The sequence below is a fragment of the Polypterus senegalus genome, unplaced genomic scaffold (assembly GCF_016835505.1).
Source record: "Polypterus senegalus isolate Bchr_013 unplaced genomic scaffold, ASM1683550v1 scaffold_2433, whole genome shotgun sequence".
NCBI lineage: Eukaryota > Metazoa > Chordata > Cladistia > Polypteriformes > Polypteridae > Polypterus > Polypterus senegalus.
In genome coordinates this window covers 1-66,223 of record NW_024382045.1, presented here as the reverse complement: position 1 = coordinate 66,223, position 66,223 = coordinate 1, and the positions used below count along the sequence as shown (strand labels likewise).

Below are 66,223 nucleotides of genomic sequence, written 5' to 3'. Positions count from 1 at the left end.
AGAAACTAAAGTACATCACCACACTGGGGTCCTGGACGGAGCGCTGAAAGGTGTCCAGATAGGCAGGGTAATGTTCCTTTCGCTCTATGATCTCCAACAATTGTCCCCGTGATCCTAAAAGTTACAGCTCGATCCAACAAGGCGCAATGCGTGTCCACTGGAGATCAGTCAGTCTTGTGAACAAACAGGATCCCGTCTACGAATCAGCTGGCTCTTCTCACAAAAAAAAAATGAGCAACAACATCCACCAAGTTTTGAGTTCGTTCGAACTGACAAAAATCGGATGCAAAACAGACAAAAATAAACGGGAGTATTCAACTTCACCACCGTATAACCTTCTAAAACTCTGACGGCCCTGTTCTCTGCTCCACGCACGAACACGGCAGCAAAACTTGCTACGTCACTACTAATGACAGGCTCGTTAAAATAAACAGAGGTTTAGAAGCATCGTCTTGCAGCTCTAATGCATGTCGCTGGACTAAACTTAACTTTTAACTTAATAAAAGTTCCAAAAATCTGCACCTTCCCTTTTAGCGCACAGTCACTCCTCTCTCAACTCTCGCTCGCACTGAAGTTAAAAAAAATGGCGGCATCCGCATCTAATTGTCAAAATAAAAGCTCATACGAACGTCTAAATGTCAAAATAAAAGCTCATACGAAATCCAACTTGTAGGTACCCTACATTCCCCCTTGCTAAATCCTGCCATACCATCGGACCTCCTTTCAGCGACCCAGTCCTGGAAAATACAAAACAGAGAATAGCAGGTAAACACTTTTCAACGGGAACATCAGTACAATCATCAAAAACTTCCAAATAGTAAAACTGAGAAACATTCCTATTTCAGGTTTGAATAACATTTCTTCAAGACATAGTCATTTCTATACCTAACAGGTAAAGCACCTCTGTTCTGACGCTGGGAATGTCTAGGTTCAGGAATACTTTCGTTTTCACTTTCAGCTTCAGAACCTCCTGAATTTACTGACTCGAGTACAGACTGATCTACTGAATCATCAGCTGAAATGACCTCGTCATGGTCCCTCATGTGTGTGTCCAATTCACCCTCATCTTCCCTTCTATCTCCTGTGTCTGTGAGTGTAGCAGGTGCAAGTGTAACAACAGGGACTGCAAAAAGACCGGGATCTTCTGAATCAATGTGTGCCTGACCTGTGGGTGCTCTAGATTCCTGTCTAGATGTGCAAGGTGGTAGTGATGACTGAAAAGTGCAATGTCTGAGTTGATCCCTATGTACAACTTTACATGGGCCCCCCTTCTCTGGTCGAATGGTGTAAACTGGTGTGTCTGAATGATTCTGTCTCACTACAGTGTAAGGTAAGGGTTCCCAGTGATCTTGTATCTTATTCCGTCCTCTGTGTGAATGGTTCCGTAACAGAACACGGTCACCAGGTCTCATAAGTGCCCCATGCGATTTGCGATCATAGGCTCTTTTTCTTCGTCTTGCAGCCTCCCGTGCTGCTGAGTTGGCTATTTCAACAGCTGTCTTCAACCTGTCGTGATGGTCTTTTACCCAATCATCAAGATTGTCAACCCCACTATTCTCACAGTCTTTCCCGTTAAGGATATCCATTGGCATTCGAGCATCCCTACCAAACATTAGGTAGAATGGCGCGTAGCCAGTTGAAGTGTGGGTTCGGCTATTGTATGCCATAACTAACTCAGGCAGATACTCCTTCCAGTTCCTTTTCTTTTCTGGGGGTAACGTCCTTAGCATGTCATGCATGGTTCTGTTAAATCTCTCACATTGAGAGTTACCCTGCGGGTGGTAAGGAGTTGTGCGACTCTTTCGATTCGTATACTTTACATAGTTCTTTGATTACACTAGCTTCAAAACATCGACCTTGGTCGGAGTGTAGTCGTGCAGGACAGCCATAATGGACAAACCAATGCTGCACCAGGGCTTTTGCCGTGGTGTGGGCAGTCTGATTTCTGGTTGGTACTGCTACAGTGAAACGAGTGAACAAGTCAGTTAAGACGAGAACATTTTCATATCCTCCTACAGACTCCTCCAAAACCGTGTAATCCATAGCGAGGACTTCCAGCGGCGCAGTCACATTAGTGCACGTCATTGGGGCTCGAATCTTAGGGAAAACATCCTTAGCAAGGGCACATCTCTTGCATTCTTTGACCCAGCTTTGAACATCCTTACTCATTGTCGGCCAGTAAGAGCTTCGCCTCATGCGCTCCAGCGTGCTCCTTTCTCCAAAATGGCCACAATGATCATGTTGACTTTCATAGACCTTGTACCGCAGGGATTCTGGAACCACTAACTGACAAATTTCTTCTCCATCCCTTGGATCAAGGATAGTACGGAACAACACTCCTTTTTTAAGCTTGAGTCGTATGAATTGTCTAGCAAGCTTCTTTAATTCCACATCCATGCTGCGCTGATCAACTGTACTCAGATACTTGTTGGTTAATACAGCCTGGTAGACTGGGGCTATATTAGGGTCGACCTTTTGTCGCTCTTCTATATCACTCCAGTTATATCCAGGGATTTTCCTTGACACCAACACTTGAACCGATGCTTGCACTTTCTGCTGCTTTTCGGCGACTGGCCAAAAGCATGCACGTACTTCATCCGAGTTCATCTTAATGAAATCTTTAGCAGAATCCTCTTGCTCCGGCTCCTCTCCAGATGGAATCCTTGACAACACATCTGCACTGAGGTTCTGACGTCCTGGCTTATAGAATACCTCAAAATTAAATTCTGCTAACTGAGCTATCCACCGCTGTTCAACAGCTCCTAAGTTTGCCGTCTCCAAGTAACGCAAAGGGTTGTGATCTGTAAACACAGAGAACTTTGAGTAGATTAAGTACTCTTTGAACTTTTCAGTTACAGATCATTTTAAGACAAGTAACTCTAGTTTGAAAGCGCTGTAATTTCTGTCATTCTTTTCTGAACCTCGAAGGCCCCGACTTGCATACGCAATTACACGCTCAGCACCCCCTTGTCGCTGACTTAACACGGCCCCAAGACCACGCAAACTCCCATCGGTTGTAAGTATGAAAGACTGGCTGAAATCTGGGTATGCAAGGACTGGTGGAGACATTAAAGACTCCTTGAGTTTATCGAATGCAGGTTGACACTCGGTTGTCCAGTCAAGAGTTTCGGCCGGTTTTCCCTTCCCTCCTTTACCAACCAGAGCATGAAGCGGCAGGGCTACCTGAGCAAAACCAGGAACAAACCTTCGGTAGTAACTCATAAATCCAAGTACTTGCCTCAACTCTTTGACATTCTTGGGTGCAGGCGAAGTTTCCAATGCTCGAGTTTTCTCTTCATCCACCCTTATTCCCTGGGAGGAAATTAGGTGACCCAAGAATTTCACTTCAGGTTTCAGAAGGAAGCACTTGCTAGGTTTCAATTTCAAACCATGCTGTCTCAGCCGATTGAACACTACTTCCAGTCTTTGACAATGGCTATCGAAGTCTTTTGAAAAGATAATAATGTCGTAAAGGTATATGAGCAGTATGTCGAACGTAAGATCACCGAGCACCACTCCCATCAGGCGTTGAAATGTCGCAGCAGCATTGCACAGTCCAAATGGCATCCTGGTCCATTCGAATAGTCCAAAGGGAGTGGTGACAGCTGTCTTTGCTCTGTCATCCTCACCCATCGCCACTTGGAAATAGCCCGCAGTAAGATCAAGGGTGGAAAACAGCTGCGCATTTCCCAAGGCATCCAGTGACTCTTCCACACGCGGGAGTGGAAAAGCATCTTTGCAAGTCACTTTATTCAACTTTCTATAGTCACAGCAAAAGCGTATGCTGCCATCCTTCTTAATCACAATCACAGCTGGAGATGCCCACGGACTACAGCTATCTTTGAGAATACCTTGAGACACCAAATCCTGAACATGTTTTTTTTACTTCCTGAAACACCTGAGGTGGGATTCTACGATGTCTTTGTTTAATAGGTGGAGCATCTCCTGTTGGGACACTATGAGTGACGGCCGTCGTGTAACCAAAGTCACAATCGTTCTTTGAAAACACATCACTGTGCTTTGCAAGCAGGTCATGGAGTCTGCGGCTTTGAGTTTCAGTGAGGTTCTCTAGGTTTATTTGTACTGGGACTGGTAACTGCTCCCTGGTGCTTACCTCTTCTTTCACCTGACGCTGCTGCACAGCCTTAACATGCAAAGCACCCTCCTTCTCCTCCAACTCGACGAGCATTTTTGGCACAACTTCTTGTGGCTTGGACAGTGCAGCGATCCTACATCGTGGTGGGAGCTTTACAGGCTTTTCACTCGAATTCAACACTCTGACTGGGACCTTACCATCTGCCGTCCTGGCGAGTACATTAGCAATCAGAACACTTTTAGGCAAGCTGACATTGGTTGAGGCCTCCACCAACACTTGACAGCTCATTCTTGGTGGTATTCGGCAGTGGCCTTCCAACACGCGCTCACTGAATGGAGGGATAGTGATTGCTTGCCTCCCAGCAACCTTCACAAAGCCAATCTTTTCACCACAGCTCAGTGCCTCAGTCTGCCTCCTAATGTTAGCCAACACTCGCTGGACTTTTGCCTCCTTAGAACCATTGCTATACCTGTCCATCTTTTTTACACCTTTAACGGCCATGAATAGATCCTTAAAATCACTCAGCACGTTCATCCCAACAATGCCCGGCAATCCTTTCAACTCCGTCCCATTGGAATCACTTTCTTTGATCACAAACACGCACTTTCCATGCAACATATTCCCCATTCACTCTATGTCGGCTTCCAGACATCCTATGATGGGAATGTCTAGGCCATTTGCTGCTGTAAGCCGGACCCAGTTGGAGGACGACAACACAACTTCTCCAAAGTGATTCTTAAAATGTGACTCAGTGATAGTAGTCACCTCTGACCCCGTGTCTAAGAGGCAGATAGTTTTGATACCAGCAATTTTCAGTTCGATAGTTAGACAATCTCCAAAAGCACTTTCACACACAGTTTTGGGTACATCCCCTGTATTACAGTCTGCAGTATGACTTCTAATAACAGATGGACCTGGACTCTCCAGTACTGAAGTGTCTCGATCAGTTGTCTTTTCCAATTCTGTTATGTGAGGTTGCCCTCTACTTGAACTTTCTCTGCTCTGAAGACAATGTCGGCTTGTGTGTCCTGGCTTACCACAAGTATAGCAGATGTATCTTCCTTCACTATCCTTTAATGGGGCACTTTTTGTCTTGCTTTCCTTCGCGAAAGGTTTCACTTTTTCTTTGCTGCTTACCATCCGGAAAAGTTCTTCTTGCCGGGTAGCTATCTGTTGAATAGCTTCGTGAAGCGACTCCAGGGTGAGAGTGGCTGAAGAGCTCTCGGTCGCAGTGGTAGCATGAATGACGCCGCGTGAACGCGTACTAGTTTTCAAGTTGCTTGGAACTTGCACTTCCTCTTCTTCCGACCAAGTAATAGCTTCTTGCATCAGCTGGATGAAAGTCAGATCCTCCTCGGCTTTAACTCTCCTCTTCATTTCACGTCTTAACGAATCATCTTTGAGACCTAGCACGAGCTGTTCTTTTAATACGCCATCAGGATCAGGAACTCTGGATGGCTCACGGTTCTGGATTATACTCAGCTTCTCCCGCAAGTCATAAGCATAAGAACGAATGGTTTCTCCAGGCATTTGTTTGCGGTCATAAAACTCTTTCAATCTGCTACCAATAGGGAGTTTGTCCCCATAAGTCTCGTCCAAAGCACTGAAGATCTCTTTCACTGACTTCTCCTTTCCACTAAGCATAAACTTCACTGTCATCTTTGCCTCATCTTTTAGATACTGCTTAACGAACTCAATTCTGTCTTCTTCAGGAATTTTCATCACCTTAAAGGCAGACTTCATTGAATCTATCCATTCTTCTATATTCAACTCACCAGGCTTGGAACGACATCCGCTAAACTCTGGAAGCTTACGATCTCTTGGGATATAAACAGTAGATGGTACTCTTTGAGCAGCTGCTTGCTGTTCGATAATGGTTTTAGCGAGGGAAAGAGCCTCCCTCTGTTCAGCTCTGGCTTGTTCCAAGAACCCTGTCTGCTCACCAAACCGCCGTTGCATCTCTGCGAACTGTCTCTTTAATTCTTCCAGTTCAGCCATGATGTTGACTCAAGGACAGAAACTTGCACTAAATGAGGAATCAGGAGTTGATCCTGTTCGTGACGCCAAAATGTGGCGGAGGTGAATATGCCACCGCCTTGTGGGGGAAATATTAGACTCCTAACTAAGGAAGACTGAGTGAGTAACAGGATCTTAGTCCCCACACCCAATGCTTTAGGTCTCTGTATAGCAAGTAGCTATATGTTGTTGCCTATTGTGTCGCTTTATACTGCTACAGATAAGGTGAGGTGGGCTCCAGGATTTTGTTTGTACACGGTGTCACCTGGAGTGTGTGTGTGAGCGTGCAAATAACTTTGATGATTAAGCTTTTAACTATGCTACCCACACTCCCCTTAATCTAACAGAATAGGTGAGACGCCCCCACTCCTTAGTATGAGATACTTAACTCAACTTACACCGTTTCAATTGAACTAAACAGAAAACTTGAGATAAAAAGTCGTAATCAAGAGACAAGTTAAATGAGTTATAACTTCTTTCTCTTCTTTTGTTTCTTTACTGGAAAATGAAAGTATTTCAAACCCATTCAATTTGAAATTGAATCACAGATTGACAATAAATAAATAAATAAATAAACCCAACAATGTGTGTCTTTCTCCGTTGTACCTTAAACAACAATCAGTGTTCCTCCATTACAGCACTGAAAAGAGTAACATTTACAATATAGATTAAATCAGTTCAGTTCAAATGTTAATCAATTCACTTCACAAGTCCAGTGCAAGGACACTATGTCTATTCAAAAAAAAAAAATTCAGAAATGTTCATACACTTGCGAAAAAGTATGTGAATAACTCTGTAGATGAATTCATATGTCACTGGTCCACGTGTGAGAGATTTCCTTTACTGCACAGTTCAGTCTTTACACTCACTGAAAGAAAAGACTACTTGCTTACCAGCATTCAATGGAAAATGAAGAAACTAAAGTACATCACCACACTGGGGTCCTAGACGGAGCGCTGAAAGGTGTCCAGATAGGCAGGGTAATGTTCCTTTCGCTCTATGATCTCCAACAATTGTCCCCATGATCCTAAAAGCTACAGCTCGATCCAACAAGGCCGCAATCGTGTCCACTGGAGATCAGTCCGAGTGCGCGAACAAACAGGATCCCGTCTAACGAATCAGCTGGCTCTTCTCACAAAAAAAAAATGAGCAACAACATCCATCAAGTTTTGAGTTCGTTCGAACTGACAAAAATCGGATGCAAAACAGACAAAAATAAACGGGAGTATTCAACTTCACCACCGTATAACCTTCTAAAACTCTGACGGCCCTGTTCTCTGCTCCACGCACGAGCACGGCAGCAAAACTTGCTATGTCACTACTAATGACAGGCTCGTTAAAACAAACAGAGGTTTAGAAGCATCGTCTTGCAGCTCTAATGCATGTCGCTGGACTAAACTTAACTTTTAACTTAATAAAAGTTCCAAAAATCGGCACCTTCCCTTTTAGCCCACAGTCACTCCTCTCTCAACTCTCGCTCGCACTGAAGTTAAAAAAAAAAAAATCGCCTCTAAATGTCAAAATAAAAGCTCATATGAACATCTAAATGTCAAAATAAAAGCTCATACGAAATCCAACTTGTAGGTACCCTACACTAGGATTAATAATCTACTGTATGATCTATTCGTTTTAAATACGGGGTTTTTATCAGCATATATTCTCATATATTCTTATTATTACTTAGTATTACTAGGGCGCTATCTGTTTATGTTTTATTGTGCTTATTTACTTTTTCCTCCTTTTTTTTTTCTTTTTCTTTTCTAATTATTTCATGTGTACCCTAAAGAGACTGTTCAATATCATACCCTTGGTTTACTGTTATTGCTATTACTGCATTAAGACTTGTTATGCTTATTTTGGACACATCTTTAACACCATCACCGGGTTTATTATCTGGGTGTATCATCTTAATGCACTAAAATTGCTGAAGACTATATATATGTTTTAAGTGCAAAATTCTTTTTTTTTTTTCTCTTTTTAAAGACTATATTGGTAACAGATATCTCTATCTTTTAACCTAAAGCGCCACTGCATGGGGCTTGTTGTGCTTTGGGCGTGCTCTGTCTCTGGGTATGTCAGAGGACTGGGACTGCGTGAAGTGGGTTTTAGCCTCACTTGGGGAGGCAAAAGGGAGGGTGGGGGGTTAAGGGGAGAAAGAGAGCAGGCTTGATCTATACCTAATCTATCCTCTCAATCTTTATAATTATAACTATCAACGTAATAATAAGCTGCATGGCAACAACTCTTGGGGAAATAGGAAATTAAGACCTAAACTATCTCACTTCCAGTTAAGACTATAAAATGACATCAAAAACTCAGAATCAGTGTCTCCATGATGGGACAGTTAACTTCGTAAGCTGGAATGTTAAAGGCCTGAATCACGAATTAAAGAGAAAGAAAGTACTTTCTCACCTAACAGGTCTAAATGCTAAAATAGTATTTTTACAGGAAACCCACTTACTAAGCAAGGATCAGTTCCGGCTGCAAAAGACTGGACTGGCCAAATGTTCCATTCTAGTTTTACAAAGAAAACTAGAGGGTGGGAATTCTCATACATAGAACAGTACCATTTGTAGCATCAGATGTAGTATTGGATCCTGAAGGGAGATATGTAATGGTCATGGGAGACTTATCTAACTGTAAAATGATTTTGATAAATGTTTATGCACCTAATGTTGATGATAAGGAATTTATACAAAATTTATTTGCATCCATTCCCAATCTGAACACTCATAAAGTTATAATGGCTGGGGACTTTAATTGTGTTTAAATCCACTTTTAGATAGGACTTCCTCCACAGGGGGAACGGCAACTAACACCGCAAAGATAATTACAAAGTTTATAACTGATCACAACTTATCAGATCCCTGGAGGTTTTTAAACCCAAATTCAAGAACATATTCTTTCTACTCACCAGTACATCATTGCTACTCAAGGATTGATTACTTCTTTATAGACAATAACTTCTTGCCTAAGATTAAATCTTGTAAATACGATGCTATTGTTATTTCAGACCATGCACCTATGATCTTGGAGCTGAAATTACTAAGCCCCATACACTCACCCGCAGATGGCGCCAACCGCTTCTATTAGCTGACGAGAATTGTACTGAATTTATATCCAAACAAATCAAATTCTTTCTAGAGACAAATACATCCCCGAGATCTCTGCAGGAATACTCTGGGAAACTCTTAAGGCCTTCTTAAGAGGACAGATTATCTCATATCTTTCCCACAGAAATAAATCCGAAGCCAAGAAAGTAGCAGAGATAAAAGCGAAATTACTAAAATAGATGAAGAACATGCCAGACTACCAAGCGAGACTCTACATAGAGGAGGCAGGCTCTACATTCAGAATTAAACCTCTTGACAACTAAAGAAACTGAACAACTAATTTACAAATCCAGACATCATTATATGAACATGGAGAAAGCTAATAAGCTTTTAGCTCAACAAATTCACAAGCAAGAATGCATAGCGCAATCTCGGTAATCACTAACACGAACGGAGATAAAATCATCGAACACAAAAATATAATGCACACTTTCAGAGACTACTATAAATCCCTATATACTACTGAGTTTAAAGAAGACAATATACAATCTAATGCATTTCTGGATACATTACAGATACCACAAATAGACGCTTTTAGTGTGGAGGAACTTGATAAACCTCTGGCATTATCAGAATTACTAGATGCTATAAAGTCACTCCAAGGTGGAAAAGCAGCAGGCCCTGATGGCTACCCTGCAGAGTTTTACAAGAAATTCTCCGCTCAGCTAGCTCCCTCCTATTAGCAACATTTACAGAAGCCAGCGATAACCAATCTCTTCCACAAACCTTTCGCCAAGCACTAATCACTGTCTTTCCAAAACAAAATAAGGACTTATTACAATGTGCATCATACAGACCAATTTCACTTCTGAATAACGACGTTAAAATACTCTCTAAAATCATAGCTAGAAGGATGGAGAAAGTGCTCCCTCGTAATATCACAAGACCAAACTGGATTTATTAGGGGCCGACACTTATCTTCAAATCTTCACGCCTGTTTAATGTAATATACTCACCAACTAAATCAAACACCCCAGAAATATTATTATCATTGGATGCAGAAAAAGCATTCGACATGATTGAATGGAAATACCTTTTACTATATTGGAGAAGTTTGGGTTTGGCCGAACATTTGTGCATGGATTAAATTACTGTATACTAACCCAGAAGCTTCAGTTTGCATCAATAACATTTGCTCAGACTACTTTAAACTAGAGCGTGGCACTAGACAAGGATGCCCTTGTCTGTTTGTGATTGCCATTGAACCACTGGCAATACATTGTCGAAATACTGATCAGATAAAGGGGATTAGCAGAGAAGGACTGGAACAGAAAATCTCATTATATGCAGATGATATGGTACTGTATATATCGGACCCAGAAAATTCTGTGCCTGCAGTCTTAGCAGCACTCACAGAATTTCAAAAGATCTCTGGTCTCAGAATTAATCTGAATAAAAGTGTACTCTTTCCAGTGAATTCTCAAGCATATAATATTAGATTAGACACCCTACCTTTTATCATTGCAGAACAGTTTAAATACCTAGGGGTAAACATCACAAGTAAACATAAAGCTCTTTATCAACAAAATTTCGCCGTCTGCATGGAAAAAATTAAACAAGACTTGCATAGATGGTCAACCCTTCATCTCACACTAGCTGGAAGAATTAACACTGTTAAGATGAATATTCTTCCTAAGCTCCTTTTTATTTCAAAACATCCAATATACATTAATAAATCATTCTTTAAGCAATTAGATTCAACAATAACCTCATTTATTTGGAATTCAAAACATCCACGCATCAAAAGAGCGACCCTACAAAGACAAAAGGCAGAAGGCGGCATGGCTCTACCTAACTTCCAGTTTTATTACTGGGCAGCAAATATACAGGTGATAAGAACCTGGACACAAATAGAAGAACATACACAGGCTTGGACCACAATAGAAGTAAAATCCTGCAGTACTTCTTTGTATTCCTTGCTCTGTGCTCCAATAAACACACGTTATCGGCAATACACTAATAACCCAATTGTGCTCCACTCACTTAAAATCTGGAACCAATGTAGAAAGCATTTTAAGACGGAGAAGCTTCTATCTGTGGCACCCATGCAAGAGAACCACCTCTTTCAACCTTCACAAACATATGCAGTTTTAATATCTGGAAAAAATTTGGAATTAACTTGCTTAGAGATCTTTATATAGACAACGTCTTTGCATCCTATGACCAATTACATTCCAGCTACACATTTCTTTCACTATCTTCAAATCAGGAACTTTGTTAAACATAACCTTCCAGATTTTCCTCATCTTGCACCCTCATCCACGCTGGAAAAAATATTGCTCAATCTCAAGGAATTCAAAAAAAAAAGTCAGTGGGAAACCGATGTGTTATATTATTTGAAATTCGAAAAAATCAAATACTTAGTTAGAGGATCCGTGCAGACTTTTTCAAAACATGGCAGGATCTAATCAGTTATATTTTAAAATAAGTTTATAAAGAACAGAGAATTTATTAATTTAGGTATGTTTACAAGCCTTAAATTTTACGCCGTTTGGCTTGCTCTCTCTCTCAGGGGTAGGGATTGATCTGTTCTTAACTCAATTCTTCTTTTTGTAAAAACTTGATTGCTTTGTATGGATTGTAATAAAATTAATAAAGAAAAAAAAAAAAAAATTTATTAAACATGGGAACACGGTGGCGCAGTGATAGTGACGAACTGGTGCCCCATCCAGAGATTGTTCCTGCCTCACGCAAGATTCTTGCTGCACCATGCGCGACCTTTAATGAAATAATATACTGCAGCAGTACTGTCTCTTTCAAGCGTACTAGCCCCCAATTCCTGTCCTTCCTTTTCATTCTCCAAGTACCCAATTGCCACAAAATCAGCTCAGTAATAGACGTTAAGCCATCTGTGAGCTTAGAACTCTGATCCTTCAAAACGTTTAAGGAACATTGAAATATCTTCATAGTACATGTTTAATTATTCTATCCAACTATCTAGACCCAGCAAGAATACAGCACAAGCCAGAAAAATTCCCTAGTGCTAGCGCTGCAACACTGTGTCCTCACATGTTTAATTATTAAAAATACAGGTTATTTAAATGATGTTAACATTGTATCTGTATCATGTAATAAACATATTTTGCTGCATTTCATCTTAAAAATGATATTGTCATCATATGTAAATACACACTTTATAAAGTGGTGCAGGTTGTGCAATATTATAACTGTATCACAGGTTTACAGTGAGGTAATTGTACTTATAAGAACAAACAGTTCTACAAGGAGGACTTGATGGGCTGATTGATTGCGTTTATAGTTCTTGGGATGAAACTGTTTCTGAACCGCAAGGTTAGTACAGGAAAGGCTCTGAAGCGTTTGCCGCATGGAAGTGGTTAAAATAGACAGCATGGCTGAGGCAGTGTGTGCTTGATGCTGTATACTGATAATTCTCTTTGCAATCAGCTGTGGTAGAGCTGTGATTACTGTGGAAACTGAATGTTCTCTTCGTTCCCTTGTACTAATTCATATCTGAAGTAAGCTTTACTGAACCATGCAACAGCATGCTTTGTTTTAGCAAACAGAAAAATATTTGTACAAAGGACTCAAGGTCTGAGCATTCCACACATGAGTCTGCCTTATCACGTTTTCCCTTAGCTTATATCTGAACGCCATAACAAAAGGAGCCAAGAAATCAAGTTTTACAAGGGACGTTAAAGGGGCTCAAGGTTTGTGTATAATAATTCTAGGGGTATATAACTGGACCCCACCTAACAGATGGGGTTCAGAAGAGCCCTGATGCTGTCATGTATATTTGATTATCTGCTTTTCTGAAACTCTTCTCACCGTGACTCTGAAAAATAAAGCTGCTTTATAACTGCACCTGCTGTCTGAGTTTTCTGAGTTTTCGTCCACAGTTTTGGCGCCCAACGTGGGGCAGGAGACGGCAGACGGCTCCTCATGCAGGATCGTCCAGAGGATCGTGGTGGAGTCGATTCCGGCCGGATCGGGTTCAGCTTCGGTAAATGTAGGATTGGCCTGCCTTGGGCGTTTCCTGCGTGGGGAGTCGCTGACCTCCTCCTAGCCGATCGAGGCCGCGACTTGACGGGCATTTCCAGGCAGGTGGATGGAGTCACGGTGAGTAGATCAGGGGATTCCTGTTAGTTGAGTTTGACTGGTGTGCTTGAAGTAATACGAATATAGAAAGAAAAAAAATAAAAGCATATGCAAAATAAAGAACAAGAGAGCATACTGTATCAGACCCATAGGAGGGTTCTAGGGACTCACGGAAAGTAGCTTTGGGACACTACGGAATACGGCACAGTGTGAATGTTAGCTAGTCACCCCTGTGCAGTGGAATAGAAAGGGCGAGTGGCACACTCCTATAATAATTTGAGGAATGGGGGTGAAAGGGGTAATTTAGAGAATGTGTGTTTAAATAAACGGGAGGTCGAGTTTTACATCCGCTGTCTGGTCATACTCTTGTCTCAACGGGTTGCTAAGCTGGCGGAGACTATACCCTGGCAGATTGACACATACAAAAGGTCTGATGAAGGGATCGGGGTTAAAACCTCCATATCCCGGACTCCACGGCGTATTGATGTAGGATTCTGCTGATGTGAATAAATGGACACGAAGTCACCTGAAGCTGTAATCCGGGGATAGGAGCGGACGGCGGGTGGAATGGGGTTTATCGAGGGCTGAGTCATTTTGCTGAGATCCTGCAGCTTACTATGGGAAAAACAATTAGCAAGCCAGTCAAACAGTCCCCTAAGAGTCCTAAAACCTAATGTTAGAAGGATTATTTTGGGAGATCGCCAGGCTCCTAGTGCGCTGTCGGGATCGAAAGGCGGGTCCCCTAGAAAGCCCATTGAAAAGAAGACAGGATTAGATTTTAAAAAAAGGCATGTAGAAAGTGGAATAAGGACAGTGCAGGTAGATGGCGTAGTGGAAGGAACCGGAGATATGAATGAGATACAGGACATTAGAAAAATACTGTGCAGAAATACACAGGGTTGTTGTAATGGAGGTCCTTATCGGATGGATATGTATGACAGATGGGAAATGGTTATTAAAGACCGTACGTTGGAAGCGACACAGAAACGGAATGAGCTTTAAGTTGCTGAACTTAAGAATAGAAAGGAAAAGGAAGAGCTGCTTATAGCTTTACAGAAAGTGCAGGCTGATACGGGACCCTAGTCTGAAGGAAGGAGGAAAAGGAGTGATTAAAAAGACCCTTTATATCCCGTGCTCTCTTCCCAACACTTTACCCACAACCCCTTCAACCGCCACATTCACCCCATGCCCCAATGGCTCCTGTGGTTACCGATGCCCAAGTTACTGATGATTTCTTTGATGAACGATATCAGTGCGATCCCTCCTCACTTACAGATCCAGGTGATGAGACTGACGGCCACTTGTTAGGGGCTATGGGAGGCTCTGCTAACTCACACAAAAAGCCCTCCATATCACAACGTTACTAGAAGCAAGACCCTCCGAGATAAGTCCCCTGAAAACCTTACCCCGTTTAAGTCCCCAAAACCTTTAGTACCCACATTTCATGCCTTTTAATTAAGGTCCCTAACCCCCAACACGATCCCACACAACCCCCAGGAAACGATAACCCCACTACTGTAATGATACATCGTAACTGAGATATTCAAGAGCTGAAAGACACAGTGTTCAAATTGCCTGATCTTAAGGTAATCGGTGGGTTGAAGTTTGTGGATCTGGTGCAGCAACTAGACAACATATTCAAACCCAGTGCGGCTGAATGGACCCAGGTGCTACGCAGAAAGATGGGCACCATTTGGGCTACTGTCAATCATGGGCAGCATAATGGAGAACAGTGGCAGTGGACAAAATAATGAAGGTCCTTTCCTTGCCCAATGGGAACCCGTGAAAACTGCAATAACTGCAAAATATAAAAAGGGCACCGACTGGTACCTTATTTCAGTTGCCAAACAAAAGAAAGATGAGACGGTAGATGAATGGGCACACCGCATTCAGGACTTGATGACAAACCATTCTGGCTTAGACAGCCCATATGACCATGCCAAGGTAGCAGTTCCTCCTTTTGTGTCAGGACTCAGAAGTGATATTCAAAATAAAGTAAGCACATCCTGTATTTGGATTCCCATCTGGCCACTTTTGATGAAGTTTAAAGACGCGGAGCATGCTGAATGACAGACTAAGCAAAAAGAGTCAGATACTCAGACCAAGGTAATCGCGGCACAAATGAATTATTATGCAGGTGGAGCTGCCTCAGGCGTGAAGGATGTGGATTTTTCCGAGGACGGGGCGAGGCCAGGGGAGAGGTTACGGATTTTTACTTCCTAATCCGAATTCTTCATCTGCTCAGCTGCCTCTCCCCTCAGATCAAGCACTTACATTTTGCCTGTTACGATGGGACACTTCTGCTGCAATTGCCCACATCAGCTTCCTCCCCCAACTTCCTTACCTGAACCTGAGGATATTCCTTTCACAGGGACCCCCAGCCATTCTCTTCAATTTCCTTTGCACACTCGCCATACAGACACAGATCCTTTATTGACTTTGCTAGTGAATGGCACTGAAACTGCTTTTCTAGTCTGCCTCAAAAGATACAGTGACTGCGCTTACTGCTTCTGGACAACCACATGTTTTGCTGGTGTCTAAACCTCTTCAGGTTCAGCTTCATTTCAGTGGTTCCACTTTGATGCACCGTTTTTTATTAAATCAGCTCTGCCCTGTTAATCTGTTAGGAAGGGATCTGATGACAGAGCTCTCCCTCTCTATTTCTCTAACCGAACGAGGGTTTTACTGTTCTATTCCTAAATTCCTGTGCCGTCCTTCCCTTTCTGCTTTTTCATTGTAAACCACCTCTCCCTCTTGGCTTTCCTCATTTCCCGATGCACTGTGGTCCCAGGGGAAAAATGATTATGGAAGGATAGCACACTGTGAGCCACTGGTGATTTACCCAAAATCGTCCTTCTGCCCGCATTGCGACCAGTATCCTCTGTCTCCAGCAGCAGAGGCTGGCATCTCCGCCGTACATTCCGATCTCGTGAAACGTGGAGCAATCATTCAAAAGAAATACTCTCCAGTCAACTCCCTCGTTTTACCTGTTTAAAAGGCTGACGGTTCATGGTGTTTTTGTTCAAGATCTTCGAAAACGTTAATTCTGCAGTTTTTCCTAGGGCACCTATTGTTCCTAATCCTTCCACTATACTTTCTACGATACCCCCGTCCACCCGTTATTTCTCTGTTATTGACCTTGCTAACGCTTATTTTTGTATTCCTTTGCACCCCGACTCTCAATTCTGGTTTGCCTTTACTTTCCAAAACCGCCGTTGGACAAGGACCGTTATGCCTCAGGGATATACTGCAGCCCTTGTGTATTGGATAAGCTCTTGCTCGAAATTTAAAAGGCCAGATAAAGACAGTGTATTGATACAGTATGTAGATGATATAATGTGTAGTACTACAGAAGAAGATTGTGCACGTGATACTCAGAAATTGTTATTTTTAGCAGAAAATGGCCATAAAGTTTCTAAAACAAAACTGCAGTTAATTCAAACAACTGTGAAATATTCAGGTCATGACATTTCTTATGAAACAAGAGCTCTCTCTCTCTAGCGATCATATAAACACCACTCAAAATCTTCCTAGACCTGTTACAAAGCAACAGGTTGTGTCTGTATTAGGCATTCTAGAATACTGCCGGCAATGGATTTTAAACTTCACTGAAAGAGTACAGCTTTTGCAAACTTTAGCGATCACCCCTGATCTCCCCATTTCTGGTCAGGTGGCATGGAATGATCAAGCTGAGAATGCTCTATGTGACTTAAAAAAAAAAAAAAGTGCCCTACTGTTTGCGCATGCGTTAGGACTGTTGACTATCTCGTCCATGAACAGAGAAGGGGGGATATATGAATGCAGTTCTCACACAACTCCATGGAGAAAAAAAACAAAGGCTTAGCCTATTTTTCGAGAAAATTGGATCCAGTGGCTGCGGGACTTCCAACCTGTCTCAGAGCTGAAGCAGCCACAACAGAGGCCGTGCTAGCCAGTACAGATATAGTGCTCATGAGCCCCCTAGTGGTAAAAGTGCCTCACGCCGTACACTCCATTTTAGTATGGGCTAAAACCTCACATCTCACTACTGCTAGGGAAATACACTATCAAAATGTACTCTGTACATTGTCAAATGTTACCATAGAAAGGTGCTCCACCCTAAATCCAGCTACTCTTCTACCAACTGTCATGATGAAATAACTAAGGTTATAAAACCTAGACCAGACCTAGAGGAAACTGGTGCTTGTCAGTTGTTACAGGGAAAAATTGTAACTATCTATACTTATTCTAGATATGCTTTTGGAGTCTGCCATGATCATGGGGCATTATGGAAACTCAGGGGATTCAAGACCAGTACTGGCAAGCCCATTCAGCATCAAAAACTAAAAGAATCCCTCTTAGAGGCCATAACGAAACCATCAAAGCTAGCGATCGTTAATGTCAAGCTCACACAGGAAAACAGGATCCTGTCAGCAAAGGAAACAAATTAGCTGATCATTTTGCTAAACGGGCTGCGTATAATAACACACCAATCTCTTTATTCCAACAGAGAAATGACCAGGACACTGATAATCAAATTATTTCTTTACATAGTGCAGCCATGGACACAGGGAAGAGAAAATGGTCCAAAGAAGGGTCCCTCTCTGATGGAGTCTGGACCCATAAGTAAACTAACAAGCCTTTCCTCCCAAAGGCTTCTTTCCCAGGTATGGAAAAAATCGCCCATGGCCTAGACCATGCTGGAAAAGACGCCATGGTTCAAGATGTTGAAAAACATTGGGAAGCTGTAGGTTTCTCTACATATGCAGAGCAGTTCTGCAGGTGCTGTGCATTATGTCAAAAGTTTAATGTAGGAAAGGGCACCCAGGTAAGTCCCCTTACACCTAACCTAATGGGTCTATTCGAACACCTTCAAATGGACTTCATTGAATTGACACCATCAAAGGGGTACCAATACTGTTTAGTAACTGTTGATGTGTTCTCCCGATGGGTGGAAGCTTTCCCTTCCAAACATGCAGATGCCAAAACTGTGGCAAAAGCTTTGATAAAGGAAATCATTCCAAGATGGGGCATACCACAGAAATTACAAACTGATAATGGCACACACTTTGTAAATTCCATTATAAATGAATTAACCACCTGGCTCCAGATAAATGTGCATCATTATTGCAAATACCACCCCCAGAGTGGAGGTATTGTGGAACGATGCAATGGTACCTTGCAATCTAAATTGGCTAAAATCTGTGAGCAAATAAATTTAACTTGGCCTGATGCTCTGCCTCTGGCCTTGATGGGATTAAGGGGAAGAACACATCGGCAGTTAGGGCCGTCGCCATTCAAAATTCTGACCGGACGGCCCATGCCAGTCGGCATGGTCATAGGTAATGTTACACTGCATACTGTGGACAATGATCTTCTTTCCAGTCTTACAGGTCTCCAAGCTTCTCTGAAGGAAGTCCACGAGCAGGTGAATCAGGCCTGGAGAGCTAGTCCTCCATCAAAGGAACCTAGATTCTGGTTAGAGATACTTGAAGGAAACATTGGCATCACTCTCGGTGGAGGGACCTTTCCAAGTTCTGCTGTCGACACCACACGCTGTTAAAGTTGAGGGACTGCCTGCTTGGATTCACATCTCACATAGCAAAAGATGGCACCCTTGATTGTGGTCCTACTATGTCTTTCCATCCCCTTGTCGACTGCTCTGGTCACCTTGACTTTTCCTTTCGGAGTCACCACATCAGTTCAGGTGGATTTTTGTTCTATTATTGACTGTGGGACTGATCGACAAATCCAGTGGACCTGGTCTGACAAATATGTGTGTGCAACTGTTACAAACTCTGGATTCGGAAGTAACTGTGACAAGTGGGACTGGGTTTTTGCTAATACTGGAACTGATGACTGGGGTTTATCAACCCTATAAGGCCCAGAAGTATGGTCTGAAATATCGTTTTCTATTAAAAGGACATGCCCCTCATGAATGTGCCGAATACCATTGTAACCCTTTGATCATTACTCTGAAGAACCCTTCTTTACATGATTCAGGAACCTATATTTTAGGGGCATATGTATCTGGAATAGATCCTCTAGGGAGATTTCAAATTAAGGTTGAGAACCCTGTTACTAACACCTCCCATTTCCCCACACACACCCCTCTCTCTACCTCTGGTCCAAACCCCCCTGTCAAGGTCATGAATATTTCCACCTTTTCTTCCACTTTTTCGATTGAAACTGGGTATGGGGATCAGAACCGTTGGCTGCAATGGGTATTATATTCGGCTAGAAAAGTGAATCAATCTGATTGCTATGCATGTGCTACAGCTAGGCCACTGTCCCTTTTCCTCTTTCTAACATAGATGATCCTACTGGCCTTCCTTGCTTACTTGCCATTTTATCTCTTCCTCTATTCCAATCGACTCTAATTGCATTACAGTTTTCCTTCTTTTTCCCTCTACTCTTCCCATGACTCCCCCGATGTTCCAGCCTGATAAAGGTATTTATACCTGTTTTTTTAGGAATCTCACTTCCTCTTGTGGCACAAATATTGGTAATATCCCATCCTCTTTTTGCTTCCAAACTTTTCCGATTAATTCTTCCTCTTTGACTTCCAAATTATCATACTCCACGAGCTGATATTTGGTGGATGTGCCATAGGTCTAAATTGCTTGACATCCTACCACCTGACTGGACTGGCACTTCTCCTTTAATACAACTTGTTATGCCTTTCCGACTTTTCCCTTTAACTGCCTTCCATGTGTCGACCATGTTTGGCTGACGTCGTCAACCCGTTCTGTGGACCCTTCCCAGTTTTCCCTACATGGCCCTGGGGTGTATTTTGATTCCATTGGAGTCCCTTGTGGAGTCCCTGATAAGTTCAAGGCAAGGGACAAAGTTGCTGCCGGATTTGAGTCTATTTTTCCTCAGGTTACTATAAACAAATATGTAGATTGGATTAATTACCTCTATTACAATAACAATTCTTAAATTTTACTAAGAAGCTGTTGAAGGTATCCATGAGCAACTTGATAAAACATCCCTCATGACCTGGCAAACTCGATTGGCTTTAGATATGGTCCTGGCTGAGAAAGGAGGCGTTTGTGCTATGTTTGGTGATGCATGCTGTACCTATATCCCTAATAATACAGCTCCTGATGGATCAATCACCCGTGCTTTAGCTGATTTGACATGAACTAGCTACTTATTCTGGCATTTCTAATCCTTGGGACAAATGGTTTATGTCCACTTTTGGGTCCTGGGGCCAATGGCTTAAGTCAGTTTTCATCTCTCTTACGGTTGCTTTAATTGTTTTCCTGCTTGTAGCTTGCTGTATTGTTCCCTTGATAAGATACATTGTATCCAAGTATTTTACTGCCTCTATGGCAAAGGCTTACTTTTTACACAAAGAAAAAATGCTTCAGATATTTTTTGTTTGCTAAAAAGGGGGGGATGTGGAAACTGAATGTTCTCTTCGTTCCCTTGTACTAATTCATATCTGAGAAGAAAGCTTTACTATACCATGCAAAAGCATGCTTTGTTTTAGCAAACAGAAAAATATTTGTGCAAAGAACTCAAGGTCTGAGCATTCCACACATGAGTCTGCCTTATCACGTTTTCCCTTAGCTTACATCTGAACGCCATAACAAAAGGAGCCAAGAAATCAAGTTTTACAAGGGGCGTTAAAGGGGCTCAAGGTTTGTGTATAATAAATGTGTTGACTGTTACATTTTATAATGATATTAAATCACGCATTCTAGGGGTGTATAACTGGACCCCACCCAACAGGCGGGTTCAGAAGAGCCCTGGCAGCTGTCATGTATATTTGATTGTCTGCTTTTCTGAAACTCTTCTCACCGTGACTCTGAAAAATAAAGCTGCTTTATAACCGCACCTGCTGTCTGGTCTGAGTTTTCATCCACATTCCACATTCAGATACAGTGATATAAATACTCTGAGCGGTGCAGTGAGAGTAATATGGAAAAAGATGGCAACCCCTAATGAGAGCAGCTGAAAGAAGAAGAAAAAGGTGCAGTGAGAGTAACAAAGCTTAAGCAGCTATGGTATTTGGAATAGCTTGGCCATTCCGTGGACCATTATATTGTTACAGGTTAATTGCAATCAGATGCTTTAAACTAATAAACAATAAGCGGTTAATTTCAGTGTACATGATAAAAGCCACGTCAGGGATGTGGATCTAAAAAAGAAAGGGAAACCACATTGGAACAAAAGCACGTTGCCAAATTTGAGCATTTTAAACAAAAGGATTTTGTTAAGAGCCACGGGAAAGAGCTCAAAGGGAAAGATTTCAGCGTGAACGATCAATTTCCTAAAGAAATTTTGGATCGCCACAGAGTTCTGTTCCCAATGCGTAAAAAATTCATCCAAGAAGGGAGCCGCGCTGTCATTTCTGTGGACAAGCTCTACATCAACAACAGGCTGTACAAGGAGCGAGGAGTGACAGACTGGCTTTATTAGCCCAACATCAGGTCACAAATTTATTATTCTTATCGGGATTCACTGGGTATGAGCATGTCAGGATATAAAAAAAAAGCTGCTTTAGATGATGGGATCACCTGTTCTCTCACCACCCCACACCTCTAACACCTTTTCTTTTTACTTTTTTTTTCTTTTCTTAACCTTTATCACTCTTTCCTTTCCTTCTTTTACCTGCTTCTGGAACTTTACATCCGCATGACACAATCACACAACTTTCCTACACTGCGTCAGCACACATACAACGCGCGCATACAAACACTAGATTATAATTATTACATTTTATAATACAACCACAAACACTCTTGGTTCTGTCTGATTATTATTATTATTATTATTGTCTGATTATTATCAGCATTAGTATTATTATTATCAGCATTATTATTATTATTTTCAGCATTAATAATATTATTGTTATAGCATTATTATACATATATTTTTATTTACTTATTTATTGCTTTATTTTTTTTTCAGATTAAATTATACATTTATTTACTTAACTTACTCACATGAAGGCACCATACATTAGCTACTCACACACACAACTATGGGTACACTAAGGTTTGTCAGTTGGAATGTTCATGGAACTGGCTCTAGAGAGAAGAGATTAAAGATTTTGATCAGCTTAAAAGACTGCAGGCAGATGTTGTCTTATTACAAGAGACTCATAGGTCTGCCACAGTTGCAGATGAACTTAAAACATCTGAGTTTCCCAGACTGTTCTCTGCCGCCTATAACTCTAGACAAAGAGGTGTAGCTATTTTAATACACAAAAATACAAATTTCAAAGTATTGGACACAGTCTCAGATCCAGATGGTAGATTTATAATACTAAAACTATCTATACAAAATCAAAGCTTATGTATTGTTAGCATATACTGTCCAAACATAGATGACCCGCATTCTTTCATAATTTTTTCTCTGTACTCTCCAACACTTGGACTGTCCACTTATACTTGCGGAGATTTTAATTTTTGGATGGATTATTCTTCAGACAGGCTCAGTACAGCTGGGACTCAGCGCAATTGGCATTCCACTAATATAGTCAAACAGTATATGAGTGATTATGGGCTTTGTGATGCATGGCGATCTTTTTATCCCAGCCGTAGAGAGTATACTTTTTTCTCACATGTTCATCACTCTCACTCACGTTTGGACTATTTTCTAGTCAGCAGCTCATTATTGGCTGACATTTCAGACACTGAGATACACCCTATAGTTGTCAGCGATCATGCTCCAGTTTCTTTAACTCTGTTAAATAAGAAAACAATCCCATCAGGTAAAAACTGGAGGTTTAATACGTCACTGCTTAAAGATGAAGGTTTTGTGGAATATTATAAAAAGAGTGGGCTTTATATTTAGAACACAATGACATTCCTGGAACATCAGCATCTGTTCTCTGGGAGGCAGGGAAAGAAGTGATGAGAGGTAAAATAATTAAAAAGAAAAAAATAGAAAACAAACATATTCAGGAATTAGAAGAAATCATTAAGTCTCTAGAGGCATCCCCAGAAGAAGAATTACAAAACAAATTGTGTAAAAGTAAACTAGAACTTAAAGGAATTATTGACAAAAAAACACAATTTTAGCACAAAGACTACGAATAGAAAACTTTGAACACGGTAATAAATCAGGCAAGTTTTAGCCAACCAGTTAAAAATAAACAAAGAGAAAACTGCCATATCTGCTGTTAAAGACTCAACTGGGAATATAGTATATGACCCTGAAAGAATAAACAACACTTTCAGAGATTTTTACAAAACCTTGTACTCACCACAGATTAACCCATCAGATAATGAGATCAATGAGTTTCTAGACAGGATAATACTTCCTAAATTATCAGATAGCCAAGCTACAGTCCTGGACTCGCCATTAACATCAGATGAGCTTCAGGAAGCTCTTAACTCCATGCCTAATAGGAAGGCTCCAGGTCCAGATGGGTTTCCAGCAGAGTTCTACAAAGAATTCTGGATCATTCTGGCCCAACATTCTTCAGAATGATGAGTGAAATAGAAGAAAATGGTAGACTACAGCCAAACATGAATTCAGCCAACATTAGTCTCCTGTTAAAACCAGGCAAAGATCCTATATTTCCTACCAGCTATCGCCCAATTTCTCTTATTAATGTTGACCTGAAAATAATTTGTAAAGCCCTTGCAAAAAGATTAGAGAAGGTAACCCCTTTCATAATACATCCAGACCAAACTGGTTTCATTAAGGGGAGACATTCATCCACAAATTCACGTAGATTACTCAACTTAATAGACTTTTCTTATAGCAGAAACATGGAAACCAGTATATTATCTCTCGATGCAGAAAAGGCTTTTGATAGAGTTAACTGGAAGTTCTTATTTGCAACTTTACATAAATTTGGTTTTGGAAACTTCTTCATAAACTGGTTAAAAATTTATACAGTTCACCAACAGCATGCGTCAGGACAAATGACCAAACATCAGATAGCTTCTGTCTTCAGAGGGGGACCAGGCAGGGATGCCCTCTCTCCCCCTCGCTATTTGCTATCTTTATTGAACCACTAGCAGCAGCAATCAGGCAAACTACAGTTATTAAAGGCATAAAGTGTAAGAACATAGAACATAAAATCAGTCTTTATGCAGATGACGTGTTACTTTATCTTCAGAATTCTCAATCCTCTCTCTCCCAGGCAATTGAACTAATAAACTCCTTTTCAAGAGTTTCAGATTATTCAATAAACTGGTTAAAATCCACAGTTCTTCCAATTAATTTCTCTTTTGTCAATTCCCTTAATACACAATTGGAATCAGGGAATATTACATACCTGGGCATTCATGTCTCCCAGGCTGGCAGATCTAACTAAACTAAACTACATCCCACTATTAAAGAAAGTGGAAGATGATCTTGCTAGATGGAAATCCTTACCGATATCACTTATGGGGAGGGTTGCCACAATTAAAATGATGGTTTTACCAAGAATCAATTACTTATTTTCTATGATCCCAAACAAGCCATCATCTGATTGGTTTAGATCCCTGGACTCCTCCATCACTAAATTCCTTTGGAAGGATAAACCTCCACAATTAGCTTAAAAACACTACAGAAGACCAAAGATAGAGGAGGGTTGGATCTACCCAACTTCTATCATTATTTCTTAACCAACAGGCTCCAATATATACCAAGATGGTTGCAACATAACCCGCTGGATGAGTCCTGGTTAGATGTAGAACAGACACTTTGCAATACTATAGAGCTTTCGGACCTACCGTTTATTAGCTCAAAAATAAGAAAGCATGAAAGCTTTAAAAGTATTAATATCAGTACCTCACTGACAGCATGGTGGGAATATCTAAAAATGACGAGTCTTCACTAATTCCATGCAGACACACCCATCTGGAATAATCCTGACATATTGCAAAACAATAAAATGATGAACCTCCCATACTGGAAAAGTAAAGGAATTCTATACATGGAACACATAGTTGAAGGATTGGATTTCATTCCATTTAACAGAATAGTCTCCCAATTTGGGATAGACAAGAATAGATTTTAGAATATCTCCAAATTAAATCAGTAGTTAAAGAAAAATTTAAGCTTAAAGTAGAATTACAAACACCATCAAGGGTATTAGACTTCTGTAATCTCAAACACCCCAAATTACTGTCTAAAGTATATAAAACATTGACCAAAATAGATGATACAATAGCAATTCCTATAGGCAAATGGGAGGAGGATCTATTAGTTAGCTTTGATCAGACTTTCTGGTCCCAAACCTGTTTAAAAACTTTTAAAACGATCAGAAACCCCAATTTACAACTAATTCAATACAAAATTCTACACAGAGTACACTATACAGGTCATCGGATGTTCAGGATGGGATTTGTGCCATCTGACACCTGCACACACTGCACAGACAACATTCCTGACAGTTATATCCACGCACTGTGGTCATGTCCACCTGTTCAGGATTCTGGTATAGAGTATGTGAAGACCTGTCAAAGTGTCTGAAATGTGATATCCCAACTTCCCCCTCATTTTGCTTGCTGGGGAACCTAGAGGATGTCCCGATTGAAACAAATTTGGTTCACGTGGTTCTCACTGCCATATGCATCGCTAAGAAAACTATCCTCATAAACTGGAAAAACAAAGATAATCTTTGCATTAACCAGTATAGAAATCTTTTATTGGATCATATTACACTTGAGACAGCCTCTGCCTCCACTTCAAATCAATCTCTCTGGGCTCCTTTGATCGGTTCCATCACATAGCGATGATGGAGGGTCATTGATATGGTCCTGCGGGATGCTGTGGTTGATGTGGTGGAGAGTCTGAGCTTGGAGTATCTGGAGGATCCCTGGGGTGGGTTCACTAGGGGGGTCTTGGGCTGGGGGGCTGCTGCCCGACTCTGGTGGTGCTTGGGTTACCTCTGGGGGTGGGCTTCTGGTGGTTGTGTGTGGGGCCTTAGGGGGTCTTGACGGTGGCTGCGGTCGCTGCCTAGTGGCTGCAATGCCCCTGGGTTGGTCTGGGTGTGGGCCTGGTGGCTTAGGGTTGGGGCGGCCGTCCCGGATGGGGATATGGGTGGGGCCTTGGGGATTGGGTCCTGGCATGTGCGCTGCCGGGAAGAGGGCGGAACATGCGGCAGTTCCACCATGGGGAGGGATGTCCGGGAGGGAGGATCCAGCTTTATCCTGGGTGTCTTATGTCTTACTTAATCTGAATGTTGAGTAAATGTGGGGATGGGAGTAAATATTCTGCTGGGGTGGTGTGGGTTGGTGGCCTCAGACTCCGTGGGGCTCTGTGATGCTGCTGCTTCGGGCCATGGCTAGATAGGCTGGGGCCTCCGTGCCCGGGTGGATTTTGGGAACGGAGGTGCCTATTGGGGCCAGTAGGGGAGCTGGCTCCCTGGAGGCTCAGGCCCCTCAGCCGTTCCTCCCCATCCTCAGACATTTCCCTCCTCCTGCTCCTTCACATCATCACACAAACATGCACATAGGGCCTTGGGGTGTGGGTAAGTCAGGGGGTGCGGGTATGGATCCCATTTCCGCAGTCCTGTAGCAGCCTACACCCCAATTTTATTTGCACATTAAACACTTCCACAAACAACATTCCACACAAATGCACACTTAGGGCCTTGGGAGTGGGCACACTCAACGGCATCCGGTGGGGAAATTTCAGCCTCACTCCAGTGCGGTGTCCACTTCCAATTTTAAACTGCACCTAGTCAGGAGAGTTTTGGGGGGGAAGTGGGGCTGTGTGTTGGCATCAGCTGGTGTAGGCCACATGGTGCCGGCACTGCCCGCCCCCCCAACCACAAAATGCACCTTATCAACACACACCAACACTACATTAGAGCAGGCGGAGGAGACTAGAGGTCTTATTACACCTCTGTTCTCAGTTAGCTGCCCGGGGCTGGAGGCTAGGAGTGGGAGCTGGCCGTCTGCCTGTGGTCTGGAGTGGTGGGTTGCTTTGCTCCGCGTTGGACAGGGGAGCCTGCTCATTATTACCCCTGCGGACGGGCTAGCTCTGGTGTCCGGGAATGGTTGTGAGAGAAAAACTGTAAGGCTAGTCGCCAGCATTCAGACATCAATTTTGATTGCTTCACAGCCGAACAGGACACGGTAAAAAAAAAAGGAACAAAAGCACTGAGTTGATGCGTGGTGCCGCCACTTTGCAAAACTGAGTGGAGAACTTGCGTACGCCAGGTTTGAACTAGTGTGAAAATGTGCATGGCTTTATGGAAAGTTTAGAATTTATACACCACGGATTGAGCATGGAAATGGGATTACGCAACATTTTTGTGCATATGCACCATTTATACATGAGGCCCTGGTCTACCGCCATATGCCTTTCAAATTTTCAGTCCACTTAAAGAGGCTGTATGTGGTCTGATGATGAGGTTAAAAAAGTGATGCTATCCTGAATTTGGGAGCAGTTAAAAAGCTTCTTCTCTGAAAGAATCAATTAGTGAAACAATACAAGAAGTGCATAGACCTGCAGGGAAACAATGTAGAGATATACGTAACTGTTACTATATGTTCATCTGCTCACAGTTACCGGTATTAAAGGATAAGTTGCCCTTACTTTTAGGATCTCTCTTGTATTTCTTTACCTTACTACATCATAAACTACAACCTGAGAAAAAATGTTCTAATATTTCTGCATTAGTCAACTATTTCCTACTCCTAAAGATTTAAACTTTCCTAACAAATTTTCCACAAAAGAAATAGAATAGCGAATAAAATTCTCATGTGATAAAGGACTGAGACAACCATTTAAACAATAAGCTTAGAATGATTTCTGGCTTGAGAGATGCACAGAGTCTGCGGTGGGCTGGCGCCCTTCCCGGGATTTGTTCCTGCCTTGTGCCCTGTGTTGGCTAGGACTGGCTCCAGCAGAGCCCCGTGACCCTGTGTTAGGATATAGCAGGTTGGAAAATGACTGACTGACTGAGATGCACAGAGTATACCACTGTTTCTGAGAAGGCAGTCAAATTCTTCCCGCTATTTACAACAAAGTAGATGCATGAAATATTAAAAGCTAAAGTAAAGCTTGTGAAACTGTTTTCCTGTGGAAAGTATGTATCTTTTTTATGCATATATAAGATGCTTTAGCAAGCAGATTGTCAGTTCATCAACTGTTGTTGAATAACCCTCAAGTATTGCAGGTGCTGCATACTACAAAGAACATACTTTAACTATAATAATAAGGCCAAATGATAGGCAGTGAGCAAACAATACTTCTGACTAATGATTGGGTAAGTGGGCTTTATTTAAAAAAAATGATTTTGTGTGGTTTCAGTGTTTTTAGCTGAATTTTGCAGAAATGGTTAATTTAACAATAATTTAGGAAATATACATAAACAGATTAATACGTAGTAGAAAATAGTGGGACCATGTATACAAATGTCTGTCATCCCTAAACAGCTCCTACAATTTTTTGGTAAACTCCTTAAATTAAAGCTGAAAGTCTACACTTCAATCACGTAATGATTGCTTTATGTCAAATCTATTATGGTGGCATACAGAGCCAAGGGTATGAAAATTGTATTACTGCTCAAATGCTTATGGACCTAACTGTATTTGGATGGTACCAGCATATGACTGGAAGCATGGATTTTGGGTTATGCTGCTGAAATATTTTAAGATTTTTTTCATGGACGTTTTCTATTTCTTGCTTTTATTCAAATTCATTGAAAGGGAATTTGGTTATCTTTATTCTCCATGAAAACATCCAATTGAAGCATAAATAATTAATTAAATAAATAATGAAAACAGATGTTAATGTGGTTGTGATGTTATCAGCCAGTTGTGTAATGATTTTTAAAATGTAGTGCCACACATTTGAATTAGGAAATTTAAGTGATGGACAGGAATAGTTGCTTTTTAATACACTGCTATACGTAATCCTGACAAATGAATGGATACAAAACATTTATACTTTGATTGTAATGAACATGGCTACAGTTTCAGTCCTCATTTATTACTAAATTTATAATAAAAGAAAAAGCCACTATTACAGATGTTGAGATCGAGGAATGGAAATATGTTTGTTTACTTTTTGGTAAAGCATCTACAGGATGTTGTACTGCTGTGGGCCTCAGAGCGCAGTAATACATATCTGAATCACTCATCATTAGTCTGTTTATTGTTAAAGATGTCCTTTGGAGAGACAAACTAAGAAATGTTGAATGACGATTTCCAATATCTTTTTCTTTTGATTCAAAAGTGTCCTGGCCAGCACTGTAACGCTGTATTATATAATGAGGAACTCCATTCTGATTTTGTTTGTACCACTGCAGAGAAAGCTGAGCTGAGCTACCAGTGTATTCGTAAGTGCAGTTCAGAGTAATCTCACCACCTTCACTTTTAGATACAAAACTGGGAATTTGAGTAATGCTTTCTTGTAAAGTCAGCCCTGAAAAAAAAATAAAACAAAAAACATAAAAATAATCAAGCCTAGAAGATTAATATTTCTTAACATTGCTAAATATCAAATTTTAAAACAATCACAAACATTAATTTCATTTCACAAAATGCCAGAAAAAGCTTTGAGGTGTATTTATTTACCTGCATAAACTAGGAGACACCAGAGTAGTTTCATCTTGATGCTAACTTCTATGCCAGATGGTATCTGCTGTAAACGAGAATGAGGTGTCTTTTTAAAATGACAAGACAACAGGATGTCTTTGACTTTTTTTTTTGGTCATCACTTAAAGAACAAAGCAAATTGTTCATTCAAAGTAAGAACTCAGGTTGTGATAGATAGATAGATAGATAGATAGTTAGATAGATAGATAGATAGATATACAGCTTACAGTTACACCTTATAACAAGTTAGATAGTTAGAGATTTTCCAGCTAAAAATTAACTTCTCTTTTGTAAGGTAAAAAGAACAAGAACACATGGTTAAACAGATCATACTGACTTTGATGATTTTTATTCAGTGTTCTGTGGATTTTGTCAAATTTTCTTGTGTATAACCAGAGTTCAGATAACTGGATACACATATTGTGTGATATCACTGACCTTTATTGTAGAATTTATTTTTCAGCAAGAAAACCAACTATATTATTTTTTTTAACATTTTATTGGTTTTATTAAAATCAAATAGGAAGAGAGCTAGGCCAACAGAGTAAAACTTTAAAACTAGGAAAAATAAAATAAATAAATAAAAATATTTTTTCTCAATTCTTGCTCACCCAGCACAAATTTACTATTTCATCCATCCATCCATCCATTATCCAACCTGCTATATCCTAACTACAGGGTCACGGGTCACGAAAATCCCAGTGTTTCCACAGTCCATTTAGTCATCAAGAATGGCAGTCAGGTCATGCAGGACATAAGGTCATACTTATTTTGTACCATAACATTCTGTAATCCATTTAATTAAATACAGGATGACAGGGCCAAAGCCTCATTCTCTTACAAATATACCTACAATCACTCAAGAGCTAATTTTGCAATCACCAATTGACCAAATCCACAGGCCCATCTAAATGGACAATGCCCAGGTATGGAATTTGAACTCAGGAATATGAATGCATGACACTTAGCTTCCAATCTTCGACACCTGTTTAATGTAATATATTCACCTGCAAAGTCAAACACCCCAGATATATTATTATCATTGGATGCAGAAAAAGCATTTGACATGATTGAATGGAACTACCTTTTCACTACATTAGAGAAATTTGGGTTTGGCCCGAACATTTGTGCATGGATCAAATTACTGTATACCAATCCAGAAGCTTCAGTTTGTATTAACATTTGTTCAGACTAATTTAAACTAGAACATGGTACCAGACAAGGATGTCCCTTGTCACCACTGCTATTTGCAATCGCCATTGAAACACTGCCAGTTCACTGTTGAAATGCTTATCAGATAAAGGGGATTATCAGAGAAGGACTTGAACAGAAAATTTCTCTATCATAAATTATATGGTACTGTATATATCAGATCCACAAAATACTGTGCCTGCAGTCTTAACAGCACTTACAGAATTTCAAAAGATCTCTGGTCAAAGAATTAATTTGAAAAAAGTATGCTCCTTCCAGTGAATTCTCATACATACAATATTAGATCGGACACCTTCCTTTTTATCATTGAAGATCAGTTTAAATACCTAGGGGTAAATATCACAAGTAAACATAAAGCTCTTTATCAACAAAATTTTGTCGTCTGTACGGAAAATATTAAGCGAGACTTGCATAGATGGTCAACCCTTCATCTCACTCTAGCTGGAAGAATTAACATTGTTAAGATGAATATCTTTCCTATGCTTTTTATTTCAAAGCATTCCAATATACAGTACATCAATAAATCATTTTAAGCAATTAAATTCAACAATAACTTCAATTATTTGGAACTCAAAACATCCACGGACCTAAAGAGCAACCCTACAAAGACCTAAGGCAGAAGGTGGCATGGCTCTTCCTAACTTTCAGTTTTATTACTGGGCAGCAAACATACAAGCTATTAAAACATGGACACAAATAGATGAACATACACAGGCTTGGTGCGCAATAGAAATAAAATCCTGCAGTACTTCTTTATATTCCCTGCTTTGTGCCCCAATAAATGCAAGTTATCGTCAATATACTAATAACCCAATTGTGCTTCACTCAATTAGAATATGGAACCAATGTAGAAAGCATTTTAAGATGGAGAATCTTTTATCTGTGGCACCTCTGCAGGAGAACCACCTTTTTCAACCTTCACAAACATATTCAGTTTTAATATCTGGAAAAGATTTGGGAGTAAATTGCTTAGAGATCTTTACATAGACAACATATTTGCATCTTATGAACAATTACATTCCAAATTTAACTTTCCAGGAACACATTTCTTTTACTATTTTCAAAATTAGAAACTTTGTTAAACAGAACCTGCCCAATTTTCTCATCTCGCACTTTTCTCTATGCTCGAAAAATATTGCTCAGTTTCGAGGACTCAGACAGCATTTCTGCAATACAGTAATCCCTCCTCGATAGACGAAAATCCATAAAGTAGAAACCATATGTTTGTGTAGTTATTTTTATATATTTTAAGCCCTTATAAACTCTCCCACACTGTTAACATTATTAGAGCCCTCTAGACATGAAATAACACCCTTTAGTCAAAAGTTTAAACTGTTCTCCATGACAAGACAGAGATGACAGTTCTTTCTCACAATTAAAAGAATGCAATTAGATCTTCTTCTCTTCAGGAGCAGAGAATTTCAGAGGAGAGAGAGAGCGAGAGCGCAAAAGAAAAGCAAACAATCAAAAATCAATACTTGTGCTTTTAAGTTTGCGCGCATTTTTAGAGGAGCGTTAGTATCTTCTAAGCAAACAGCCTCTGTGCAAACAGCCCCTCTGCTCACATCTCCTCCGTCAGGCGCAGAGAACGTCAGAGAGAGAGAGCGAGATTAAAGCAACAATCAAAAAATCAATACGTGTGCTTTTGTGCTTTTAAATATGCCGAGCACCGCAATAAAGCGGCATTTTTTTAGAGGAGCGTCAGTATCTTTTAAGCAAACAGACTCTGTGCAAACAGCCCCTCCATCAGGCAGAGAGAATGTCAGAGAGGGTGAGAGAGAGGCAGAGACAAGCAAACAATCAAGCTCAGCGGGATGCATATCTTATAGCATTGAGGAGTTTTAGTTAATATGTAATACATGCTCTGATTGGGTAGCTTCTAAGCCATCCGCCAATAGCGTCCCTTGTATGAAATCAACAGGGCAAACAAACTGAGGAATCGTGTAGCATAAATTAAAAGACCCACTGTCTGCAGAAATCTGCGAACCAGCGAAAAATCTGTGATATATTTAGATGTGCTTACATTTAAAATCCAGCGATAGAGTGAAACCTTGAAAGTCGAGCGATATAGTGAGGGATTACTGTATATAAAATTATTTTACAGTCCCTCCCTTTCAAGGATCCAAGAGGATAATGGGAAAAGACCTCTCACTCAACATATCAGAAAAGGAATGGAAGGTAGCAATGCAGAGAATTCACTAGAGCTCCATATGCGCAAAGCATTCAATTATTCAACTCAAAATTATATATTGAGCATATATGTCTCACTTAAAACTGTCCAAAATGTTTCCAGGAAAGATCCAATCTAACGCTGCAATCATTTTCCAGCCTCACTGGGTCACATGTTTTTGGCCTGCACCAAATTAACATCATTCTGGACATAATTTTTTTAAGTGCCTTTCAGACAGCCTTGGTGTCACAATCCCTCCTAACCCATTAACAGCTGTGTTTGCTGTTTTTTCCAGATGTGCTTGAAGTGGAGAAGGACAAACAAACTGTGATTGCCTTCACTACACTATTGGCACACAGACTCATTTTGCTAAACTGGAAGAATCCTAACTCTCCTCTTTTAAGTCACTGAGTAACCAGTGTTTTATACTATTTGAAATTGGAAAATATCAAATTCTCAGTTAGAGGATCTGTGCAGACCTTTTTCAAAACCTGGCTGGATCTAATCAATAATATGTTAGAATAAGCTCTTAAAGCACTGAGGAAGTAGATTCTCTTCCCATTTCTTTTTCTTCTCCATTTATCTTTATCTGCCTATTAAACTCATCAATGTATGTATTTTTACAAGCTTTAACTTTTAATTCGTTGGCCAGGCTCTCTTTCTCATGGGTGGGGCTTGATTTGGTTTTCAATCCTATTTTTTGTAAAAATGTATCTATTTGTATGGAATGATTACAATAAAATAAAAAAGGAATATGAATGCATGAGGCAATACTAGCCATTGTGTTACCCAATATGTTTTCTTATTTTTTTCATTTTAATTTCTCAGTTTGATATAAAGTCATATTAAAAGTCTATTTTCAGATCATTTTGTAGTAGAGGTGTGGCAAACCGCTGAATTTTATATAAAACAAATTTAATACATTAAAATATGTATTTGTTGTAAGAGAGCAGTAAGTGAACAGTTTCACTCTTTTAAACACATGTTAAAAATATGACAATCAAGCAATTGCTTTGTTTCAAAATCAAGAAGGCAATAACCTAAAATATAAGCACAAAAAAAAAAAAATTCTCAGAAACGTCTGACGCTTATATGATCTTTCATAGTTTGTTAGTGCCATCTACTGTTAATCATGGCACTGTATTAAATATCTGTAAAAAAATGACATGTTTTCATTATTAAAATAGAGTGAAAGATAAAGCAGATTATTTATGTCAAAAATCTATCCTTTTAAAGTTATAGAGACTTTATCTAGGTTAGAGTTTGAGAACTGACTGTTGGGATGAACTGTGTAAAAGATGGCATAACACAGATTGGGATTTGGGGCACATGCCAGTGATTCCCACATATTATGAAAAAAAAAGAATGCAAATCAAATTAGGAAAGAATCAAATTCTACTTTTCAGACCATCAGAATGGTCATTTCAGGAAATGGCAATGATTATATGTGTTCTATCCCTGAAGGGTAGGTGTTTGATGCAGAAGTGGACATATCTTTAATTATTCTCGACTCCAGGATGCTCTCAGTTGCAGATGAAAAAGGAGAATGTGTAAGTGATAGCACACTCTCACATTTCTGAAATTGAAGCTGCAATACAGTCAAAAAATGTGGTGTGACGTTTCTCTGCGTCACAATGGGTGGCCTCACCCATTTTAGAAACTTTACATGGAGTTGAGGTAGCCTGATGTGACGTTTCCCTTCTTTGGCCAGGCCTGTTTTTTCTCATACTGTGGCATTAGTGAAGCGATGGTTCCAATATTTGATTCTAATGTTTAAGTTGAAGACTATAAAAAACATTTTGTCATTTAGCATTTAGTAAGACATAGCAAACCTCCTACAATACTCTTAAAAATAAGCCATTAATCACACTAGACAAAAGAATTAGTTCTCCAAGACTACAAAAAAACTGGTTATGGTGCCCTTAAGAATTTAAAATCTTACACCTGGAGACAACATCCCTTGTGTTAACAAAAAAACAAAAAAAAAAAAAATACAAAGAGAACTGCAAAAGAGACCACAGAGATCTGTACAATTCAGATCACCATTCCATTCCATGGAAAATGTATCATTATCTCAGACTGCATTACGCTCAGTACCCTCTAGGAAACATGTATTTAATTTGATAATGACAAGTGCCATTCACTCACCTGATGCTAATTCATCATTAATTAGGCTAATTTTACAATTGTAATACTTTAGCTTTGTATTTTCTCAAGTCTCCAGCTTTTGATCATTACTGCATTTTTATATTTTCTACTCTCATTTTTTTATTATTTGATTTGTTGCTTAGTTGTGCTATAACTGCTCATAAAGTTTATGACATCTTTAGTTGATTCTAATATTCAGGTAGCCCATTTTAGATCCTTTTTAAAGAATCCCTAAACCAATTATTGTTTTCCCAGGTATTACCTTTTTAGTACAGGTCTTTACACAGGAAGCTCATCTGAAGGTGAAAAGTGATATTAGTGACACTGAGATAGCATTTGTTGTATCTATGGTCCAATACTTGCTTGAGTAACACTGTAAAGTTCCATTAAAGGTCTATGGCAGCACTTTTCTACTTTAGAGAACTGTGCTCTACCTCTAGACTCATTCCATATAAGCTTGGATAATATTATTAAAGGCATGAAGTATCAGTTACATTCAGCTGTGTTCTTTTGGGACCAGTACTGCTGTAGCCACAATACTATGGACCCTCTGGGATAACCTCTCGAAAACTGCACAACTAGGCAACATTTGAGTTAGATACTGAAGGGTTTTTTGGCAATTTTTTGAGGTACACAAGAGATATATAAAGGAAGATGAAGACATATGGAAGAATATTTTTAGGGTAACATAGCATTCATCTTTAAAAATAACATAAAGGGTTAATAAATGTCTTAAACCAGATAAAGGTCAAGTGAACAGCAAAATGTACACTGAAATACAAGAATTGGTTTAGGAAAAATACTGAGATGGTCAAGTAAATAAAGAATGTACCAGAAGAAAGGCTGATGTAATATACAAAATGTACTGAAGAATGACTAAGAGTTGACAAAGGAATCAGCAGATGTCCTATAAATGAGAATGGACCGTTGGTATATGCACAGAAATTTCAAGGGTCGTGATGCAACTCACAGTTATAAGAATCACTAGAATATAATATACTTTTATTTTATATAAATCATTTGGGTGTAAACCAATGAACCAACCAGAGTAAAATGTATGCATTGATTTACGCTGTATGTAAATTCAACAGTTTATAAAATGAACCTCTATTCTTTGTTTCTCTGACCATTCTGATCATGCTGTAGCAGACTGATTGTGAAGAATGCTCCCTCTAAGGCATTTTGCCGAGGAGTTAAATAAAAAATACAATGAACAACTTTTCTACTGCCTGATAACTGATTTGTCCTGTTAGGGGACGTTTCTTTCTTTAATAAGATGTTAAATTTCTACCACAGACAAAACAGGGTGATACACTGGAAAACACACACATTTATGGTCTTAACTGACAAATTCATTAATAATTCTACTACTCAATGTTCTATTGTCCTCTTTACCTCTTTTATTCTTCTGATTATTCTCTCGCTTTCTGACATGAGAATGGACTGTTAAGAAAGCAGATTTCACATGGGGGAGGTACAACAGCTACTGTTTGAAAAGGTTAAAAGGATGATCAGAGTGTATCAAGGACTTGGACTCATAGAATTAGATTACAGGAAGTGTCAAAATTAGGTATTTGGAGTTCATGGCAAGGAAGACAAGGGCGCAGTGTGCCAAAAGGGTTATGGAGTAAGCAATTGACCTGCTCATAAAATTACATTTACATTAGATTTTCTCATTTGATAGATGCTTTTATTCAAAGTGACTTATAAAAGAGGCCAACATAATTGAAAAACATTAGTCTGGAGGGCTACTTTGAAATAAGTGTTACAGAACAAAGTTACAAAATGTGCCTTTACAAATGAAGAGCTTTAAGCAAAACACAGAACAGCAAACAGAACACGACAAGAATAGTTCAGCTTTCATTTTATATTAGAAAATATCATCAAAGCATTGTATAAGAGAACAAGACAAGATACCCCACTAACTCTGTTTAATTATGCACCTGCCTTAGCCAAAGTAAATCAAAACCAAAAATCGAATAAAAAACAAATGTAACTTCTCAGTTAGTGCTTTTGTTTATGAGCTTTGTCACTTGCAATTGCCAGGCCAATGCTGAACTCTGACTTATGGCATTGCAGGAAATTATATTTGGAGCATGGTGGAAGGGGCAAAGCTTTCATGTGGGAGGCAGAAGTGACATCCGTCTTCCATTTGCATGTTCTCAAGTCTAAGGGCAAAAGAGGATAAGACATTACCAGCAGTGCCACCTCACACATCAGATGTGGTGTTACAGTTTAGTTCAAAGTCTCTTAAACACACGTGTTTGACAACAGATATTCACAGAATAAAAAAAGTCTTCAAATGCAGATATATAATAACTTCTCACAGCATACACAGCTTTATTACAAACTAAAACGATTAAAGAGGAAAGTTAAGTGACATTGAGAACCAGAATGCCAATAAAGGGTTGAGTAAGGGATGAGTCCCAGGTATGTTACCTCAGATCAGGCCTGAAATGGAATGGAAAGAAAAGAGTGTATTACGTGGGGCCATGGCCTGTACTGTATCATTTAAGAATGCTGATGACATTTTAGAAGTGTGGATCAAGAGAGGAATGCTTGACTGTAAGGTCTGACAGACTGATTATATTGGACCACTGACTAGTGACCCAAGTATGACCTTGTTGATGACAACTGTAGACACATATACAGGAATCAGTCAGGCAGTCCCCTAGCCAGGGCAAAAGAGGTTACAGCTGAGAAAGTGGTAAACTGGCTATTTCAACTATAGCAGATGCGATTAAAACACGTATAATGCAACACAGTTCATGAGGCTAGACATACAAGAGTGGGCACATAAAAGACGAGTGCAAAACTAATTGCATACCCCATATCATGCCTGAGCTGCAGGTCTAGAGGAATGGTGTAATGTTAAAGCAGAAGCTTAAACCTTTAACCAGGATAACAGGAGAAAAGGTTGGCTTAGTCAGCTGAAGCAGGCATTTTTCTTTTGAATAATTAGCCTTTGTAATGGAGCATACCAATGGCTCAAAAATAGATCTGCCACAAAGTGACTTGGTAGTGCAGGTGCAAATAGATGGACAGATACTTTAACAAGGTATAACCTATAACAGACGTTTGTGTTGCCAAGAGCTGAATATGTGAATACACATGATAAGATTATCCATTGACTGGTTGCTAACTGCTGGATTTAAGATTGAAGGAAGACAAACCTGACACAATTGTGGCCAATATACTTCAGGAAGGTGTTATTTTGCTCTGACCGACTACAAAGAAAAGAAAACTACCCATATTAAAGGAACGTAGTTTCCTAAGAAAAAAGAGCCTGCTCTGCCCTTTCTAATATAGTTCATCTTTTCCTATGTTATGAGACAAGTCCAACCTGTCATTGATGTGGACCCCAAGTACTTGTAGGAGTTCACCACCTCTACATCCACTCCCTGACTAGCAATTGGACAAAGGGGTCTTTGTTGCAATGAAAGTCAATAACCAGTTCCTCTGTTTTGCTGATGTTAAGTTGCAGACAATTTTTCTGTACCAAGAAACAAAGTTCTCCACCTGACACATTTACTCTGTCTCATCCCTTTATAAATACGGTATACCTCTTAGGTGCAGAGACATCTAAGAATTTCTTCAGGTGACATTACCTGTTGTCTTATTTATATTCAGAGGTGTACAGAGTGAAGAGAAAATGAGACAGGATTGCTCCTTGTTGTGCTCAAGTGTTGCTCACATCCATTTCAGAAAGACAGTTGTTGTGTTTCACACAGTGCAGTCTTCCTGACAGATAGTCCATTATCCAGGATGCCATTGGCTCATCCACCAGCATACCTCTGAGCTTACCCCTTAACAGAAATATTTGAATGGTGTTGAAGGCACTGGAAAACATCAAAAAACAATCCTCACAGTGCTGCCAGCTATGCCCAGTTGAGAATAGGCCTTGTGGAGAAGATGTATAATTGCATTCCCCACTCTAATCTTTGTCTGATAGGCAAACTACAATGGGTCCAGGTGGTCTACCACAAGAGAACTCATATACTTCAGGACCAAACTCTCAAAGGATGACATGAGTCATAAGTGCCACTAATTTGTAGTTGCTAGTTGAGGAGGCACTGGCTTTCATTGGAACAGGAACAATGCAAGATGTTTCTTACAGTTGTAGCACTTTCTGGAGCTTTTGGACAGACTAAACAGGTGACAGAGCATACCACAAAGATGGTCAGCACAGGGTTTAAGAACTTGAGGACTGACTCCTTCTGGTCTTGCTGCTTCCTCAGTTGTCTCCTTACTTGGTTTTTAGTGATCGACAGCCCAATCTGATAGTCAGAGGTGGACTTATCACTGGCCATTCCAGTTGATGTGGTAGGATTTGTTAATGTAATGGGGATGGTGTGGAGAAAATGGTTATTGGAAGAAGGTGGCAGTGGAAGGAAAAAACTGCTCAGGGTATTATCTTTATCCATATTCCTTTCTAGCACCTGGGCTCCAGACATCGTTCATGTTATTCGGAGTGAGTTTGTTTTCTATTTAAACTTTGTACACTTCCTTTCCTACACTCAGCATTTTCTTTAGCATTTGCTGTGTGTACTTCTCAGCCTCTGTGTCTCTAGATTTGAATGTGTTTTTTCTCATTCAGGAGGCCGTTTAGCTCCTTAGTAAGGCAGAGCTTATTGCTTGGAAAGCATTTCACTATCTTTGAGGGTACCACAGTGTAGACACAAAAGTTAATATAATCGGTGATGCAGCGGCTGAGCCCTTCAATATTAATGTGACTTGCACATCATTTCCAAGTCTGTCATCTGGAAGCAGTCATTCAGAGTCACTTCAACCTTTATGCTCCACTTCCTTACTATCCTTGTGGTAACAGGTTGCTGTCTAATAATAGGCTTGTGGCTGGGCATAAGATTAATCAGTGTCACACACGTGCGAGTTGGAGGCACTCAAAGAGCCTAAAGGTGAGTGAATTATCGCGAGACAGAGGGTCATCACGTGGTATTTACCTGAATCTCTTTACCTCTACAGAAAATCAGAAGAAAAGTAAAGATCTCCATTTCCGGGTTCAAAATGTCGGTGATGACATCACTTCCGGTCAATTATGATGTTGTCATTTCCGGTTCCACAATCCTTCACTTCTGTCGACTTCTGATGATGTTGGTTCAACCTCCTGTCTTCTATCGTCATTTCCTGCCAACCATTTCCTGTCCCATCATTCCTTGTACTATTAAAACGCCGTTTTGTCTTTAGTAAAACATTCTATGTACTGAAAAGTCTTTAGAATCAGTTTCTTTATTATTGTCTGGATGACAATATACGGGGACGATCCCCAAATCTTTATCTGTTTTCTTCAAGACTGATTTCTCACATTAGGTTGTGGTCTGATCTCCCCAAAGGTGCCAGCAGTTTGCACTTAAAGGCATCTTTAACATTTGAATAGAGCAGGTCTATCTTATTATTTCCATGAGTGGAACATGACACAAACTGACTGCTATTTGTCATAGGTCCTTCCAAAGTCACATGGTTGAAGTCATCACTCATTGCTACGGCGCTCAACAATTTACATCAGCCAGAAATAAGTCACCAAAAGATTGAGCTGGCATTGCCTCATCAATAGCAAAAGTGCCTATAAAAACTCCACACAATCGCACATGCTTTTCCAACTAGTGTGCACAAAAGGCAAGGAGTCCTTTTAAAGATAGCGAGCCACATCAAAGAGCCATGTAGAGAGAGCAGAGAATCTATCCATTGTGGTGCTCGGTGCTGACGCTACAACATTATAACAGTAACGTTACCTACCACAGGATTTATTGCAAAATTGTAGAGATTAGTCATTTATTTGTATTTAAATTATTTGCCATGTATGCAGGATTCAAACTATTCAAAACAGTACAGTTGTACAATTTGGTCTATACTGTACAACTTCACACAATCAGGCAAACAATACAACAACACCATGGAAAGCCTGTTATATTGGAATAATTTTTTTCTTTTGAGAAGAGTGACCAGTCAGTGAATGATACATTGTAATAAGCTGTATCCAATTAGGGAAGGGCCACAACATAAGCACAAACTAGCCAGACCACAATTAGAGTATCATTTTCATAAATCTCCATTTTTAACTCTGGGCTAGTGTGGATGAAACACAAAGACAAAGATAAATCTGCATTTTCAAATGAACTCTTGGTATGTTGGGTGAGACCTAAAGGTGTTTAGAATAAAAAGCAAGAAAGAAGAGAGACATGAAATGAAAGAAATTAAAGAGGTCTGTTGGAGGTTTTGAGAAGGGCAACTCCACAAATTTGGATAAGAATGGGGTACACAAATATATTAAACTTTTAGGTAAAGCTGAGATCCAAGTTTGGGAGTACAATTGAGCTTATGAGACTTAAATGTTACAATCCCTACTGGTAATCAATTCTTCCTTGTCTCTTGCCTGGGTCATAAGGTGGGCACCCTCATTCCTTGATGTTTCATTGAGAGGTCCACAGCATCTTCAGAGGGCACAATGGTTATGCCTGATGCCTCAGGTGCACCACCCTATGCTTTTACCTCTGCTTTTGATAGATGGTCAGTATAATACCAAGTAGAAATTCTTCTTTTACAGCCAGAGATACTCGCCTCATTGTTGGGCTTCCTCAGATAAGAATCAGATTGATTTTCAGAGGGCCTGAGCTTGGATTCTTCTAGGAGTTGGTCTCATCCGTTACGGGAGATGGACATCTGAAGCGTCCAAGTATACTATATTTACCCAACCCGAGGAATTTCAACTACAGTATATAAACATGAGTAACAAGAAGGGGGGTCAGAAAGAAATGGAAAGAAAACTGTAATTGAGGTTGCCACTTCACCTGTGGAGCATTAAAGCCGAAATGATTTGTCTGAACTGAAGGAAATGATCACAATGTCTTTGATTGCTGGTACAACAAATAGTTCTGACCAGGCATCAGCCACAGCACCAACTGTAGTCATCACTGCTGTTGTCAAAAAAATGGAGATAAATGCTTTGAAAACAAAGACACCCATGCAGAATGTGTGAAAAACAACAGATTTTCTGTAATTTCGGACATCTGGCAACGTTTTGCTGCTTTGTGCACTTTATTATTACAATAAATAATTATTTGGACTTTTTATCTGGTGTCTGACGTGGTGTCTGAGGGTACAAGGGTGCAAGGAAACCCTAATCTGTCACAGTTGGCGTAGTCTCGGCAGGATTCTCTGGCCATCGGTTTGGCAGAGGACCTGTATTTATACATTTACTGTGGACAGAACCCTGAGAAGGCAGCGTCACGACAGGCAGAGAAAAATCCCCTAACCTCACCTTTACCAAAGGACGTTATGGGAAAAAAGAAGACAAAGCAGAGCGCCAGCAACAGCGGAGGTCTAGTGCTCGACATTGCCTCCGCTCAAGACGAACTATGCAGTAGCTACGCGTTTTGGGAGAGATTTCTGGAAGAGGACGTCTCCGACAAGGTATGTGCCGGGAATGTGCTTGAGAATCTTTTTAAATGAACACATGTCGTCCCGTGTACATACCTCCCAGATGTCCATCCGAAGGCTCTGCGGGAAGCAGAAGATAAACCTGAAGGCGATGATGAGCTCTTTATCAGGCAAACGAGTAACCCGAAGGACTTCCGCATGTCAGGTGCCGGCGAGGGACACATGACCTACCACAAGGGATTCCAGGAAGGTTCCATGTCCAGCTGTTTGTGGCTTCACCCAAGAAAAGATGGACTTGGTTATTCCGAAGGGCAAAAGAGAGGCGAGCGAAGCACCGCTCTCCCTACAAAAAGGTAAGGAGGTCCAGGAAATGACTGATCGGTCCGTCGATAAATTGTTACAAACGGATTGCAGTCAGCCAAAAGCGGCACCACGGACCTCCAAAAAGAACTCCAAATCCCAGGCTCCCTTGCGGGACCTATCTGAGCACGTGCCAGGAGCGGGCGTGCTTATTGGCTCCCAGCCAGAGGGTAAGGCTAGTGATGGCTCGAGCCTGCCTCCGGCTGAATTAAGTAACTTTTTTGGACGTGCGCGAGCTGGAGAAGTTGCTTCAGCCTGTGCACCATTTCTTACAGATTGTGACAACAATAAAGAAGATCGTTGGGGAGCTCGGAGCAGCGGCTGAAGTGCCTTTAAGAAAGGTGGATGATTTTTACGCCGATTTGGTCGGGAGTCTCCCATCATGATTGATTTGGCAGTACAGATGAGTTTTATCGGTACCGTACAGAATAAGGGGACACAGAGTGACATGGGCCCGCGGTTAATTAGTAGCGGGTGCCAAGTCACTACGAGCCCTATAAGCGAATGTGGTGTGATCACAGAAGGGTCGGTGGAAGCGCCGATCGTACCAGAGCAGCTGAAAAGTGCTGTCTCTCGGAGCGATGTGGTGCTGAAGACGCAGCCTCTGGTTACTTTAAAGTCAACAGGCGTTCAAAGAGGCTCTCTTTTCCCAATAGAGAGACTCAAGCTGTGTGCCGGCCCCAGAGTAAGCAGGAGATCCCCGAAATACACCGTGGGTCTCCTGACAAGGTGGAAAAAAGGGCGGAGCTGACGGAGTTCCCACGGTGTTTTCAGTCTCACGGAGGAGGACTACCAAGAGGGCAACGTCGGTGCTACAATTGTCGTCGGCGGGGCCACGTGTGGCGAAACTGTCCTCAGAGGACAGGAGATTGGTGGGACAGAAGATACACTATTCCCCCAAGGTTCTCTTGGGGGCATAGACAACATAGCCAAGGTCCGACTGACGTGTCCTCCTGGAGGAGGACGTCCTTCGCGGGGCTGGATGTTCCATCCCAGTTGGCTTCGCTAAGGGGGTGAATTGTGATGGATGTCCGGCAAGAGTTGCCAGGCCGCCAGGAGGAGCTCTCCGGACAGCATGGACGTGCCCCGAGTTCCAGCAGGGCCTCATGTACTTTATAGTTTTTATACACAGCCCTGCTGGATACCTTGGGGACCACAAGGAGTCGCTGTAGCGAGGCTCGTAGACTCATATGTGCCCTATAACCTGGAAGTGCGTCCTGGTCACGTGAACGGGAGAAATGACGTACTTCCAGGTTGAAGAAAAAGAGAAGTTTTTACCTGAACCGGAAGTGATAGAAAGTCACATGGACAGAGGGACAAACACTTCCGGGTCAAGGACTATAAAGGACTGTGGGAAATCCCAGACAGACGAGATGAGTTGGGAGGCAGAGTGGCTAAAAGTCTGGGAGTTTGGAGGATTGGTTATTGTGTATTTGTTTATTGAGAATTGTGGAGAAGAGTGTGCTTTGTGCACTTTATTATTATAATAAGTAATTATTTGGACTTTTTATCTGGTGTCTGAGGGTACAAGGGTGCAAGGAAACCCTAATCTGTCACACAAGATAGCAGCAGCTTATCACATACGTGGATCAAATACCTCTAAACCTAGGTCTCTAATTGTCTGCTTCAAGAGATTACAATTTAAGCTTAATGTAATGGCACTTCTCAGACAAAAACAAGAGATTATATTTGAAAATAACCACATTCGTATTTTCCCTGATTTCTCACCCTCAACAACTGCTAAACATGCAGCTTTTTACAACATTAAACAGCAGTTACGGAAAGCCGATATCAGATACAGCCTCTTGTATCCTGCCAAACTGAAAGTGGATATTCAAGACAAATATTACATCTTCTCCACCAAGGAGAAAGCAAAAAAGGAATTAAGAAAGCTAATCACGACACTTTTTTCAAATACGATAGTGAGCCGGATCGGATTATAGGCGTATGTGTGAAAGAAACTAAAGTAGTTTTTTCTTTCTGATTTTTTTAACTATTCTAAAGGAGACTGTTTAACATCATACCCTTGGTTTATTGTTATTATTGCATTAGGGTTTACTATGTTTATCAAGGGCCACTTTTTAACACCATTCCCTGGGTTTACTGTCTTAATATGTCAAGACTGTTGAAGATTATATTTTATTTTACGCTTATAGAATTGAGACTTTATTGGCAACAGATATCTCTACTTTTTAATGCTCAAATGCCGCTGCTGGGGAGCTTGTTTTGTTTTGGATGTGCTCTGTCTCTAGGTATGTCACACTGCGACTTGTGAAGTGGGATCCAGCCTCACGTGGGGAGGCAAAATGGGGGTGGGGATGGGGGATAGGGATAGAGAGAAAGAGAGCAAGCTATATCTAATCTACCCTTTTAATCCTTATAATTATAACTACCAATGTAACAGTGGACTGCATGGCAATAAATCATGGGAAAATTAAGGTTAAAGCTGTCTCAATTCCAGTTAAGACTAAAAAATAACATCAAAAATTCAGAATCAATGTCTCCATGATGGGGCAGTTAACTTTGTGAGCTAGAATGTTAAAGGCCTGAATCACGAATTAAAGAGAAAGAAAGTAGTCTCTCACCTAACAGGTCTAAATGCTAAAATAGTATATTTATAGCATTAAACAAGGATCAGTTCCGGCTGCAAAAAGACTGGACTGGCCAAATGTTCAATTCCAGCTTTACAAAGAAAACTAGAGGTGTGGGAATTCTCATACATAGAATGGTCTCATTTGTGGTATTAGATGTAGTATCTGATCCTGAAGGGAGATATGTGATTGCCATGGGTAATTTATTTAATTGTAAAGTGATTTTGATAAATGTTTATGCACCCAATGTCAATGATAAGGAATTCATGCAAAATGTATTTGCATCCAATCCCAATGTGAGCATTCATAAAATTATAATGGCTGGTGACTTTAATTGTGTTTTAAATCCACTCTTATATATGTCTCCTGTCACAAGGGGGATGACATTTAACACTGCAAAGACAATTACACAGTTTTTAACTGACCACAACCTATCAGACCCCTGCAGGTTTCTAAACCCAAACACTCAAGAACATATTCCTTCTACTCACCAGTGCATCATTACTACTCAAGAATTTATTATTTCTGTATAGATAATAATTTCTTGCCTACGATTAAATCTTGCAAGTACGACGCTATTGTTATTTCCAACCATGCCTATCTGATCTTGGAGCTAAAATCATTATGCCCCACATACTCATCTCGCAGATGGCGTCTCAACCCACTTCTATTAGCAGATGAGAACTGTACAGAATTAATATCCAAACAAATCAGTTTCTTCCTGGAGACAAATACATCCTCAGAGGTCTCTGCAGGAATACTCTGGGAAACTCTAAAGGCAGTCTTAAGAGGACAGATTATTTCATATCTTTCCCAGAGAAATAAATTAGAAACCAAGAAGGTATCAGAGCTAAGAAGCAAAATTACTAGAATAGATGAAGAACATGCCAGGTATCCAAGTGAGGCTCTTCATAGGAAAAGGCAGGCTCTGCATTCAGAGCTCAACCTCTTAACAACCAAAGAAACTGAACAACTTATTTTTAAATCAAGACATCATTACTATGAACATGGAGAGAAAGCTAATAAGCTCTTAGCTCAACAAATCCACAAGCAAGAAGTTTGCAATGCAATCCCAGCAATCACCAACACGAATGGAGATAAAATCATTGACTATAAAAATATAATGCACACATTTAGAAACTACTATAAATCCTTATATTCTACTGAGTTTAAAGAAAACAACACACAATCTAATGCATTTCTGGATACATTACAGATACCACAAATAGATATGTTAAGTGCAGAGGAACTGGATAAACCTCTGGCACTATCAGAATTTCTAAATGCTATAAAGTCACTTCAAAGCAGGAAAGCAGCAGGCCCTGATGGCTACCCTGTAGAATTTTATGAGAAATTCTCCACTAAGCTAGCTCCCCTCTTATAAGCAACATTTACAGAAGCTAGAGACAAACAAATTCTACCTCAATCTTTTCACCAAGCATTAATCACCGTTTTTCCTAAACAAAATAAGGACTTATTACAATGTGCATCATACAGACCAATTTCACTTCTGAATAATGATGTTAAGATTCTCTCAAAAATCCTAGCTAGAAGGATGGAGAAAGTACTGCCTTTGGTAATATCACAATCAAACTGGATTTATTAAAGGCCGACACTTAGCTTCCAATCTTCGATGCCTGTTTCATGTAATATATTCACCAGCAAAGTCAAACACCCCAGAGATATTATTATAGTTGGATGCAGAAAAAGCATTTCATATACTGTAATTGAATGTATGTGTTGTCAGGGATGCCAGGGGCCATGACCCGGCCGGACGCCAGGAGGGACCGGAAGAGGGTCAGAGCCCTGCCTGGATCACGTGGGGTTTGCCTTCGGGTTGCTTTGGGGCCACGGGTCAGGGCATGGAAGCCCTTCCCTGTAGGAGCCCGTGGTCACCGCCAGGAGGCGCCCCAATGCCTTGGGACTTGTTTCCCCAGCACTCCGCCACACCAGGAAGTGTTGGGGGGAAGATTTATGACGGCGCCCGGAGAGCAGCCGGGAGGACAGCCGGCACTTCCGCCACACTTGGGCGTGGCCAGAAGATTGCCGGGAACACCTGGGGCTCATCCGGGTCCTCCATAAAGGGGCCGTCTCCATTCATTCGGGGCTGGAGTCGGGTGGAGGTAGGACGAAGCTGTGAAGAGTGGAGGCGGCCCGAAGAAAGGCATTGTGGCCAGGACATTGGGAGTTTGGGGTTTTGTGCACGTGACTAGGTCTTTGTGACCGATGGACTGGGGTCTTGGTGACCAATAATTGTAAATAATTTGTGAATAAACGTGTGGTGGTGACAAAACAACATGTCCGCCTGTCTGTGCCCGGGTACCGTTCACATCTGGCGTAGTCGGCAGGATGCTCCGCCTGTTTCAAGGCGGAGACCTGTTCAAAAAAATATTATTGTGGACGGCCCGGTGCAGCAGGGGACCCCACCCACGTACCGCGGGTGCTGCGTGCACACAGCCCGCTGGGTAAAGAACCCCACGGACCGCCAGGGGTCCGCAGGAGGGCCGTTATTCCCTGAAGCGGGCGGGCGGCGTGCATTGGAGGAGTGCAGCGGGCTCCCACGATCGCGCCGTTGCTGGAGGCGCCCGGGACGGCATGGCGTCCAGAGAGGCCACGCCGAGGACGTTTCCTCGGTTAGACGGGACCTGGGAGGTGAGTTCCCTGCCTATCGGCAGCCGGCCCTTGGGGGCCGGGCGTGTGTTTTGTTTTCCAGGCAGGGACCTCCCGGATCCGCGTCCGTGGCGGGCGCATGCTGGTTTGCGGGGCTCCGGTAAGACGGCGGCAGCCGCGAGGGCTGCGGAGGAAGAGACGCTGCAGCTCGAAGGTGCTGGCAACGCGACAAGGCTGCCGGCAAGCACGCCGCCGCAGAAGGGGAGCCAAGATGGCAGCGACCAGAAGTCCCTCCCCTGACAGGCACGCGATTGGGCGGTGTGTCTTGTGTGCCCGCCGATGACTGCAGAGAGGCGGACCAAGGAATGTCCATCACGGGCAGGGGAGACCCGATTGGGCGGAGGAAAAGGCCTACAGGAAGTGGCGGCGCCGGAGGCTGACAGACAGGTAGGCTCCGCGTCGGTTAACTTCCTGTCTTTGCCGGCTGCTCTGGCGGAGCTGGAGGCGTCCCTTCAGCCCGTGGAGCAGCGTGTTTTACAGATGCTACGTGCCCTCCGGGCTGAGGTGCTGGAACTGGAGAGGAAGGCGCTCGCGGCGCTGCAAACGTTTCGATCGACAACGGACGGCATGCGCGACGCTGGAATCTCCAGCCGGAGAGGTACGGCGGAGGCGGTGAGTACAGCCGACTCCGTACAGCATGCGGGAGGGTCTGTTGAAAAAGGCTGTGATGATAACGATCAGTTCGAGTAAGCAGCCCTCCGACAGGAGGTGCGGCGCCGCTGGGCTGTATCTTGGCGAGGGGAGTCCGAGAGGCGCTGACTGGACACGGGCTGCTAAGTGCCCCGGGTCCTAGCGCCCTCCGCCCCGAGTCGGCTGCGGTCTTGCGCCGCACTATAGGGACGCAGACGGAAAGAGGCGCCTTCATTTCCATAAGGAGTCTCAAACCGTCATGGCGTCCCAGAGTGAACGGAGGAATAAGAGGCTGGGTGCCGATTCCTCCGATATGTTGCGGACGCAGACGGGAAAGGGGCTCGTGTTGGTTATCACGAGTCGCATATCGTCAAGGCGTCCGAAAGTGAAGGGAGGATTAGCGGCTGGGTGCCGCCTCCTCCATAACAGTGAGACGCGTTGCTGGGTGCACGCAGCGGCTGGCCGCCCTCTGAGGGAGCAGAGGGAATCCCTGAGGCCGGCGGTGAGAGAGCAGGCGGTGCCGACAGTTCCACTATCGAGAGGACACGGAAGCCGCGGAGAGGGTGCCGATCAGGCAAGTGCCGGGGTGCCGTTGGAGGGGAACGCTGCCCGCGCGTGGCACGAGCTGGGTGCTTTGGCAGCGGTTCTGCCCCTGTATTCTCTTTGTAGGGACGGACCCGGCGAGTTGAAGGAACCCCTTCGTGGCGGAACAGCCCTCTGATGTCGGGCCGTCTGCAGAATGATCTCTCTGCCGGTGCGCAGGTGCGCTCACAGCTGGAGGAGCCAACGGGGGAACCAGTGACTCGGAACAAAGGGGCGTGGAGGTCCCGGAGGGGGTGCCTACCGAGGAGGCCCCGGGGTGCCGGTAAAAGGGGGGAGCACAACCTGTGCGAGGCGCAGGGATGCACCATGGGTTGGTGCTCGGATTGTGTCTCCGCCCCTGTCCCTGCTAGGAGTGCGGGGCCGGACCCCGGCTATCCTCGAGTGGGACCCGTTTCGGGGCTCTGCTGCCCTCGCGGGACGGGTCGCTCTTACCCACGAGTGGTCTTCGCTGGCTGTGGGGCACTGTCAGGGATGCCAGGGGCCATGACCCGGCGGGGCGCCAGGAGGGACCGGAAGAGGGTCAGAGCCCTGCCTGGATCACGTGGGGTTTGCCTTCCGGGTTGCTTTGGGGGCCACGGGTCAAGGGCATGGAAGCCCTTCCCTGTAGGAGCCCGTGGTCACCGCCAGGAGGCGCCCCAATGCCTTGGGGACTTGTTTCCCCAGCACTCCCGCCACACCAGGAAGTGTTGGGGGGAAGATTTATGACGCGCCCGGAGAGCAGCCGGAGGACAGCGGCACTTCCGCCACACTTGGGCGTGGCCAGAAGATTGCCGGGAACACCTGGGGCTCATCCGGGTCCTCCATAAAAGGGGCCGTCTCCATTCATTCGGGGCTGGAGTCGGGTGGAGGTAGGACGAAGCTGTGAAGAGTGGAGGCGGCCCGAAGAAAGGCATTGTGGCCAGGACATTGGGAGTTTGGGGTTTTGTGCACGTGACTAGGTCTTTGTGACCGATGGACTGGGGTCTTGGTGACCAATAATTGTAAATAATTTGTGAATAAACGTGTGGTGGTGACAAAACAACATGTCCGCCTGTCTGTGCCCGGGTACCGTTCACAGTGTCAATGTGGCATGCTAAGGTGGCTTTTTTCTGCAGTTATATTTTTGAATAAAAGCATACTTGTTCTGTTATATTTGTACCTTTTGTGAAACTGTTTCTTTGATATTTGGACTTAAGGCTTCATACATTATATAGTATATGCCTACATTTTGTCATTTACTACTACAATATGAAAAACGTTTCTGTTTTAAAAATGTGTTTACATGGATTACTGTAGAAACGGAACACACATGAAATGCGTGTATTCCAAATAATGATCTATTATTTCCACTCTAAAACTCCAATTCACTCCCAGATAATCAATCAAGGCATGAGCTGGGAGAAGTTTGTGCATGTTCTACAGTAAGTCGGTGGGGGATGGAATAGCCGGCTACTTGCAACTTTTCTTTATCAGCACATTTAGATTAAAAAAAGACACTAGCGGAGAGGTGAGAACGGTTTTAAGAAGCGATTTAAAGTGGGACGGATCTACGAGTTTTTTCGTAGGCTCTGGTAATTCTAGTGTTAACTAAACTGGAGGAATCCTAACTCTCCTCTTTTAAGTCAGTGGGTAACTGATGTTTTATATTATTTGAAACTGGAAAAAATCTAATTCTCAGTTAGATGATCTGTGCAGAACTTTTTCAAAACCTGGCAGGATCTAATCAATAATATTTTAGAATAAGCTCTTAAAGCACTGAGGAAGTAATTCCCTTTGCATTTTTTCTTCTCCATTTATCTTTATACACATATTAAAATCACCTATTTATGTATTTTTACAAGCTTTAAGTTTTACTCTGTTGGTCATGCTCTTTTTCTTAGGGGTGGGGGTTGATTTGTTTTCAATTCTATTTTTTGTAAAAATTGATGTATTTGTATGGAACGATTACAATAAAATACATAAAATAAAAAAATATATATATCCATTGTCTAGTGTAATGTTTTCCAACCTTTTTGGTGTTTTTCACATGCCAGTGTTATTGTCTGAGCTTTGAAGAGGCCCATCCCCCTTAGTTAATCGAGTGATTGTCAAAGCTCCATACAATCACAAGAGTGTCAGAGTGTTGGATTAATCCTCCTTGGGGAACTGACCACAGTTGTCAGAGCAGAGGCTGGGAGGTTGTCCAGGATCTGTCAGTATACACCTACAATGTTGCCTCTGTACATCAAATGCAATTGTCGGAGTGTGGTTTCATCTGGGGGCAGCCAAACTTCAACTGCAATGCATCCACTGCCCATGGGTTGGGAAATGCTGTGCTAGAGAATACTCATTCTTCTTTCCACATCCAAAATCTCACAAGTTGACTTTATTTATTTATTATTTTTATTTATTTATTATTCTCAAGCTTTCGTTCCACTTATCATAGTTTTTTGTTATCTGGCCTCTTAAATCTAAGATGATAAAAGCATTGTACCTAAATATCATTATCTTAACCAGCAATCTTGTGCCAGGAGACACAGATTCAATAAAATGTTAAACAATGATCAATGATAAATTAAAGGAACTTTGAAGATGAACACTGGTAATGCTCAGGATCCAGGATTCGGTTCACCGACAAAAGCGCGATAGACATATGCGCCCCGACAAAACCGCAACGGACAAATGAGTGCCGACAAAATCGCGAGAGAGGCCAAGAGAGTGGGACGCCCTTGCTGCAATTCTTCCTACATATGCAGGGCGTGATCTTAAGGACTATCTGCGTGCCATGCTGATAATATTGACTTTTAAAATAAACATTATTATATATGCTTTAAAATAGTAATTCATATTTAATGAAACTCTCGCGATTTTGTCGGCGCAATATTGATGGCACATTTTAATCGGCGCTATTTTGTCGGCGCGCATATGTCTATCGCACAAATGTCGGGTCACACAGAATTCCCTTAGGACACTACCAAGGGTTGCATCCACATGTTTCCTCTCTTTAACTGCTACAAAAATAATACAATAACAAACGATGGTTCATAGCTTTCTGCTTTGGAAAGGTCTCACCTTTGTGTACTAGAAAACAACGATAAATTTGAAGTTTCAACAGTTATGGCCAAGGAAAATGAACTCCATTTGTAACGAGCAGAATTTCAGATACCTCACCTCAGGATTTGTTATTATATCTCATTAACCTCTTAGCTCCTCTTCTTTACTGTAATGAGTCATTTAGTACAACCTCTGCTATTAGAATGTAGTCTAGTGCAATCATTAATGACCATAAGCAAATAAATAGTTTCTCAACTACTATTCCAATCTGCTTTCTGAAGTACCCATGTTCCTGTCATCAGTCTTCCTTATCTATACTGATAAAAGGCAAAGCCCTCACTCACTCACTCGCTCACTCACTCACTCGCTCACTCGCTCACTCACTCACTCACTACTAATTCTCCAACTTCCCGTGTAGGTAGAAGGCTGAAATTTGGCAGGCTCATTCCTTACAGCGTCCTTACAAAAGTTAAGCAGGTTTCATTTTGAAATTCTACGCGTAACTGTCATAACGGTCAACAACGTCCGCCATGTTGAACTTCCTTATTCATGGCCCCATCTTCACGAAGTTTGGTAGGCGGCTTCCCTCTGCTAACCGAAACCAATGTACGCACTTATTTCGGTGGTATGACGTCACTGTCAGCCGCCATATTGAACTTTCCAACGTCACTAATTCTCCAACTTCCCGTGTAGGTAGAAGGCTGAAATCTGGCACTTATTTCGGTGGTATGATATCACTGTCGGCTGCCATATTGAACTTTTTAATGGTCTTTATTACTTATGGGCCCATCTTCAAGATATTTGGTACGTGGGTTCACAACGCTAACTGAATATTACTTACGTACATATACTGTATACGTCCATAGCCTGCAGCTCAGTCACCGTGTGAGGCGGCGTTGGGTCCCCCATCCCAATGCCTCCCACGTTTTTGACTGCCTGCCGATATAAGGCCGTCCATCGCTCCAGTCTCTACATTCCCTTCCTTGCTTCGCCACGGGATTCACGTCTCCCTGCTGATAACTACAGCCTTTTTATTTAATCCATGGCTTCTCCGCTGTTTTATTGTTCATTTATTACGAGTATAGTTATTGTGTAGGTATTTTAGACTTACTTTACATTGTTCAGGTACCCATTTCCTTTATCATTCCAACCGTACCCCCATTAACATGTCTATCGAGGTGATCACCATCGATCAAAGAACTGTCACTTACCGAGTGGTTTCCATGCCCGGAGATGGCACCTACCTTTTCCATTCTCTTTATTACATATTGCACGCCCATATATCAGGCTCACTCTTGATATCCGGAGGAATATTGTGTCTTATGTATTGAATGACTGGGACAGGTTCAAGATGTGTACTGATGACGGTACAGGAGATAATTATACTACACAGGAGCACTATAAGAATGAAATGCTTAAGCCCTTCACCTATGGTTCTGCATGTGAGCTGATGGCTGCCGGTGAATTGTTCGGTTGTCGCTTTCAAGTGTACCGAAATGGCCAAATATTTTACACCTTTGTACAACCGCCAATGCCTCTTAAACATCTTAGATTGACAGGTGACGAATTCAGTAGTGGACACTTTGATGTTTATGAATGTTTAAACTCTCAAGAGCTGGATGTGAAGTTATCGATGAAACTGGTTGTATACTTACAACGCTTGACAGATGCCGAATGTCTCTTCAACAGAAGTCCTACAAATACTGTCATAATTGAAACAAACCATGAAACTCAAACCGATTATGACAGCAGCAATCCAAGCTGTGAGATTTGAAACAAGATTACTGTTCACATGGCCAACTGTACGTTGCATGCTCAAGAGTAAGCTCAGCGCACAGCTTGGTCATATTACAACCGGAGGGCAGAACTCACAATGTGGTATACAGAGATCCTTAACAAATAATTATATTTTCCCTCAGTTTAAAAAGGTTTAATTTTCTTCTTAATAAAAATTTTAAGGCAGTACTTCGCCGCTGCGAAGCACGGGTATTTTTCTAGTCTTTCTTAAATTCACTGAAGCTGCCTGACACTTCAAAGAAGAAAGCATTCTGTTTGTGTAACCCTATTTCTCTAGAGGATCTGAAGGAAGCTCTGAGCTCTATAAATAAAAAGAGAGCCCCAGACACTACTGAAAATCTGCCTCAGCTAATTTTGGAACACCTTTGCTGACCTCTTTTTCAAATGCTGAAAGCAGCCATTTTCTCACTTTATTTAAATCCTAGACTCAACTATTTATTTATCACTTTACTACTGAAACATGATAAAAATGCTTATCAAAAGTCACATATGCTGTTCTCTGTCAAAAGATCTAGTTCTATTACAGTTCACATATCACTCCAGTAGATCCATAGAGGAGGACATCACTTTGATCCTTCATACAATACTGTCTCACCTTGGCAACAAGAGAAGAAATTATGTGTAAATGCTATTTATAGACTATAGCTCTGCATTTAATACATTAAACCATTGTAAGTTCATCACCAAATTCAAGTACTTGCATCCGAGCAATTCATTGTGCAGCTGGATTTTCAACTTCCTGACCGGCAGACCCCATGTGGTTCATCATCCCTCATACTCAACATAGGCACTCCACAGGGCTGTGCTCTTAGCCCTCTGCTGTAATTCGTGTACAGATACAAGTACATTATGACTACAAGGCTGCACATGACTCCAACATCATTGCCAAGTTTTATTATAACTCAGCTGTGGTAGGCTGATAAACAGGCTTTAAAGGATGAAGTGGAAAGCCTATAAAAAGTTGTGTCAGGAGAACAGTCTTCTCCTGAATGTCAGCAAGACAAAGGAGCTGATTGTGGACTTTGGAAAAGAAGAACAGAGGCACTATAATCCCCATAGTATTAACGGCACTCGGGTGAAACATAGGCCTGGGAACTCCTTGGTATGCAGCTGGAAGAGTTAGAAGAGGTTTGGGGAGTAAGGGATGTGTAGGAATCTTTGCTAAGACTGCAGCTTTTGTAACCCAAACCTGGATAAGAGGAAGAAAATGGATGGAAGGAGAAATACAAGATTAATCCCATAATACTGTATATAAAATCAAGCTATTTCATTCGCATGTCTTTTAAGAGGGATCAATCCTTGCTTGGCTTTTCTGGGCATCATATTGAACATGTCATGTCACGTCATTTCATAATCCAGACTATGATAATTTAAGGCGCACTGGAGCCTACCCCAGGTAGTATAGGACACAAAGCAGGAACAAACTCTGGACAGGGCACCAGTCCATCGCAGGGTGAACACACAGATACACACAAAAACACAGACCAAACACACACTAGGGCCAATTTAGCCTCGCCATTTCACCTAACCTGCATGTCTTTGGACTGTAACATGTTTTATCAAATTCATATTTTGATTTAATGCTGAATGACCAGAACTCTTACACGGCCTGGACGCCCTGAGTATGGAAGGACCAGGGGAGAAAGTATTTTCAAGACTGTTTCTCTCCCAGACCAGCAGAGGGCAATCCCCTTGGCTTACAGTGGGGCCATGGGTTATGAGCATGGAAGTTCAGCCCTGCTGGGGCCCGTGGCCACTCCCAGGAGGCAGCTGGATGTTTGCAGGGCCCTATTTGGCATCACTTCCGCTACAGACGGAAATACTGCCGGAAGAAGCTTATTGGGAACCTGGACTCCTTCTGATTGCCCTATAAAAGGAGCCAATCACCACCACTCAATGCCTTGAGTTGGGAGGAAGTGGATGAAGTTCTTGAGGAGAAGTGGAGGAAAAAGAACTAGTGGCCAAAGGGACTATATTGTACTCTGCGAACCTTGTGTGTTGGTGATTTGGGCATTAAATAAATAAACCGTGTGCTATGTGGACTAAAACCTATGTCCTGCCCGTCTGTGTCGGGGTTAGGGCGGCTGTACATGCCCCAGATTTACAGAACATACCATCAAAATGATACAAAAAACGTAATATTTAATTTAAAAACAATGATTTGGCAACTTATTTGACCAGTTCTAATTTTGGTGATCAGTTTTGTATTGAATACAAATCAAACATTGTAAGGTAAAGAGAAATAAAATAAAATAAAACCCCATTTTTTAATAACACATTTTTGTTTCTATACAGATCACAGTAATAACCCTGTAAAGTACAGCTTTTAATACAGAAAGACGTTTTTACAGTAATTCTTTTTGTATATCTAAATTATCTTGAAGGATTAATAAGAGGTTTGCTGTCAACTGTTACTGAGAGATCTACCGTACAGTCATTTATGCTTTGCATGTAACTACTGCTGTATATACAGTATTTCAAATGAAAAATACAGACTCTCATGTTGTTAGCACATCTCTCTCTTATTTATTCCTTCACATTCTGTGTTACGCATAGGGTATCTGGGTATTAGCATAAATGCATACCATATGTTCTGTGGGTTTGAAAGTTTTTGTTCAGTGTGTGAATAAAATGCAATGCAGTGAGCCTCAGTGCACAGTAGTAGATGGCAGAATCGTTCAAAGTTAAATGAAAAATTGTTAGTTCAGTGAAATTGTGTCCTGTTGTTAAAGAAAAGCGATCCTTAGCAAAAGGTGAAATATCCATAAAAGAATCAGTGGATCGGGCTCCTTTGCTCAGAATGTATTGAATCACTTGGCCTGGATACTGTCTGTACCAAAAGAGATAAACACTGCTATCACTTGTTGAGTAGTTACATGAGAGTGTCACTAAATGCATTTCCTTTCCTAAGACTCCCGTTTGAATATTGGTGATTGAATCTCCTGAACCTGTTAGTACACCTGGTAGATAAATAAAAAAAATATATACTTAGCAAGTTGTAGTGGAATATGCATATAGATAAAGAATTACAGACATTTCTGTCAGTACACACCTGGCAAAACAACAAAAATAATATTGACATAAAAGTGTTTTTCCATTTCATAAAGAAATTTCATTAAGAAAAAAAGTATCTCTATATTTTGTAATGTTACACAAATCTCTAGGACGTAGCTTAAATCTAACTACCAGTTACTTTGCAGATATGTATCTGAATATACACTAGATGTAGAAATATATGACTCTATCTGCAAGAGGAAGTGAAAACCTCAATGGGAAGGATGGGGTGTTTCTTAAATGACTTTATGCTTTTCATAAATTACCTAGATTCTCTAGACTGGAGAGTTTCTTTTAAATTTCAGTTACAGTACTAGCAAAACTGAAATAACCACAACATATTAAACAAAATCTTTGGCAGGTGGCATAGTGGCTTTGTTTCTTACAGTTTAAACCCCAGCCCAAACATTGTCTCTGTGTTTAGTTTGCATGTTTTTTCCATTTACTCAGGGCTTTTTCCTTACTTTTGTTTAAATTACAACTTTATATTTGTTGAAATGAGTAATGTACTGTATGTATGCTGGCAAACTGTCAAGGGGTTTGTCCTACTATTTACTGAATATTTCAGGATTAGGCCCCATGACCAAAGCAAGAAGGTTCATCCATCCATCCAGTTTCTAACCCGCTGAATCCGAATACAGGGTCACGGGGGTCTGCTGGAGCCAATCCCAGCCAACACAGGGCACAAGGCAGGAACCAATCCTGGGAAGAAGGTTCAGAAAACAGATATAAGTACTGCATGGATTTTATTACAGTTCCAAGCATTTATCATTTACTCTATGTACTTTTCAATTATTTTATTTGCAGCTTGTATCCCAAACCCAGAAAACATTTAATGCACACAAGTTTATGGTCCACAAGAGACTTATTTTCATTAATAACTTCTCAAATGCTTCTTTTTACAAAATTTTTATTTGTTTCTTTTCTTCTTCTACTCTGGGTGGCCATTGCTTTACCCCACTCCCAATTCCAGCTTACCTAGGTGAGGAGGAGAAGCTCCTTTTAAATCTAGACCCAGGCATAGTTTTAACACATGAGAAATAACATGTAGGTCTCCTCCCAGAAGCTCCTTCCAGGGGTTCCAAAAGATCTCCACAGGACTGTCTTTAAAGAGTACACATCCCATGAATCCTTGGGTGTTTTCTTATAGGAAAATTCCACCTAGTGTGATGTGAATTCAGTATACAAGGGGAACATATGGCATTGGAATGCAGTTGCTCAATATCCCTCCATGTCCATTCTGTTCCGGATCCCAATGTACCCAAGCTCCTAATTACACAGTGTAAACTTTAAAAGTGATACATTTAAATCTAAAATAACAGGTTGATAGGTTGGCAAGGAATCCTCATGGAATCCAGCATGTTGTATTCCAAGTGTTATTTTGTGCCATGATGGGAAAGGATGAAATCCGCATGTGTCACTGTACAGTTTCAACTTCAGGACAGGCAGTAAGTATGATGTGCAAAGGAGAGAAAGTGAAAGCAATTTCAGGAAGCTGCCTGAAGTTGGAGATGCACACACATGTGTGTGCTGGCAGCCATATGAATGAATCTACGTGGGTCACTGACAGCATGGGTCAACAATTTTAAGAGCTCTCCATAAAACAGGCCTCTACAGGAGGGTATCAGTGTATCAGGAAAGGAGCCATTCCTTAAGAAGGTCCACATAAAAGCATGTTTGAACTGACACTCCTCATGCCTCAAAAAACACCATATCTACAATTAAATTTGGTGTTGGCAGCATCATGCTATAAGGATGCTGTCCTGCCCTTCACACAGACTACGTGCTTTGACAGGCAGATAAACACCTTTCTTTATCCAAAACTCTATAGATGGTTGTGTCTTTATCCACAGGTTTTTTGGAATTAAAAGGGTGAAACTAAAACAGAGAAAAAAGATACAAAGCACTAAGTGGCTTTATATTAACAACAAACATATCCTCCAAATGTATATTACTGTGATATTATATACATATTATTAATAAACTACTAAAGGAGTTACTTCCATTTTGCAAATAAATATAAAAGGAAGGATAATGTCAAAATAAAATAATACATACTGTGGAAAGCCAGCCCCCGGACACAGACAGACAGACACCAGAATGTCCAAAACACACAAGTAGTAGTAGTTAGTAGTAGTTATACAGATAGCTAATGTCACACAAATGATTGATGACCTTAAGCCCCCCCCATACATGATTGATGACTTTAAGCCCCGCCTCAAAATATGAAAATATGATTTATGAAGGTATGAAAATATAGTTTGTTAATATGATTAATGAAAATATGAACATATGCAAATATGAAACTATAAAAGTATGAAAATATATTTATGTTAATATGATTTATAAGCTATAAACTTATGACACGTGGCTTTATTTTATAAACACTAGATTCAAAATTAATATTAAGAATTAAATATACTGTATACTTATCTTGCCGTCATAAACCAGGTTTCCATCCAAGGAGTTTTTGCAAAAAAATATTTAGCGCTTCAAATTTTAGCTGATGGAAATGCTAATTATCAATAAAATGTTGTACATGTCGACATAATATTTTTCCGTTTAACTTTAGCGCATAAATTCCATATCGATACTTCAGATGTTGCAAAAACTACATTGGAAACACTTTTTGTCGGAAAAAAAGGGCTTTAACGCAAATAAATGTGTCACATGATACATTTTCATCACGTGCAATCAAAACGAGAATAGCGGAGCGGTTCGCATGGTCTGATGAAGAGACCCGTTATTTCTCGTGATGAGCCAATGCAGTAGCGGATAGACTGGGTCTCCTGCTACTAAAAGGGGTACCTGAACTCCCTCCACATCAACTGTAGCCTGGGGTGTCTCTCAGCATGTCTAAATAATACAAAACCGCAAAGGCAATTTACTGTGACAGTCAAAATATTTAATAAACCGTGTGTTTCATTATCTAAACATTTTTTTCTTATTATTAAATGGCAGATGTTTTAGCATATATGAGACATTCTCTCATTAATATTAACTTTTTTGATTAAACGTCGTTATTTTGTATTAATTCAAATTTCAGTTTTAATTAAAACCTTAAGGGAAGCAGGTTACAGTACTAATTCAGTTGTTATCGCACTGAGAAGGGATGTTGAAAGGTAGGCTCACCTGTACAGATCCGATGCTGCAAACACAGCTGCATCATGGGCACTTCCAGGAGTGCCAACGCAAATGTCTCGTATTATGCACCTGTCATCAACAAGGGCCTGGAGAACAATAGATGGCCACCCTTTGTGATTAATGTAATCGCGGTAGCCTTCCGTCGGGGGAAGAATAGGCACATGCGTGCCATCCAGCGCACCGTAAATCTGTGGCACAAGATGCACCAAGGAATTGCGGTATGTAATTTAATAGGCCTCCGCTACAGTCGGAAGTCTGATATAACGCCGCATTAATTTTTCTTTAATAGCGGTGCACACAGCATATACACATCGATGGATCTTAGTTTTACTAACCCCGAAAGTTTCTCCAACTACTCTATGCTCGGCACAGGTTGCCAGCTTGTAATGGGCGACGGCAATCCGCTTTTGGGTTGGAACCAGTGATCGGTGGCAACCTGTGATGGGCGCAACATCAGGACTGATGAATCCACACATCTCAAACATCGGCCGTGTCATTCTAAAATGTTGCAGCCAGAGATTTTCTGTGAAGTGTCTCTCCACCACCTCCTCCCAGAAGGTCTTATTCCATCGTCTCTCCCATACCCGTGGGTTTCGTCGCACTGGGGTACTTTCTTCGAGGTCTAGGGCTATCGGACAGGCAACTGTTTCATTCTGCTAATATTCTTCGGATATTATGTACAATTATGTACAATTATGTACAATTCCAATTATTTGTGAAACTAAAATAACAGTAAGCTTGCAAATTTCAAAAAACTGTCTGAATAATCTCTACATTTCTTTGTTTCTTTGTTTAGTGGAGGGGGTATAACGTGGAAAACAAAAGGTAGATAATTTGACATACACAAAATTATGTATGGAAACGGCTCAAGGGCAGATTTTTTTCGCGATACAACAAAACTTATGCGACAGTTCGTTTTTTTTTGTGACGTCATCACGCACACCGTTTTATCGATAAAAAGCCAGTTGGATGGAAACAGGCTGGAGACAGCAAATTTCGCACAATTTTTTTACGTATATTCTGTTTGTCGATAACAAAACGTTGCAAAAAACTGGATGGAAACTTGGCTATAGCTGTGCATATGTGTAACTTTCTGAAAATATTCACACACCTGCGCTTATGAACTCATGACACACACGACCTCATTTTATAAACACTAGATTCAAAATTAATATTAAGAAATTAAATATACACTTGTCTTACCGTCATAGCTATGCCTATGTGTAAACTTTCTGAAAATATTCACACACCCGCGCTTATAAACTCACGACACACACGACCTCATTTTATAAACACTAGATTCAAAACTAATATTAAGAAATTAAATATACACTTATCCTGCATGCAAAGCCACGCATATGTGTGAATTTCTAAAAAAATATTCACTCCTCCGTTTTAAGTTATAAATTCACCATACACGGCCTCATTTTATAAACACTAGATTCAAAATTAACATTAAGAAATTAAATATACACACGTCTTGCCATCATAGCTATGCCTATGTGTAAATTTCTGAAAATATTCACAGACCCGCGCTAAGATATAAACTCACGACACACACGACCTCATTTTATAAACACTTATCATGCTTTTTAGTCATGCATAGTTCTGCATAGCCGTAACTGTCTTAAAAACTCTATAAAGTGAAATATTCACTTATCTGGCGCATAACACAAGTCCAAGCAAGTGTGCTTCTTTTTATAAATCGGGGGAAATAAACTTTCTTTCACTGCCAGTAGGCATTTCGAGACCCAGGAACCCCCATCGACCATTTGTCCACCAATTCAAAACTGTGGGAAACAAACTTTCTCTCACAGGACACGGACACCTTTGGTGTTAAACCTCAGCTGTTAAAACATTTAATAGGAAGCCACATGTGGTTTTGCCATTTGGCCGCCAATTATAAACGATGGGAAGAGTCTTTAGTGTTAAAATATTTACTGTAACAATTCATGCTTTTTTATTTAATGAAATCGGAAAATCATACAATAATTAAACCAGCCCCACACCATTCAACGGTATTTGAAAATAAAGAATATAAGGTGCCTTTAAAACTCATAAGACCCTGCTCTTTGTTAACTCGTTAATCAGTTAAATGTCAAAGCCTTTTTACACACCTATGGTCTAAGAACAATATTATTAGATGAACTACTTCCTACTAACGACTCTCTCTTATACTGTATACCAAAATGCACAATGAACTTCAAAAGCTTGCGAGAAAAGTTATTAAAAACCTCCGCGTTGAGCACAATGCTCAGCGGATTCTCGCTGTCTATGGTACTTGATAAAAAGTTGTTTATATTACGAGTACAAACTCGGACCATTCAACGGGGTTTGAAAATAAAGAACATAAGGTGCCATTAAAACTCATAAGACCCTGCTCTTTGTTAACTCGTTAATTGGTTAAATGTCAAAGCCTTTTTACATTCGGCCGCTCTGTGAAAAATATTATTAGATGAAATATTTTCCACTAACGACACTCTCTTATATACCAAAATGCACAATGATCTTTAAAAGCTCGCGAGAAAAGTTATTAAAAACCTCCGCGTTGAGCACAGCGGTTTCTCGCTGTCTATGGTACTTGATAAAAAGTTATTTATATGCCGAGTACAAACAGAGCTCTTTCCGACACTGTATTTTAGTCGCGTTAATCGTGTAAAAGTCAAAATTGATCTTGTTTCATATGGTTTGCATGTACATTTATATCAACTTTAAAATACACGTGGCGATCTAAGAAACGATCTCTCGGTAAAGCATAACGTTTACATGATTTAAGCCCTTTCCAATTGATATCATTCATGTCCAACTTGACCCTATAATGCTGAAGTCACAAAAAAATCACTAGATGCATAAAGCAAAATGTTAAACAAAAAATGTACAGAACGTGTGCTCCACAACTTTAAATCCACGCCCCTTTCTACATTACCATGACGTGTCACTGTTTTTGACAACCCCATGCTGCAGTGCACTATCCAGTTAATGACATGCTTACTGCCTCTCTGATGGTGTGGTCATGGCATTAAGTGAAATTCCCGCCTCATTGTTAGTAAATAACAATTTAACCCTAAGTGCATTGCCATTTAGATTCAAGCTATTATCACATTATCACTCCATCCTTTTGCTGGATTGTATGTTATGGCCACATTTTGCTGCCTAAGCTTTAACACTTTATTTACTTATCACCTTTCTTTAACACAACATTATGGTGGTTGCATTTTCTGTCTCTAAGAAGCTATGTCTTAAATGTTATGTTTTCAAGTACACTATATTTTTGGTGGTAATTGTCATCTTAACTTTTCTTATATTATCCTGGATAATATCCCTAAATAGCACAATTCTGGCAAACCACAGACTAGATCTGAGAGAATGCCATATTCAGGTCAACAAGGTATTAAAAGTATTACAAATTATGGCAACTACAGATGTAGTAACACTTTCAAATGCTTGAGGATCCTGGTTGTAATTTTTTGCCATGGATTAAGGGAAGCCCACATTAACAAAGTGTGGAATGTTAAAGGGATTAAACGAAAAAAAAATCCAAATCATCAGGATCCTAGATTATGAAAACTGGAACACATGATGATCATTTTGGCTTTGCAAAATGTCCCAGATTAAAATATGCAAAATACAAAAATATGCACAAAAATATCCATTTAACAATACAGTGGACATTCTGCATCGATAACATTTAGCCAAAAACAAATGCTGGATTTATAAAATGCATCAGAGTCTCTCTTAAATCTTGTTGACTGTAAATATGGTAGTTTGTGCACTTTTACCGTGTTGAGGAAAGTGAATTTGTTGAAGTCTAACCATGGGGAACAGAAGGTAGCAGTACTGCCTCACAGCCCTTCAAAGGTGAGTTGAAATCCTGACCCTATCTGTATAATGTTTGCATGTTCTCTCTCTATCTACATGGGCTTTCTCCTGGTATTTCACAAAAACATGTATATCTGGTTAATTACAAACTCTAAATTGGCCCTGTTTCCTGCAATGGCAGGAGCCCTAAATATAGCAGGTGGCGTGCCAGACCTTGTGCCTAACACTGGCCTTGGATTAATCATGTTCACAAATGAATGGATGTACTGAAAAGGCTGGGTCATCCACATGTTGGTTATGTTTATGCAATGTAAGTCTGAATTAGAATAGTTTTCCCCAAAACTTCAGGAACAGGTTCTGATACCACATCCAGAAAATGTATTGATGGTTGTGGCTTATTTAAATAGTCCTGATAAAGAAAATCCAAGCCACTGTTTATTAATACTGTTTTCATATGACAACCAGATCCGGTCTGAGCAAGCCTGAAATCTCCTTTCCTGAACTATATCACTTTCTAAATTGGAGCAATTAGATTTGAATTAATCAATCTGAGCTAAATGCGTACAACCTTGGTGTAAAGAAAATTTAATGCTAATCAGAAGCTTTTGCCTTGTGCATTATGTAGCATGCCAAAAGTACCTGGGGAATCAGAAGTTCTAGTGTATCATGTAAAATCAGGGAAAAATATAGAAAGCCCTGCCCCAAAGCTTTTGTCACTCCGGCCTCCACTAAACTATCTGCATTTACTGGAAATTTTGCTCTTCAAGCAGTCTGATTTTTGTCAGGAGGAAGTTGGTGAGACACCCAGGAAAAACAAATTAAAACCATTGTACTTACCATTTGATTATTTGCATACAGTTTATAGTCATAGCCACTTTGCTCCACAAAGAATATTATTGCGGTGACCAATTCAAAACAGTGAATCAATTTTTTTGTTCGGAGTGCTGTCCTCTCACGTCTACCATTTTGAATGTCAGCTCTTTAAAAGTAAACTTGTTTTCTACGATCCCAGTTGTCATGTCTCAGGACTGAGAATGTCTTCAACGGTGGGAATATAGCCAACCGCAACGATGCGATCAAGGTCATTAAGATAGTAAGCAGCGTTATCCTCCAAGTGATATTCATTGGAACGACAGAAGCACTTTTGAAAACCTGGGTCACCCCAGAGCCTCTTCATAAACCCCTGCAGCTCTGGTGTGATCTCCCCTTTGCTCTCAGCAGGACCAGTCAGTGCAAACAGCTGGACAGCATCATAGGATCTGTCAGGGTTGTAAAAACTCAATTATGAGGGTTGCCAGGGCTCTTATGATTTTTGACAGGGAGTCAATGGCGTTGTAGATGATCAAGGGCTTGTAATCCTTGCAGGCCTCCAAGTTAACGCCACCACTGTGGATTATCTTCATCTGCTTCACCATGGTGCTTTTCCTGAATTGCTGGTGCCAAGGAGAAGAAGGTTGATCTCACGGCATTGCCGCTGACTCTCAGAGCGCAGGTGTCGGTTGTGGAAAAATAAAAATCAGTTATTGATCAAATCTGGTGTGTGTGACAAGGGCCACGAGAAGTCTGTCTTGCGACAAGTGCAGCTTCTGTTTTCTGTAACGAACAAGAAGTTACAAGTGCCCAACTGATGACCTTTAAAATTGTGTAACTACTGATCCAAACAAAATTATTGTAAAGATGTAATGTCTTGAAATTCTTGTGCAACTAAAGTCATAAGGTCAAATTTTGCGCTTAGCATTATAAAAGATTTAGGACACCGACACCTGGGCGCAGATGAAGGGCAGGTGTCCTAGGACTGTGCTTCTCTGTCATTCTTACCTTTGCCTGGTGTGTATTAATAAAATATTTTT

The 66,223-nt window shown here is 41.1% G+C and overlaps 1 pseudogene; it reads right to left on the bottom strand.

The window, feature by feature from the left end:
* Positions 1–27,613: 27,613 nt before the first annotated feature.
* On the bottom strand, positions 27,614–65,849 carry LOC120520982 (annotated as a pseudogene).
* Positions 65,850–66,223: the final 374 nt, after the last annotated feature.